Below are 60,948 nucleotides of genomic sequence, written 5' to 3' on the forward strand. Positions count from 1 at the left end.
ACATTCTTTGCAAAATGACTTTCGTGCTTTGTTGCAAACAAAATGCATGTTGTAGAATATATTTTTTTCTGTACAGGCTTTTTTCTTTTCCCGCGGTCAATTATGTTAGTATTGTGGAGTAACTACAATGTTGTTGATCCATCCGCAGTTCTCTTATCACAGCCATTAAACTCTGTAACGGTTTTAAAGTTACTATTGCCCTCATGGTAAAATCCCTGAGCGGTTTCCTTCCTTTCCGGCAACTGAGTTAGGAAGGACACCTGTATATTTGTCGTGACTGGGTGTATTGATACGCCGCTAGGGATATTCAATGTGTACTTTTTTTTTTTTTTACAAAGGGGTTGAATACGTATTGACTTAAGACATTTAAACTTTTCCTTTTGAATTCATTTGTAAACATTTTGAAAAACATATTTCCACTTCGACATTGTAGGGTATTGTGTGTAGGCCAGTGAAAAAAAAATCTAAAAGTAATTCATTTTAAATTCAGGCAGGCTGTAACAACAAAATGTAGAAAAAGTCAAGGGGAGTGAATATTTTCTGACGGCAATGTATCTGTTTTACCATTTAGAAATGAAAGCACTATGTGTCTAGTCCCCCCATTTGAATACGTAATATTTTTCTTTTTACATAAGTATTTTGACATTTACTTAGTGTATTAAAGTAGTCAAAGGTTTCTCCGTGGTTGGTCAGTACCTTTCTCGGTCTGTGATGTCATGTCAAAATCATTGTGAGTGGAATGGATCGGGCCTCAAGGTTCTGTTTCTCCACTGGAATAAAGTCTGCAATTGGACATGGAATAAGCCTACTGGAGTTATTCTAGAACTCTCTCTTTTTTGTGGAGTTTGTTTACTCTCTACTCCCTATTTCACCATACACTCCTCACAACCTCCACTCTACCCACCCACTACTGCTTACTTCCTTGTCCTCTTCCTTACAGCCTGTTTCAAGTTGATCATGTTTTTTTCCACCTCACTTCGGAACCTCAACCTTTTTCTAATTGGCCATGTCTTGTGTCTATCATGATTTAGCCAATCATCCCAGTCCTTTTAATAGGGAACACTATTTCCTTGGAGAAGGAATCCCCATACTCCCTCCCAATCAAAATAGTTTCACTGTGCTTATTATTTCTTAGTGTTATCATGAAGAGAACATGGTCTGTATGTTGTTTAAGTAACAATGTTATTTTATAACATCTTGATAATATTAGCTTGCCTTGACTAGTTTGTCATTTATCTCATTGTATGAATTTACCAAAAGTCTTTATTTATAACGATGGATATGAATTCATCTGCTGTATTATTTGTATTATATGTAAAACTTTTTTTCCCCTCTCTTTTTGTCCACGTTGATCTTTTTGTCCAGTGTCTGTGGAAGAGCAGAGCAGTGGCACAGACTGACTGTGAGAGATCGGGAGGGACAGTCCACCCCCATGTATCCAGCATATGACAACTGTGCTACTTCGTTAATGTTATTTTAACATAATAAAACACACTTCTCCTGCGTTGTTACTTCATTTCATTATTACACTGACATTATTATTTTTTATGGGCTTTGTATGTTCTATGCACAGATGTTTTTTGAAGTTACAGTGCATTTGAAAACTTTCAAACAAGTTGACTTTTTCCACATTTTATGTTACAGCCTTATTCTAAAATGGATTAAATAGATTTTTCTAATTAATATACACACAATACCCCATAATGACAAAGCAAAAACGTTTATTTTTTTGCAAATGTATAAAAAAAATAAACTGATCACATTTACAGAAGTATTCAGACCCTTTACTCAGTACTTTGTTGAAGCACCTTTGGCAGTGGTTACAGCCTTGAGTCTTCTTGTGTATGATGCTACAAGCTTGGCACACCTGTAATTGGGGAGTTTCTCCCATTTTTCTCTGCAGATCCTCTCAAGGTCTGTCAGTTTGGATGGGGAGCATCGCTGCACAGCTATTTTCAGGTCTCTCCAGAGATGTTCAATCGGGTTCAAGTCCGGGCTCTGGCTGAACCACTCAAGGGCATTCAGAGACTTGTTCAGAAGCCACTCTTGCGTTGTCTTGGCTGTGTGCTTAGGGTCATTGTCCCGTTGGAAGGTGAACCTTCTCCCCAGTCTGAGGTCCTGAGCGCTCTGGAGCAGGTTTTCATCAAGGATCTCTCTGTACATTGCTCCGTTCATCTTTCCCTCGATCCTGACTAGTCTCCCAGTCCCTGTCACTGAAAAACATCCCCACAGCATGATGCTGCCACCACCATGCTTCATCGTAGGGATGATGGTGCCAGGTTTACTCCAGACGTGAAGCTTGGCATTCAGGCCAAAGAGTTCAATCTTGGTTTCATCAGACCAGAGAATCTTGTTTCTCATGGTCTGAGTCCTTTAGGTGCCTTTTGGCAAATTCCAAGCGGGTTGTCATGTGCCTTTTACTGAGGAGTGGCTTCCATCTGGCACTCTACCATAAAGGCCTGATTGGTGGAGTGCTGCAGAAATGGTTGTCCTTCTGGAAGGTTCTCTCATCTCCACAGAGGAACTCTGGAGCTCTGTCAGAGTGACCATGGCTCAGTTTAGCTGGGCGCCCAGCTCTAAGAAGAGTCTTGGTGGTTCCAAACTTCTTCCATTTAAGGATGGAGGCCACTGTGTTCTTGGGACCTTCAATGCTGCAGAATGTTTTTTGATACCCTTTCCCAGATCTGTGCCTTGACACAATCCTGTCTCGGGGCTCTATAGACAATTCCTTTTACCTAATGACTTAGTTTTTGCTCTGAAATGCACTGTCAACTGTGGGACCTTATATTGACAGGCGTGTGTGCATTTCAAAATCATGTCCAATCAATTGATTTAACCACATCTCAAGGATGATGAGTGGAAACAGGACGCACCTGGGCGCCAACCTAATTGATTGGATTGAATGTCAAATCTCATAGCAAAGGGTCTGAATACTTACGTAAATAAGGTATTTGTTTTAATTTTTTATAAATTTGCAAAAATGTCAAACCTGTTTTCGCTTTGTCATCATGGGTTATTGTGTGCAGATTGAGGATGTTTTATTTGATCAATTTTAGAATAAAGCTGTCACGTAAAAAAATGTGGAAAAAGTCAAGGGGTCTGAATACTTTCCGAATGCACTGTATATGCACATGGAAACATACCAATATGCAAAATGTATTTTTTTTATTGAAATTACATCAAAATATAAATTTGACAAAACATGTCAACAATAATCAGTAATAATCTACAGTATATTCCAAGAATTATGTTCAACTCGACCTTCAATTGCACTCTTGCAGCCGGGAATCTATGAAACACCCATGTGAGGATAATGCATTTGAATATGATGCGGTTATGATGAAACTGCGTATGTCCTTTCAGTAAGACAATTGGGGGTAATGGAGTTAAATAATGTATGGGAAAGCAAACACTACACTGTTTTTTTGACACTTCATTGCAGTTATTCTACCACATCATTAAATATGACATCTTTGGCTGGAATTTCACACCTTAGTGTAAACTAATACACAAATGTATCACCTTATAAAAACAAACCAATCACAAAAAATGTGCATTGGTCCATTCAAGCCTAAAGGCAAATAAAATCAAGCAGCATCAGTGGCCTCTAGTTGTTTTCCATGGTTAACAACCAATATTTGTACTTCCTTGGACACATAACAGGCTTTCTTGGCTCTCGGATACAAAATACTACTTTACTATATACTACTAAATACTCCAAAAGACTGAGACATGTTATCACATTTTTTTTTTTAGAGAGCCAAGCTATGCTCATTGATGATTCCTTGCACTTTTTTTGCTCAAGGTAGAATTAACATACAAAGACCAAACTTTGAAATTAGAACTAGTTCAGCTGTAGATGTAACAAAATCATAATTTCACCAATATAAGGCACTGGTACTTTTGGACATTAGGCAGAATGCAGGTTGGTCTTCCAAAGATAGCCTTACGGTAAAGCTTTTATTAAAGCTTCATTTGAATACAGTAATAGTTTATGGCTGATGTTTGTGAGCTTGGTTTAGGTCGGCCAGCCTGGTTAGGACACCAGCCGTTTCTTAGCCATGTAGGTATTGGACACCTGGCTCATGATGACCAGGGTGCTGAGGGCAGGGCACAGTGCTACCAGGTACCAGGTGTATCCTCCCACAGCGCCTGTAAACCACACTGAGCATATGCCCAGGAGCAGACTGACACTTCCCAGCAGGTATGTGACTAGGCCAGACGCTGCGTGGTAGCGCTTTAGCTTAGCCAGGGACCACCCCTTAGCCAGGGAGTGGTAGAGGAGGGGCAGAGCGGCCAGAGACTGCACCCCAACAACACACAATGTCCCCAGGCCCACCAGGCCGTGCCACGAGGCGAAGTGGGGCTTGCCATTCAGGTGCTTGTTGTAGAAGATGGATGCCAGGCCCAGGGTGGCACAGCTGGCACAGAGGCACTGCAGGATCCAGTGGACACGCCCCTTGGTCTTGTGGGAAAGCTTCCGAATGGGAGAGCAATGTGGAGAGAAGAGGAGCACAGCCTCTGTCATGAAGAGGGAGAACTAAGAGGGAAGAGGGGGATCAAGAGGAGATGGGGAGAGAACGGGCAAGAAAAGAAGGTGAGAGTGGTGGAGGAAAGATGGAATGACCGTGAACTGTTGTAACACTTCTGAGACAATTGAATGAGATGAATTCACAGAATACATTATGCACACACAGATGTGTCACCTTACCGCCAGTGTCATCAGGAAAGGGTGCCAAGAGAACAAACCTGAAAAACAGATCAACCCAAAAAATATTGTCTCGTTTCATCAACTCAATATAAAGTATTCCATGTGTTATATGCAGATATGGAACAGCATTGATGGGTGCTCTGTTGCTGGCGCCAAGGCTGGGTTACTCACTTGTTCCAGGCTTGGCCAATACCGTGATAAGCACAGTGAAGACAACACAAAGCACGTGAGTCAGTATCCCACATGCGACTTTCCCAAAACTGTAAATTCGGGGTTCTGATCCGGGGAGTTCCGCCATCGTTTCCGGCCTTTCCCTCGTACAAGAGACGGACAGGTAGAACTGTGCGTATCCAACGTCAGGGCAACCACAGCTACCTTTTACCCCACAAGGGGGAGTTGATACCTTTTCCTGAAAACAGAAAAGCTGAATTTTTTTGTAGATTCCTCGAAACCCATAGAGAAAGTTAATACCAAAGCATAACACCATTGAGTTCCTCACTAAATTGATTCAGTAAAGTAAAATATGCTTAACGAGAAAGCTATTGCAAACCGTTATTGACAAGTGAGAGTGGGATAAGCACGTCAAAGAGTAGCCTACCACAATAACCACACATTTTGCTAAATAAGACTAATACCTACCGGAATGTCAATATTTAAATTGCATAGAGATTATGAAAATTGTCCTTAATTGCGCGCAATGTTCTATTCTCAATCAGCATGACTGTTCGGCGTTCGCTTGACGTTGAAATTCGGGCTGCGGTGTGACGTGGAAAATAATCACTATCCACTTCCTACTTTCTCAGGTGCGTTTTGGGAATTGTAGTTCAGTAAAGCAGTTGCGTTCCAGTATTTCAACGCTTTTGGAATGCACTGAGCACATTCTTCCTTATCATGACCAGACTACATAAAGAGAGGGGTTAATTATTGAATTTCCATTGTGGAACAGGCTGGATTCCATCTGTTGCACCAACACTGTGTTATATTCGCTCTGGATAAGAGCGTCTGCTAAATGACTTAAATGTAAATGTAAATGAATGCTAAAAAATAAATGAATGATCATAGAGCACAAACCAACAGCTGGCCAACATTGTCTTTTCTTCGCTGCACCAATTAACCTTTCCTAATCATTATTTTTTGGGAAAGTCGAATTTTGCCAGTAGAGCAAGCATCGAGCAGTAGGCCTAAGGAATGAACAAGGAATTAAGAATACAACAGAATGTCCAGAAGTAATTTGCTAAATCTTGAATAATGCAGTCTGTAAACTCATCAATTGTAGCATTGTGATGTGTGCTGCTCACTGCTGTTAAATGGGCACCTGGAATAGGCTACCGCCCATTTCAAACTGCACCACTCAATGGACACAGTGCTCCTCCATTCACTACTCATTGTGCTCCAATTCCTCCCAAACAAGACTGGGACTTGTGCAACACAGCTAGACACTAGAATGACACATTCTCACTAGGGCATAAAGGCCCTCGTCCACTCAGATTCACTGCAACCAACTAGTCCTGTGGATAGCTGAAATAATTGTTCCATTTTATGATACAAGTATCAAACTTGGAACACTAATACTAGATAACTTAAGGAACATTTTAAAGATTGGAGGCAGTCTGGGAAGCCTGTCAGTCAACCAGGGAGGCCACTTTCATAAAACAGCTGCCATCCGAATTTCCTGTTAGAAGAAAATAGGGTAAAATCATTCTAAACACTATAAAAATGACTTTCATGTTATCTACCCACGAAATAAACTCCACAGATAATATAGACAATCATTCTGATCATAAAGTACTCTTAAGACCTTAATAGTGGTCATATTGAGGTCCTTTTGACTATAGTCCAGCAGTTACATTACTTTTTTGGAGACTTTGTGATAGAGCCACCAAATTTCACACACTAGGGCATGTCTAAAGTATTTTTGGAAAACAATGTTGTGGCCCTTTTTAACCACTTTTCTACAAAATATTTAAAAGATTTTTAAATTTTATTGTGTTTTCCAGACCCCCTCAAACATTTTAATTATTTATGGAGATATGGCCATGTGAATCCTGTCCAATATGGCCCTATGGAGCTGGTTGGCGGTCATTTTGGAAAACAATGTATAATCATGGGTATAATGCTGCCGGAGCACACCAGAACGATGAAGCAATGTCTCGCAAGGACACTTAGTAAATGATTCATTATGATTATGTATAACAGCCTGAGCATAATAGCATACTATAACATTACTGTAAGACCAAAACCACCACGTAAATTTCTTATGACATGTATGCATGATAGTACTGAATGGTTGCGTTTTCTTTTATCATGATGCCACCATAGAATAAATGTCCACAGATGGAAACAATATGGGTAGGCTATATGTAGCTTGTTAATATCGTATGCTCTGAAATCCACTAAAATAGTATTTACTTACATCATTTACATTTACATTTAAGTCATTTAGCAGACGCTCTTATCCAGAGCGACTTACAAATTGGTGCGTTCACCTTAAGACATCCAGTGGAACAGCCACTTTACAATAGTGCATCTAAATCTTTTAAGGGGGAGGGGTGAGAAGGATTACTTTATCCTATCCTAGGTATTCCTGAAAGAGGTGGGGTTTCAGGTGTCTCCGGAAGGTGGTGATTGACTCCGCTGTCCTGGCGTCGTGAGGGAGTTTGTTCCACCATTGGGGGGCCAGAGCAGCGAACAGTTTTGACTGGGCTGCGCGGGAACTGTACTTCCTCAGTGGTAGGGAGGCGAGCAGGCCAGAGGTGGATGAACGCAGTGCCCTTGTTTGGGTGTAGGGCCTGATCAGAGCCTGGAGGTACTGGGGTGCCGTTCCCCTCACAGCTCCGTAGGCAAGCACCATGGTCTTGTAGCGGATGCGAGCTTCAACTGGAAGCCAGTGGAGAGAGCGGAGGAGCGGGGTGACGTGAGAGAACTTGGGAAGGTTGAACACCAGACGGGCTGCAGCGTTCTGGATGAGTTGTAGGGGTTTAATGGCACAGGCAGGGAGCCCAGCCAACAGCGAGTTGCAGTAATCCAGACGGGAGATGACAAGTGCCTGGATTAGGACCTGCGCCGCTTCCTGTGTGAGGCAGGGTCGTACTCTGCGGATGTTGTAGAGCATGAACCTACAAGAACGGGCCACCGCCTTGATGTTAGTTGAGAACGACAGGGTGTTGTCCAGGATCACGCCAAGGTTCTTAGCGCTCTGGGAGGAGGACACAATGGAGTTGTCAACCGTGATGGCGAGATCATGGAACAGGCAGTCCTTCCCGGGAGGAAGAGCAGCTCCGTCTTGCCGAGGTTCAGCTTGAGGTGATGATCCGTCATCCACACTGATATGTCTGCCAGACATGCAGAGATGCGATTCGCCACCTGGTCATCAGAAGGGGAAAGGAGAAGATTAATTGTGTGTCGTCTGCATAGCAATGATAGGAGAGACCATGTGAGGTTATGACAGAGCCAAGTGACTTGGTGTATAGCGAGAATAGGAGAGGGCCTAGAACAGAGCCCTGGGGACGCCAGTGGTGAGAGCGCGTGGTGAGGAGACAGATTCTCGCCACGCCACCTGGTAGGAGCGACCTGTCAGGTAGGACGCAATCCAAGCGTGGGCCGCGCCGGAGATGCCCAACTCGGAGAGGGTGGAGAGGAGGATCTGATGGTTCACAGTATCGAAGGCAGCCGATAGGTCTAGAAGGATGAGAGCAGAGGAGAGAGAGTTAGCTTTAGCAGTGCGGAGGGCCTCCGTGATACAGAGAAGAGCAGTCTCAGTTGAATGACTAGTCTTGAAACCTGACTGATTTGGATCAAGAAGGTCATTCTGAGAGAGATAGCGGGAGAGCTGGCCAAGGACGGCACGTTCAAGAGTTTTGGAGAGAAAAGAAAGAAGGGATACTGGTCTGTAGTTGTTGACATCGGAGGGATCGAGTGTAGGATTTTTTCAGAAGGGGTGCAACTCTCGCTCTCTTGAAGACAGAAGGGACGTAGCCAGCGGTCAGGGATGAGTTGATGAGGTAAGGGAGAAGGTCTCCGGAAATGGTCTGGAGAAGAGAGGAGGGGATAGGGTCAAGCGGGCAGGTTGTTGGGCGGCCGGCCGTCACAAGACGCGAGATTTCATCATCATCAGGCTTCTTGACTTCTTGACATCACTCAAGAGGGTTTAAATGCATATGCTCATGAAACTGAGTGAGTATCACATTATATATCATTGCAGTCAGTAGACTACAGGGAACACCCATATACCTTTTTAGAGTGTTTACATGTAAACTATTGGAACTAACAATAACAACATTTACAAAACGAAACACTGTAATTTGGCATGCGTTTGCACCACTTGTCTACTAAAAGTTTAAAGGATTCGTGTTTTTTTTTTGTCCATTTCATTGTGTTTTTTAGACCCCCTCAAACATTTTAAGCCATCATTGGGCTGTATGTGCCTATGATTTATGGATATATAGCCAAGTAAATCAAGTCCAATATGTAACCCACCACCTCAATTCGGTCTTATGTAGCAACAATCTAAATTGTGTTTTTTTTAAAGTTCAGACTCAGAGCTACAAAACGGCATATCATACAATGTAGTTGAGGTACAATGGGAAAGTAATTCTGTTTTGAAAGTTAATTAACTTGTAACCCCACTTTTGAGAAAATGTACCTTGAAGGTTTTGGTACACCTACTGGAGAGCTCTTCTTTGTCAACACCCATTCAAGGTGATTTGTCAAATGCACAGGATACAGAAGGTGTAAACAGTACAGTGAAATGGTTACTTGCATATTTGCATAGTAGCCATATCAAAAATAGAAAGTATCTAGATAAAAATATTGTATAAATAAAAAATAAATATTAGATGATGCTTACCCAGACACACCTGGCTAACTTGATGGGTCATGTAATCATCTGGCGAAGTAAAGTCTTTTGTTTAGACATGTAGCTAGATAGCTAGCTAAAAAATTAACCATAATCCCAACCCATACAGTACAAACATATTGTCATAGTTAGCCACCATGCATGAAATGCTGTATTATGAGTCTGCCGGTTAATAAAGTTAACCAACTACATTTAATGTTAGCTAGCTAGCAAACATTAGGCTATAACTAGCAATGCACATGGGTTTCTGAGATACAAATAGTATTACTACATATATCAAACACGTAACGCTAGCTAGAGAGCCAGGAAGCTAATGTTTGCTAGCTAGCTAACAATATGCTTTAACTTGTAATGAAAACGAGTTCCTGACAAAATTAGAAACGTAAAGTATAATATCTGAAAATGTAGCTAGACCAAATCAAATCAAATCAAGTTTTATTGGTCACATACAAATGTTTAGCAGATGTTATTGCAGGTGTAGCGAAATGCTTGTGTTTCTAGCTCCAACAATGCAGTAATATCTAACAATTTCACAACAATACACACGAATATAAAGTAAAGGGATGGAATTAAGAATATATAAATATTTGGACGAGCAATGTCCGTGCGGCATACACTAAAATACAGTATAATATAATAGAATACAGTATATACATATGAGATGAGTAGTGCAAAATATGTAAACATTATTAAAGTGACTAGTGTTCCATTATGCCATATCTATTCCCTCTCCCCCACTCTGGCGCTCACTGTTGCCAGTTTACTTATTATTACACACACCTACCACCATCGTTACACGCACTTGCGCCTCCTGAGACTCCCTGGACTCCATCACTTCTATGATTATCTCCCCTATATCTGTCACTCCCTTTGGTTCTTTCCGCAGGCAGTATTAGTTATGTCCAGACGCTACTCTTGTTTTGTATTGTTCCATGTTTTTTTGTATTATTAAATTCACCCCTTGTACTTGCTTCCTGACTCCCAGCGTCTGCATTACACATTATTAAAGTGGCCAGTGATTTCAAGTCTATGTATATAGAGCAGCAGTCTCTATTAGGTGCTTGTGATGGCTAGTTAACAGTCTGATGGCCTTGAGACAGAAGCTGTTTTTCAGTCTCTCGGTCCCAGCTTTGTTTGATGCACCTGTACTGACCTCGCCTTCTGGATGATAGCGGGGTGAACAGACAGTGGCTTGGGTGGTTGTTGTCCTTGATGATCTTTTTAGCCTTCCTATGATATCGGGTGCTGTAGGTGTCCTGGAGGGCAGGTAGTTTGCCCCCAGTGATGCATTGGGCAGACCGCACCACCCTCTGGAAAGCCCTGCGGTTGTTGGCGGTGGAATTGCCTTACCAGGAGGTGATAGCCCGACAGGATGCTTTAAATTGTGCATCTGTAAAAGTTTGTGGGGGTTTTAGGTGCCAATCCAAATTTCTTCAGCCTCCTGAGATTGAAGAGGCGCTGTTGCGCCTTCTTCACCACACTGTCTGTGTGGGTGGACAATTTCAATTTGTCAGTGATGTGTACGCCAAGGAACTTGAAGCTTTCCACCTTCTCCACTGCAGACTCTTACCCGTATGCATGGATGAACGCTTGTTTGGCCCATTGTGTCAAGTCACTCTGGTTCATACTGACAGTGTGCAGAAAGTATTCTATCACAACTTTTTCCTACAGATCTTTGTCAATATAGTGCCTGCTAAATTCAGGGCAGCAATGTTGTTGAGCGCAGCAGCAACACTTTTGCAGTTCTCCATGGCTAACGTTATATCTTTCAAAAAAGCCGCGATAGCAAGGATCATCTACACATACTGAGAAACTCATATTATAGACAGAAGCATGATACATGGCAGACCAATCCGAACGCATCTCTCGTTATGTTCACCCCATCCATTATCTCAGTCTGGAAAGTTCCAGACTTTTTCAGTTGTTAAACCAACTAGGCTCATAATTAAAACATTTTATTTGTATTTACAGATGGCATACAAGTTTGTTATTAAGGCACATGAAAGTTCATATGTTCCAGAAGACATTTCTGTCAAAAAACGCATTTTGATTGAAAAATATATTGTTTTACGTTCAAATGCCTCTCCTGTGAAGTTGTAACACGTGACATATACATAGCTTGAGTAAAGGTAAATATACCTTAATAGAAAATGACTCAAGAAAAAGTGAAACCCACCCAGTAAAATATGACTTGAGTAAGAGTCTAAAGGTATTTGGTTTAAAATATACTTGAGTATCAAAAGTAAATGTAATTGCTAAAATATACTTATGTATAAAAAAGTAAAAGTACAAATAATTTCAAATTCCTTAGATTAGGCAAACCAGACAGCACAATTTTCTTGTTTTTAAAAATGACATATAGCCAGGGGCACACTGCAACACTCAGACATCATTTACAAATGAAGCATTTGTGTTACGTGAGTGCGCCAGATCAGAGGCAGTAGGGATGACCAGGGATGTTCTCTTGATAAATGCGTGAATTTGATAATTTTCCTGTCCTGCTAAGCATTCAACATGTAATAAGTACTTTTGGGTGTCACGGAAAATGTATGGAGTAAAAAGTACATTATCTTCTTTAGGAATGTAGTGGAGTAAAAATACAAGTTGTTAAAAATATGAATAGTAAAGTACAGATGCCCAAAACTTTTAACTTGAAGGTATTTTTACTTAAGTACATTACACCACTGGGTCTTAAGACTAATTTATGATCAGAATGAAATGATTGTCTATATTATCTGTGGGGTTTATTTAGTGGGTAGATAACATCAAAAGTAATTGATGATTTTACCCTATTTTATTCTAACAGAAAATCCGAATTGCAGCCATTATATAAAATGGTTTGATACTTGTATCATAAAATGGAACAATTTCGGGTATATTTGGTTCTTATCTGCTGGACTAAATTGTCTCTTCACTCACACGTGGTCATAGTATGTTCTCCATCTCTCTCTCTCTCTCTTGCTCTCTCTCTCTCTGTTTAATTATACAGTACTTGTCTCTTGGTTTCTATTTCAACTGTGTACAAATGGGCAGGAAGGATACAAAATGTTTGACATCATGATAAAGGTGTATTTTACTTCCTCTTGCCTTCTATTTTCCCTCCCAAGAATGAGACAAAAGTATGTTTATACAATACAACCCATCAAATGTAGGAATAAACTATTTTATAATTTATGAAATGGTTTCGGTTCAGGACTTCCAACTGGGCCAGTGTTAATAATGCAACATATTTCTTGTCAAATTAGTTTTGCATTCAGTTCACTAATGTTGGATTACTGGTCAGAAAAGAGCCTGCTCAGAGTGATGCTTTGAAATGAGTGGATTAATTTCGGACTCCAGCAGGCAGCAACCATAGCAAATCAGCCATTCAAAACCAATTAACATATTTTTCCAATGGGAAAGAAGGAGAGGATTCCTTCCATTCTTGTAACCAATGGCCCAGTGCCAGACTCTCTCTCTCTCACTCTCTCTGCCCAGTGTTTGTTATCTACTGTGGGCCTCTCAGAGATCCTCCCTTCCTTCCCCTTGATGAAGACAGGGTTTCCTCTCTGAGCAAGGAAGAAGATAAAGGACAACATCAACTCACACTGGGTTCATCATAAAAAGGAGGGAGCATGATAGTTATAGGCCTACCGTGCAGAGCAGTTATCCTATTCACCTGCTGTTCATTACTCCATTCATTAATCTTGTTCAATATTGTCTGCAAATGCTATACTAAAAACACATTACACTTTAATATTCATACAATGTAGACTAAGATCGCTGCTTTCATCTTCACTGTGTGGTTTTGGAGAACAGAGCTCCATATTTCTAACCCGAGGCTTCTCTTCGGGTGATTTCCAAAACATTGAATATTTAATCCGTAAAACAGCCAATTTGACTAGGGCCAGGCTACATTTCGGGGGTTAGGGTGACAAAATGTCTTGGAATATCAGATCTTTTAAATATTGTAGAATGCAAAATTACATAGGAGGCCTAGTTAATATCACATCTTATAAAGTGGACTGTTAGATCTCACATTCTCCCACACCTTGCGGATCGATTTCAGCAACTTCAGCAATGGACAGCTCCCCACTGGCATGCATTTACAATTTGTTTCATGTGAGCACTAACATAATTTCTAGGAATTTAGTTTATATAAATACTACATATAGAAACATTTTGCTTTGTTTGATGGAGAACAGCCTATCCGGGTAAATCTCATGGCATGAAGATTGAGGAGCGACATGAAACACGACAGTTAAATACCGGATTAGGCAGCAGTAATCTGACCGCTACAGAGTGCATGCGCAAACATCGAAGAGAGTGTCAGGCAGTTTCTCTTGTGGGGAGAAAAAAAAACGAATTGATGGACCTCAACCTTGGACCCCAGTCAAAATGTAGGCTACCCACGATTAATGCCTAACCAACAATGAGGAGGTGGACACGAAGAGAGGTGAGTTAGTTGGGTAGAAAATACATTTTTACAAATGTGCTGTTTGTGGTGCATCATGTTGGGTCGCGCGCGGTGTCAGTAAACCTGTGTCAGTAAACCCGGTCCCTCGGAGAGCTCAGCCGTCGGATTGAAACTGGTAGTTAACTGGTCGTTATTAACATGGTCATCGATAAAAGTGCTGTTCTGGGATGCATAGGATAGTTGTAATTAAATTAAGTTCATAGAAACTGTAGGCCACCTAATAATCTTCGATGTGATGACCTCAATAACAACTCCGATGGTAAATTACAATTTAACATCAATACACAGAGGCTATATTTTAGTCTAGTCATTATTATAAAAGCTGCAAACATGGTCGAGTCTGTGTAACTAATTTGTAACCAATGTGGATAGTTGGTGCGCTGCGCTGCACGTAGTGGTGACCCAGTTGGCCAGGTGTAAATCCGTGCAGCTCTTGTTCTCATTTGTGTCACTGAATTAGTCTATAAGAGACACAAAAGGGGTGCATTGAAGGGGGAACGAAAAGTTTCAACAACAACTTGGGTTGGGAGAAAACATATTGAAATGAACTGCATTCCTAAAATAAAAAATAAAAAGATAGGTATGTTTGCCCTGGTCACAGCTAGGGTACCAGTGGATTTAGAGTATCCTCTGTCAGGGCTCCTCTTTTATCTGAGATATATCTATTTCAATTTAGAGGGAAGAAATCCCTTTATTCTATATCCAGAACCCATAGCCTAAATCAGTGTTTTCCAACTCAATTTCCCTCTGCACCGGAGTACCCCTACCTGAAGTACCCCCTCATGTGCATTTTACCAGTAGGGCTGTGGTTCCATGGGTGTCCGCAGGTATCCCATAGGGATAGGCCAAGTACACCCAGGGGTCCTAGTACCCCTTGTTGGGAACCGCTGGCCTAAATGAGCACGCCGCACATGCTTGGGATAGCAATGGATTGTAATTCACCCTCTCAATTGTATGCATTCCCTAGTAGAATAGTGGCTTTTTTGTCTGCAGTCTATAGTCAAGTATTGTTTTTCCCTCGTGTCAATCCCTGCTGAGTGCATCTTTCCCAACAGTCACAGGAACGCAGGTGGCCTGTAATGTTGTCATATTTCTGTCATGTCAAAGGCTATGCTCTCCGCTGCGCTCTCATGCAGGATTAAACTAGTCATCTTGTCCCACATTTGACATAATCTTATTAATTCTAGCTTTGGCCAAGAAATATTAATCTCCTGTTTTTTTCAGCCAGCTATATTCTACCAACAACTTTTGTTGCCTATTGAACTGTTAAACAAAATTGAAATGTTTCTCTAGTTTAGGTGGATACAAATGAGGCCTGTGATGGCATGGTGAAGGGAATGACTGTAACAGCTGGTATAGACTGCAGTCAGAATAATGCTGAGATGTGATGAAGTCTAAGTGGTTATTATAGAACTCCTGTATGATTCCTTTTTTTTGAATTCCCTCTGATTTAGATAACCGGCTTGGTCTATGACAGAGCCTGAAGAGGACTCCATGGACAGCTGTTCTGGCACATTACACATCACACCGGAGATGGACTAAACCCAGATAGCCTCAGTCAACACTTTCTCTGCACTATAGACATCACCTCATCTGACATGATCCAAGCTCTAAATAAGGATGCTGCGACAGCCAGTGGATGGATTAATGCCAGCGAGACTGAGTGGGGTGTAGTCCATGCTAACCATGGGAAGTGAGCCGCCACAAGCCGTCGCCAGGCTGTTTGCCTGGGTAAATGGCATGTCCAAGTGTGAGCTGATTGAGCTGAAAGACCTCAGCCTGAATGATCGCATAGAGCTGGCACCAGACCCACCAGCCTCTCTGCCCCCAGCAGCGCCCCTGACCCCCAGGCAGATGAGAGCTCCGGAGAGGCCCAGCCACGTGGTCCGGCTGGTGGGGGACAGTGTGAGTGTTGAGGGGCCCTCGTGGTTCACAGGTCAGGTTGGAAAGGGACATGACTTCCAGCCCTGCAGTTATACCCAGATCAGCTGGTGCGATTTGTGTGGTGAATTCATCTGGGGCCTTTACAAACAGAGCCTGAGCTGTGCTAGTGAGTACCAACCCTGTGTGTGTGTGTGTGTGTGTGTGTGTGTGTGTGTGTGTGTGTGTGTGTGTGTGTGTGTGTGTGTGTGTGTGTGTGTGTGTGTGTGTGTGTGTGTGTGTGTGTGTGTGTGTGTGTGTGTGTGTGTGTGTGTGTGTGTGTGTGTATTTGTATGTGCGCGCGTGTATGATCACTGTCTGTGTTTTGAAGGTTTGGGAGTAACTGATTACTATAGACATCACCTCATCTGACATGATCAAAGCTCTAAATACAGATGCTGCGACGGCCAGTGGATGGATTAATGCCAGCGAGACTGAGTGGGGTGTAGTCCATGCTAACCATGGGAAGTGAGCCGCCACAAGCCGTTGCCCGGCTGTTTGCCTGGGTAAATGGCATGTAATCAGTTACATGTAATCTGATTACCAGCAAAAAATATTGTAATAAGATTACAGATTTTTTGGAAAAACTAGATGATGACTCCTTAGATGACTTTTAAATACACAAAGGATGTTTGTGAAAGAATATGTCATGACACCTGTTTTCTCAATGACATTCAATCAGCATTTAAAAAAGTTGCGAGTTTAAACTTGTTCCACCACAAGTCAGATACTTTTTGTCTTCTTCCAATGCCTCTTAAGGGGAAAGTAATCCAAAAAAGTACCAGAAAGTAATCAGATTACGTTTTGGTAATCCAAAAGTTACTTTAATTATGTGTTTTTTTGTGGGGGGCTGGTGTTTCTTTTTTTTGCGTTAGGGACCACGTGAGCATGGGAAAAAAGTTTATTCTCAAAGAGTCGTTGGACTGCATGCATTTCTGAATCTACAGCAGCATTCAAATGTATATGTGATACATATGTGTAGGTACTATGGGGCTGAATACAGTAAACTGTATAGTCAAAGCCGCTCATTCATTAGTCTTGCTTCTAATGGGCTTCGGGCTGAAGTTTCCCTTCGTAGAGATCTAGAATCATCTTTCGGTCCCCGAATTCAAAATTGACCCCAGATCAGTGTCTACAGGTAACTTCACCCTACAAAGTGTTGGGTAGCTACTCTGAAAAATAGTTTTTATTTTATTTAACCTTTTTAAAACTAGTTAAGACATTTAAGAACAAATTCTTATTTACAAAGATGGCCTACCGCTAACCCGGGACGACGCTGGGCCATGGGATTACCAATCACGGCTGGTTGTGATACAACCTGGAATTGAACCCGGGTCTGTAGTGATGCCTCTAGCACTGAGATGCAGTGCCTTAGACTGCTGCGCCACTCAGAAGCCCCCTACAAAGGAGAGTTTTACAAGCTACCAATTACTTCACAATGGAAGAAGTTAAGATACACTAAATCTACCCTTTAGAGAAATAGAGTTTACTTAACTAAAGTTACTTTGAAAAAGTAGCTTACCACATCCAAACTACTTCATGAAAAATTATCACATGTAAATCTGAAATTTCATAGACTACAAAACACTTCACTTTGGGGTCATATGTTAACAGAATGTGTCATTTACCCTGTTAAACACAACAGTTATGTTTCAAGTGAGAATCAGGCACGTCTAATGCCAAAAAAAGAAAGGAAATTATTGCCTACTTCAACAATATTTTATTTTAGTTTAAAAAAAAGTTGTTTGTAGATCCAGTAAGTAGCTACACCGCTACATGGCAAATAAGTAGTTAACTACTGAAAACACTACCTAGATTTCATTTTAGTTCAACTACTACCAAACGACTGCAAAATGTAGTTAAATTACTAGTTGAACTTCATGTAGTTTACTACCCTTGAACACTGACCCTAGAATATCGATACATGCTGAAGAGACTCCTCATTCACGGTTGATGTGGTGGACAGAATCAACAGCAGGGGGCAGTGACGACCTACATTTACTGTGCTGCTACTGACCCCAATGCCACACGATCATGAGAAGGCTGGGAGGGTGAATTCAGTTAACTTAACACCTTAGTTTCCATCCACAAGATGAATGACGATTGGCAGAATAAACCGATTTGAGGCAAAATGGTTGATCCGAAATGTGTGAATGATAATGGTTGAAGCAATCAACCGTCCTCTAGTCCTCACATGTCAGCCATCTCTCTCTCTCTCTTTCTCTCTCCCTCGCTCTGTCTTCTCTGTCCCCAAAGACTGCAGTTACACCTGTCACTTCCAGTGTCGACCGTTTATCCAGTTGGATTGCAGCACCGATAGTAGACTCCTCACTACCGACCAAACAGATGTTTCTGAAGACACCGTAGAGACAGACACTAACGTGGATGTGGTGAGTGAGAGATACAAGGTGTTGCAGGGTGTCTCTATTGTTTGTCAGTTGCCTTTCCATTGTCAATGTTATTTCAACAAAGGAGAGGGAATTCATGCAGAACATAATATATAGTGTGTGGTTAGTAGAAGGGGTTAAAGAGAGTACAATATGTAGTGTTTGTGTGCTGTAGAGATAAACCAAGGTCCAATGTCTGTACTAATCCAACAGAACACGTTCCTGTGATTTGTGTGTGTGTGTGTGTGTGTGTGTGTGGGAGGGAGGGGGGGGGGGGGTTTGTCTAGGCCTACTGCTTTTTAGTGCCATGTGCTCACGGAGAAAGAGATTTTATTGCCTACCTCCTGGGACCGCCTGCCAGGACAGCCAGAGACTCATCAAGCAATTTAGGAGAGGGGTGGAGAGGAGGATGTTGCTTAGCAACATCACAATAAAACAGCTGTTCAGCTTTTGAACCACAGAAAAAAACTATCCTGACATGCATAGAGCATCAAATAATAAAGTCAACACATTTTAATATATTATTCAACATGTCTGTTCTGCTACATATTTTTCTAGGCTGATGTATAGGCTAGTCTCTTCTTGACAGCACAGGAGCCAGAACAGTCCAATGTGTTTCTTGTAGTTTGACTATTGTTGTTTTTGTGGTGTGGTCTGGACAATGGCCATATGACCAATTGCTGTCACAGCACACTTTCCACTTTCTAAATTTTTCACGGGAAACAAGGAGGGGCTTGCGCGTATGGTGGCAATAGGGGGAGGGTCCAGACGCTTATTCAGTTTGTTAATTTCACAGGAGCATTGGGTGGGACTCAAGAACCACATAGTACTTACTCCCCATCAATTTGAAATCACGTGAAGGACTGACATAACGGAACAAATAGAGTAATAGTGGGAATGGTAGAATATTATAACCTGTAGTGATGAGCGTTTGGTTCAATTTTCCAGTTCAAAGTTTTTCTCGGGTGGATATGATTAATTCATTAATTAGCTAGGCTATGATTGTGAGCACTGATGACAATTGGCGAGGGATCCACAAATATGTTAATATTGTAATATAGCGATATGGCGTTAAAAGAGGCAATGGGAAAGACCCTATCATTTGAGATGACTTGGGGCAGCACGACCAGCAGCGGATACTGTAGCCAGGATGACTCGGACTCGGAGCTGGAGCAGTTTTTCACAGCGCGCACATCCTTCTTTATCAAAGTCAAACGGAAAAAAGTGAGGCGTCCGCGGCAATTAAAAAAACCTCAGAGAAGTCTGGTCTATCAAGTTGATAACGTACTATCCCCAAAAACAGATGTGCCTTTATTTTCTAATGACTATGTAACCTAAACGTTTGTGCAATGTCGTTGTTGATAGTCTTCATAGTCTGTTGTCAAAGTAATGTCGTTTCTTTAGTTCTGAGTGTAGCTGGCCTAATAGGATTTTCGACATGTACATTGCTAGACTCATTTGTGTAATACAGTGACTTTAACATACGTTAATGAATCATAGGGAGATGGGAGATGAGGCTTTTGTCCCATAGGTTTTGTCCTCTTCAAATATTTGAATAATGCATGAGTTTATCAAATCAAATTGTATTTATCACATGCGCCGAATACAACAGGTGTAGACTATACCGTTAAATGCTTACTTATGAGCCATTTCCCCAAAATTATGTTAAAAAGTTAATAATAATAAGAAGAAGAAGAAGAAAAAAGGAAATAGTAATAAAATAAAATAACAATAAAGAGGCTATATACAAGGACTACCGGTACTAAGTCGTGCAGAGGTATGAGGTAGTTGAGGTAATATGTACATGTAACATATTCATATTCATTCCGCGCTGAGTAATAGGCTACCACTGAAATAAATTACCTACAATAGTTTCAAACGGTACAGTTTTCAGCTCATTTGCATAATGTCATGGCCACTAGCCTACAACAGTCTCAAATTTACCCTATGGCTATCTACTAGGCTATTACATATGTTGTCAAACTATTGTCATTTGATACAAGAAAGTAACACATACACAGAAACTATGTTACTCTGCAGAGTTTTGTCAGGTAATATGCATGTATGTGCAAATGGGGTGCTTACAAAGCTTCACACTGTCCCATTTGTAAATGGCTGTTTTTCCAGATGGGAATTATTTAGTTTTTGCATGACACACTGGAAAATTGGTACAAAGAGATATTGTGCTACTCTGTGGAAATTCTTAATATGGTGGTTGGAACTGGCAGATGTATACCACCAAAGCCTATATTTAACCTTTGTGTGTGTGTGTGTGTGTCTGTGTCCTCACTGACTTCCTCTCCTCTGTTCTTGTGGAAGGCGGAGTTTCCTGATGTTCTTGCTAGTTGTGCTTGGTAGGGAGGGGGGGGGGGGGGGTTGAGAGAGCAAGTCTGGACACAGCTTCCTGCTTGATGTACCTGGCTTTAAACCCAAGGGAGTGAACTTTGCTGATTACTGTACAGAAAGAGAGGTTGTGTTACGTGAAAACGTTATGCCAGAGGACAAAGGCTACTGTACTATTGTAATACAGTACCACGCACTAGCTACTGTACACAGAAGGCACATAGTCCACGTTGACTCACCACATGGCTAAACCAATAACTTGTTTCATTAAAAACTATTTGGGAGATGATGAAGCAGGTTTGTGACACAGGGTCGAAAAACAAGTAGTTACTCTGCTGACACCTTGTGGTTGGATAGTCAGTGAGTTTAGGATTTTGATTCTAGACTATAGGTCATGGGAGATTGGTTTTGATACTCATCTTCCTCCTCTATTTAAGATTGAACCTATTGACTGGGGGAAACAAGTGCTGTCTGTCGGTGACATCCAGCAGAAGGTGAAGGAATATAATGCGCAGATCAACAGCAATCTCTACATGGTGCTGGTAAGGGATTGTAATTGCATGCACACACACACCTGTGTCGAAGCCCCAGTTAACCTCATTCTGTAGATGAGTTGCTGTAAATAATGTCCTGTTTCCTGTGTACGTATGTGGTAATCTGTAAGTTAATATTTCAGTTCCTGAGGCACGTTATGTTCACATTGTATTGACATGTCCATTGACAATCCGTCTAAGGACACTATGTTCCTGTATCCCTCTTTCAGAACCGAGACGGATCCTACACTGGCTTCATCAGGGTCCTTTTTAAGCTGACTCGGCCCGTGTCACTCCCACCCCCTCGGAAGGCGTCTTCACCACAGGAAGAGGGACAACAGGAGGGGGGGCTTAAGCACCGGACATCTTTCTACCTCCCCAAAGACACGGCCAAACACCTGCACATAAGCTCCCAGACGCGGGCACGTGAGGTCATAGAGGCCCTGCTCAACAAGTTCACCGTGGTGGACAACCCTGCCAAGTTTGCTCTGTTTGAGCGCAGCGAACGTGAAAACCAGAGTGAGTGTCCACAAGCAATGTAACCTAAATGCACTGTCATGAACATGCTCAAATCATTCCACAATATGATACCAAACACAATGTAATAAAGTGTCAGTGTCACTCTCTCCCTTGCCATCTCTCTCTCTCCCCTCCTATCTCTCTCTCCCCTCCCATCTCTCTCTCTCTCCCCTCCCATCTCTCTCTCCCCTCCCATCTCTCTCTCCCCTCCCCTCCCATCCCTATCTCTCCCCTCCTATCACTCTCTCCCCTCCCTCTGTCTCCCCTCCCATCACTCTCTCTCCCCTCCCATATCTCTCTCCCCTCCCCTCCCATCTCTCTCCCCTCCCATCCCTATCTCTCTCTCCCCTCCCATCTTTCTCTCTCTCCTCCCATCTCTCTCTCTCTCTCTCTCCTTTGTCTCTTTCTTTCTTTTACTTTTCTAGTATACCTTCGTAAGCTGTCTGATGACGAGAGGCCGCTCCACCTGCGTCTGTGTGCCGGACCCAATGAGAAAGTCCTCAGTCTGGTGTTGAAAGAGAATGAGACGGGGGAGGTCAATGTGAGTACACACCTCTAAAACACATGCACACATGCACGTGCACACACACAGACACATACACACATTAAGGCTCTTGTATGCTCAATACTGAAATGATGTGCATTGAAAAGTGTTGACAGTGATTATGTAACTTTACTATTTGAGTTGCTCTCGCTCTCTCCCACAGTGGGATGCATTCAGCTTTCCTGAGCTGCGTAATTTCCTGCGGATCCTTCAGCGTGAGGAAGAGGAGCACGTCCGGCAGATAGTCAAGCGCTACGCTCTGGCCAGGGATAGGATGAAGGAGGCCATGGCCAGCATCACCACCCCCGGCTGATGTGATGGCATGATGGGTGACATCATGGTAGAGAGGCATTCACACTGTTGACCAGCGGCCACCAGGAGCATGGCACACAATGCCACTCTTGAGTTCAAAGTTCAAATGTCTTTAGGGCTGACCCTGCTGTAGCAGATAGAGCACAGCAACCCCTGCAGCTGTGAAGGGCAACTAGGGCCAATAGGGGGTTAGGTAGGGGGCGACACCGGAAGTCAGAGATCAATCATGAACACGTCTTTGAGACAGACAAGGTAATAGCAGTGCAAGTTAGGAGAGAGAGTAGAGGTATTTAGTGCAAACCAGTAGGCTACTGCTACATGTTGTGTGGCCTGGATTGGGCATTACTGTGAAGGACAGGAGGAAGTTATCTGAGGAATGAGGACAGACGATACTGTCATTGACTGGACACCTAGGAGATATCCTGGTCTGGACACTGCTTAACTGGAGAACTGGAGTTTTTCACTGGGAACATTGTATGTTGCTGCTCAGTTGTTGTGGGAAGGATTGGGTAAATAAAGATGTAACTGTATTGAGCTGTTGTTACTCTCTCTGTTACTCATATTTCCCCTTTGTCGTTAATAACGGGATCCTTGAATGTGTCTGACATGTCAATCTGTTGCAGACCAGGGTTGTGTTCAATAGGGCATATTGCAGCAAAATGTTTTGCAATTGAAAACAAAATTCTGTGTTCTTATTGGGACAGTTTAGGTCTCTCCCCGTTTCAAAAATGTTTTCTTCCTACTGAACATGGCCCAGCTTTCTGGGAAGCCATCTGCCCTAATTACTCAGAGAAATCATGTGAACTTGTAATTAGCCTGTAATGCATGTTTTACTATGGGAATGAAATATCCAGGGAACAGAATCTGTTGTAATGTGTTCATACTTCCACTTCTAATAAAAATATAACACATGAACTACATGTCATTGAATCTTTATTTTGTTATCAGTGTTGTCATGTCTTACATCGCCCACTTTAGAGTAGGCTATTATTTTTCTTATCTGCTCACTCTTTCCTCATCATAAAGAACCTTCTCTAACCTTCCATTCTGTATTTTATTTTTTTTGTTAATAGACTGGAAGTGACGTAAGTACATGCCCTCCATATGATGGAAGTGGGTGAGAGGCTAAAAACGGTGACTAGCAGTTTCAGAGCGCTAACGTTAGCTACCTGTGCTTCGAAGACATTCGTCGTCTAAGGAAGTTATAAAATACGACTAATTGACATCAAGCTGAAATTACTCGGTATGTCGACAGTGAATGTGCTTGCAAGCATGCAACCTAAATCAAAGGGAGACGTTTAACGTTAGCTAGCTGGTTAATGTTACCTTGACAGCACGTATGGCGTTTTGTAGCTAGCTAACGTTAGCCATCTGATATTCTAAAAGGCCCTCAGCTACCATATCACAGACCCGATGGTATGTTCTGCCAACCAACTAAAGACTTCAACCTGTCTCAGATATGAAACGCTACTGCTGTAAACAGGTCGCTAACCGATAACGTTAACTAGCATTGCTAGCTAGCTAATTGGTTTTGAAAGCTAATGTCAGCTTCAAGTCCTAGCTAGCTATGCTTTTGTACAGAGAACTAACGTATGCATGTAGTTAGCAGGTGACGTCAACATAAGATTCCATGTAATCTGGCTAATATGATTTTTAGTTCAAACAGCAGCTGCCAGAGAAACATGTCACCATTCATCAACGGCTGCTAACTCACTTTCTCTGTAATTCCTTTAAATTGTAGCTACCTACTGTCTTCTACTTTATAAATAACATCCCTGTCTCAAGACCTGTCAACACCTACATCGAGCATCAACTCGCTACATCTCTCCTGGGTGCAGTCCGGCCAAGAAAATAATGTCCTACAGTTGAAGATGGGCGGGAGTGGCTCCAAAACCAAAGGTTATTGGCCTTTTGCAGGTTCAGGCAGTGGTGATGGTGATCCAACCAAAGAGGGAGTCGACGAACAGTCGCTGGCAAGACTCCGAAGTTTCCGAAATGGGACGCCCTTCGTGTTTACCAGATGGAGGTAAATATAGCATCACAAGTAGCTATGTCATCATAACATACAGCACATGCTACAAGTCAGAACACCAGCCACATCTCAGGATTGAGCAAAATGTGGATGTCCTAATTCAACTTTAAACTGAAGCCAATATTGTTCACTTACAAAATAGTGTACCCTTTCTATAGTGTATCTTTCTAGAAACTTCCCCTCACAATGTCAGTAGCTCTAGGTCTGTGTCTCAGGGCGTACGTAGATCAACACATCAAGTTTTATTTGTCACATACACATGGTTAGCAGATGTTAATGCGGGGGATCCAATCTTGCAACCTTACAGTTAACTAGTCCAACGCAATGACCTGCCTCTTGTTGCACTCCACAAGGGGACTGCCTGTTACGCGAATGCAGTAAGCCAAGGTAAGTTGCTAGCTAGCATTAAACGTATCTTATAAACAATCAATCAATCATAATCACTAGTTAACTACACATGGTTGATGATATTACTATCTGGCGTGTCATGCCAGATAGATACTTGTATGCTCAGTCAGATTATATATCTTACTATCTAAGTATCTGACTGAGCGGTGGTAGGCAGAAGCAGGCGCGTAGACAGACATTCATTCAAACAGCACTTTTGTGCGTTTTGCCAGCAGCTCGTGCGTCAAGCATTGCGCTGTTTATGATTTCAAGCATATCAACTCCCGAGATGAGGCTGGTGTAACCGAAGTGAAATGGCTGGCTAGTTATCGCGCGCCAATAGCATTTCAAACGTCACTCGCTCGCTCTGAGCCTTGGAGTGGTTGTTTCCCTTGCTCTGCATGGGTAACGCTGCTTCGAGGGTGGCTGATAGTTCTATAATTCCTATAATAACTACAACCTAAAACTTCTTACCTGGGAATATTGAAGATATTGAAGGGAATATTGAAGAAAAGGAACCACCAGCTTTCATATGTTCTGAGCAAGGAACTTAAACGTTAGCTTTCTTACATGGCAAATAATGCACTTTTACTTTCTTCTCCAACACTTTGTTTTTGCATTATTTAAACCAAATTAAATGTGTTTCATTATTTATTTGAGGCTATATTGATTTTATTGATGTATTATATTAAGGTAAAATAAGTGTTCATTCAGTATTGTTGTAATTGTCATTATTACAAATAAAATAAAAAAAATTGTCAGTTTAATCGGTATCTGCTTTTTGGGTCCTCCAATAATCGGTATCGGCGTTGAAAAATCATAATCGGTCAACCTCTACTAGTGATATATGTATTACATAAAGATGCAGTAGATATAGAGTACAGTATATACATATACATATGAGATGAGTAATGTAGGGTATGTAAACATTATATTAAGTGGCATTGTTTAAAGTGGCTAGTGATACATTTTTACATCAATTTCCATTATTAAAGTGGCACATGTTTGACATCCCTTTCTATCTCAGTGTGGCAGTGAGCGAGGGGAGGGGTTTAACCATGCAACATCTGTACTGGGTAGACATTCGTCATGCTCTTATTTCTCTGGACCCCACCCAGCAGTAACCTTTATCTGCCTTCAGCTCCCTGTACTTTGACGAGGATGGAGACCTGGCCCACGAGTTCTACGAGGAGACAGTTGTGATGAAGAACGGCCGTAAGAGGGCCAAACTGAAGAAGATCCAGAAAAACCTCATACCTCAGGTAACAGGCCCTTCTCTCAAACTGTCAGAATATGAAATTCAGGGGTATATTCACTAGAAAACAAACAGGATGAAATGGGGGGGGGGGGTCCTACCTGAATTTGTCCAATAGAAACTGCTTGCTATGGTTTGCACTCATGAACCCCCCCCGGTATTAGATTTTTAAAATTGTAGTTAACCCCTTAGAGTGGATGTCCGTGTCCCTACGGAAATGTAATTAGCATTTATTTTAATTTTATTCCCCATATGTCAGTCTTAAGCTATGGATATTTGATTTGTTGCATTGGATGAGCCTCAATCTGCAGATGTCACACTTCCGCATCAGCCGTGAGAGGTGACAACGCTAGAGCAGTGTTTGTCAGACCATGAGACATGAAAATCAGTTTTCTCAGTTTTCTCACAATCATCTGTAGCGTCCAAACGGTTTGGCCTGCACACTAATATGATCTCTGTGGAAAGGTGAGACTCTAGGATGCCCAAAGGCTTGTCTGAAGGTCCCCCAGTACCAGTTTAAAAATTAAATGAATGGAAATGTATATGGAGACTGTTCCAAAAACAAGGGGTAACATACATGTACTTAAAAAAAAAAAAAAAAGAAGAACTTGCTTAGATATTTGTTCCATCTAGTGAATGTTATTCAATGTGTTTGTGCTAATAGCAGGTAAGGCAAAAAAACATTTTGGTTTCGATTATAATCACAGCCGTATATATCCCCCCCCAAGCAGACACATCGATGGCTCTGAACGAACTTTATTTAACTCTTTGCAAACTGGAAACCATTTATCCGGAGGTTGCATTCATTGTAGCTGGGGATTTTAACAAAGCTAATCTGAAAACAAGACTCCCTAAATTTTATCAGCATATCGATTGCGCAACCAGGGGTGGTAAAACCTTGGATCATTGTTACTCTAACTTCCGCGACGCATATAAGGCCCTGCCCCGCCCCCCTTACGGAAAAGCTGACCACGACTCCATTTTGCTGATCCCTGCCTACAGGCAGAAACTAAAACAAGAGGCTCCCACGCTGAGGTCTGTCCAACGCTGGTCAGACCAAGCTGACTCCACACTCCAAGACTGCTTCCATTACGTGGACTGGGACATGTTTCGTATTGCGTCAGATGGAAATATTGACGAATACGCTGATTTGGTGTGCGAGTTCATTAGAACGTGCGTCGAAGATGTCGTTCCCATAGCAACGATAAAAACATTCCCAAACCAGAAACCGTGGATTGATGGCAGCATTCGCGTGAAACTGAAAGCGCGAACCACTGCTTTTAATCAGGGCAAGGTGTCTGGTAACATGTCCGAATATAAACAATGCAGCTATTCCCTCCGCAAGGCTATTAAACAAGCTAAGCGTCAGTACAGAGACAAAGTGGAATCTCAATTCAATGGCTCAGACACAAGAGGCATGTGGCAGGGTCTACAGTCAATCACGGACTACAAGAAGAAACTCAGCCCAGTCACGGACCAGGATGTCTTGCTCCCAGGCAGACTAAATAACTTTTTTGCCCGCTTTGAGGACAATACAGTGCCACTGACACGGCCTGCAACGAAAACATGCGGTCTCTCCTTCACTGCAGCCGAGGTGAGTAAGACATTTAAACGTGTTAACCCTTGCAAGGCTGCAGGCCCAGACGGCATCCCCAACCGCGCCCTCAGAGCATGCGCAGACCAGCTGGCCGGTGTGTTTACGGACATATTCAATCAATCCCTATACCAGTCTGCTGTTCCCACATGCTTCAAGAGGGCCACCATTGTTCCTGTTCCCAAGAAAGCTAAGGTAACTGAGCTAAACGACTACCGCCCCGTAGCACTCACTTCCGTCATCATGAAGTGCTTTGAGAGACTAGTCAAGGACCATATCACCTCCACCCTACCTGACACCCTAGACCCACTCGAATTTGCTTACCGCCCAAATAGGTCCACAGACGATGCAATCTCAACCACACTGCACACTGCCCTAACCCACCTGGACAAGAGGAATACCTATGTGAGAATGCTGTTCATCGACTACAGCTCGGCATTCAACACCATAGTACCCTCCAAGCTCGTCATCAAGCTCGAGACCCTGGGTCTCGACCCCGCCCTGTGCAACTGGGTACTGGACTTCCTGACGGGCCGCCCCCAGGTGGTGAGGGTAGGCAACAACATCTCCTCCCCGCTGATCCTCAACACGGGGGCCCCACAAGGGTGCGTTCTGAGCCCTCTCCTGTACTCCCTGTTCACCCACGACTGCGTGGCCACGCACGCCTCCAACTCAATCATCAAGTTTGCGTACGACACAACAGTGGTAGGCTTGATTACCAACAACGACGAGACGGCCTACAGGGAGGAGGTGAGGGCCCTCGGAGTGTGGTGTCAGGAAAATAACCTCATACTCAACGTCAACAAAACTAAGGAGATGATTGTGGACTTCAGGAAACAGCAGAGGGAACACCCCCCTATCCACATCGATGGATCAGTAGTGGAGAGGGTAGCAAGTTTTAAGTTCCTCGGCATACACATCACAGACAAACTGAATTGGTCCACTCACACTGACAGCGTCGTGAAGAAGGCGCAGCAGCGCCTCTTCAACCTCAGGAGGCTGAAGAAATTCGGCTTGTCACCAAAAGCACTCACAAACTTCTACAGATGCACAATCGAGAGCATCCTGGCGGGCTGTATCACCGCCTGGTACGACAACTGCTCCGCCCTCAACCGTAAGGCTCTCCAGAGGGTAGTGAGGTCTGCACAACGCATCACCGGGGGCAAACTACCTGCCCTCCAGGACACCTACACCACCCGATGTTACAGGAAGGCCATAAAGATCATCAAGGACATCAACCACCCGAACCACTGCCTGTTCACCCCGCTATCATCCAGAAGGCGAGGTCAGTACAGGTGCATCAAAGCTGGGACCGAGAGACTGAAAAACAGCTTCTATCTCAAGGCCATCAGACAGTTAAACAGCCACCACTAACATTGAGTGGCTGCTGCCAACACACTGTCATTGACACTGACCCAACTCCAGCCACTTTAATAATGGGAATTGATGGGAAATGATGTAAATATATCACTAGACACTTTAAACAATGCTACCTTATATAATGTTACTTACCCTACATTATTCATCTCATATGCATACGTATATACTGTACTCTAGATCATCGACTGCATCCTTATGTCACTAGCCACTTTAACTATGCCACTTTGTTTACTTTGTCTACATACTCATCTCATATGTATATACTGTACTCGATACCATCTACTGTATGCTGCTCTGTACCATCACTCATTCATATATCCTTATGTACATATTCCTTATCCCCTTACACTGTGTATAAGACAGTAGTTTTGGAATTGTTAGTTAGATTACTTGTTGGTTATCACTGCATTGTCGGAACTAGAAGCACAAGCATTTCGCTACATTCGCATTAACATCTGCTAACCATGTGTATGTGACAAATACAATTTGATTTGATTTATATATTTTTGATACTTCAAGGGGTCTTAAAATTCCAAATCAAATAGCTAAGTGATCCTTGGTATGACCTTCTTTAAACCAGTGTATTCAATATGGCAATATCCTGATCACATCTCTGAATGTTACGGGCTAGGTATATAATGAATGATCATGTGCTTAGTTTTGTGTTTTCCGTCTCCTTTCCCTTCTAGGGAACCGTAAAGCTGGATCACCCCTGCATCCATGTGGATTTCCCGGTCGTTCTCTGTGAGGTTTGAGGAAGCCTGGTTCCATGTTCTGAGACCAGACTCAGACTAGCCACTGTCAACTCGGTCCCTTTGTTTCTCCCTCCACCTATACTTTACCCTGAAGCCCTCCACCTACCCTCCTCTAATTCGCCATGGTCTCCCCGTGATGATGTTTTGCCGGGGTGCCCTGACCTGTGAGGACAGATGTGCTGTGGCTCAACGCGTGTTGAGACTGCATGACATGCGGCTCTGTAAGGTGTGGCCCGTGTGCAGTCGCGCTACACACAGTAGTGAGTGGTCACTCACGGAGTCCCATCAGTGATGTCAGAGAAGATGTATGATGATGAAGACATCATTCTGCTCGCGTTACCCTCATCCTATTCAATATATACAATGCAGGTCCTGTGTGTGTGTGTGTGTGTATTAGTGGATATGAAATGTGACAATGTGTCTCCTTGTCTGCCTGTCTCGCATTAGTGTGCTCTGGTAGGATGATCCACTGTACTTTGTAAGGAGAATGTAAGAGGCCAATTGACCCATGGGCTGTTAAGTAGAGTAGTGTCTTTCAGAATAGGCCGAGGTCCGATGTCTTTAAACCCCTGGCCTAGAGGGAATTTGCCATCTGTACGGAGGGGAACGAGGGGAACAGGTATTAAGGGGTGAGATTTTCCTTTTACCTGTTCAGTCTTCAGAGCATCCAAAGTAGAGTTGCAAAATTCCAGCATTACATTTCCTGGTTTTCCAGAAATCCCTGTTGGAAGATTCCCAGAATCCATAATCCCCCCCAACCAGGACTTCTCGAAAACCAGGGAATTTATTGAAAGTTCCTGGAATTTTTTAACTACTTTGGATGGGGTAATGTCAGGCTTAACCCATTAGGGCAAAATCATGAGGTCCGGTATAGGAACATTTTAATGGACATTTTACGTCTAGTCCTCGGGGGAGCAAGTGGGGTGTCGCATTTTTTCCCCCATCGTTAGCAAACACTGCTGATTTAAACATTCTAAACTGAAGATCATAATTAGTTGATTATTGGAGTCTGGTGTGTTAGCTGGGAATAAGGTGTGACATGATCGGAGCTGATTTTAATGTGATGTTTAATTGACTGGCTGTGGAGGTCAAATCTTTTTTTTTTTTTTTTTTTTTTTTCAATTTTCGTGGTATCCAATTATTGTAGTAGCTACTATCTTGTCTCATCGCTACAACTCCCGTACGGGCTCGGGAGAGACCAAGGTTGAATGTCATGCGTCCTCCGATACACAACCCAACCAGCCGTACTGCTTCTTAACACAGCGCGCATCCAACCCGGAAGCCAGCCGCACCAATGTGTCGGAGGCTACACCGTGCACCCGGCAACCTTGGTTAGCGCGCACTGCGCCCGGCCCGCTACAGGAGTCGCTGGTGCGCGATGAGACAAGGACATCCCTACCGACCAAGCCCTCCCTAACCCGGACGACGCTAGGCCAATTGTGCGTCGCCCCACGGACCTCCCGGTCGCGGCCAGTTACAACAGAGCCTGGGCACGAACCCAGGGACTCTGATGGCACAGCTGGCGCTGCAGTACAGCGCCCTTAACCACTGCGCCACCCGGGAGGCCTGTGGAGGTCAATCCTAATCATGAATCGTCTGAGTCGGTGCTGATCTAGGATCAGTGTTAACCCTTTGAGATTATAGTCAAGCCTACGCCGAGCCGCTTTTTAAATATGGGTCCAAGCATTGACTTGAGACTCTGGGAAAGTCTTCGCTGCTTTGGGCGATACATTTAATTGTTAATTTATTATCTGTTATAAAATGGCTTTGTTTTAAAAAAATCACAACTCAAAATGTCTGTCCCTTTTTATTTATTCCATGCACCATTACACAAAGACTGCGTTTACACAGGCAGCCCAATTCTGATCTTTTTTTATTTGATTTTTTTACCATTCAGATCAGCTATTTTGCCAATAATTGGGCAAAAGATTAGAATTGGGCTGCCAGTGTAAACACAGCCAAACCCATGTTTCCCTAATTTCAACTATGGAACTTCTGTGTCCTCTGCCCCTGACTTGTATAAAAGCCAATTTATGGTCATTCTGGAGTCTGTTTACTGCGATGCGGGCCTCTGCAGAAGTCAGGGCGTTCATGCTTCACACAGCTGTCAAGGAAGTGAGTTTGTGTTTATACAGGACATACTGTCCCTACCTACAGTCAACCAATCATGCCAATGTGGAGTGAAACGCAGCCCTCCGCATTTTTACATTTGTGAGGCTCAGGACGATGCGGTGCGAACCTAGATTTGACCTTCGGAAGCTCCACAGTTGCTTTACACCCTCCATACGGAGCATCCAGACGCAGTTTTGGAGTCCCTGGATACAGCCCTTAGTCGTGGTATATTTGCCATATACCACAAATCCCAGAGGTGCCTTATTGCTATTATTAACCGGTTACCAACATAATTGGAACAGTCAATAAGTCATTTTGCATCATACCTTTCAGCCAATCAGCATCCAGGACCCAAGCTACCCAGTTTATAAGTAATTTGATTCTGCAGAAACTTTGATATTTGCCCTTTAACCTCCAGTAGTAGTGATTGGCTCAAGCATTTCCCCTAGTGACCCCAAAAGGAGACCCCCCCCCCCCCCCCCCCTTATCTCTGCCAGCCTGATCCTATAGACTAGACGTAACATTGTAAATTTAAATCCAGGATATGTTACATTTGGTATGGTTACATAAGACAGATGGTTACTTAAGGCAAAAATGAAAGTAGGGGTAGATGGGTGGGCGTCTAGGGCAAACGACTAGCAACCCAATGGTTGCGAGTTCAAATCTCATGGACAACTTTAGAATTTTAGCTAATTAGCAACTTTTCAACTACTTACTACTTTGCATCTTCTTAGCATGTTAGCTAACCCTTCCCTAAATGTAACCCTTAATCCTTTAACCTAACTCCTAGCCTAGCTAATGTTTGCCACCTAGCTAGAATTCATAACATAGAAGTTTGGATTTACGTACAGAATAATGTGAAATGCTATGAGACCAGGTAAACTCATGTCCAACAACACCATTGTTCTGGCCAACCAATGAGAGCATTGCTCTAAGGGACCTTTCCAGATGTTAGACAGATGATTGTATTATGAGCCATTATCTGCCAGTTGTATTGAAGTGTAGGAAGCTCGCCTTATCTAACGGGTATACACTTCCAGACCTTTCCCTGAAAGATCAACATTGGGCCAGAGTATGTTCATGTTCACCAAGGCACATTCTATTGAATTACCATGTCCACAGACACACACCTCTCTAGCCTACCTCACAGGGGGACGTTAATTGGATTTCACAGCCCCCATTGGCCACTCTCCCACACACTGGTCCCCTGCAGTCTCATTTCCTTGAGTTAATCCCTGTTCTGAAGACAGGCGCTGAGCTCCCCGGAGACAGCAAGATGGGTTTTAATTGGGTAAGGGGTGGGAGTTTCAAATCTAATAATTTATGCCATATGGGCCCATGTATGCCTGTTTTATACGCTTTTGTCTGATAAATTGCTACTTGTATCCTCAGTTAACTCAGCTCAATGGAAGAGGTATTGATAGTGGTCAAATCTAGCTGAACATCAGCAGAGCCTTCTAATACTGTATGTCTCTATGTAAACAGAAGGCTCTGGACATGACTGCTTGGGTTCTGGGCACAGATGACTCCTGCAGTGTCAAGCCATAATATGAAATGCGCTGTTATGGAAGTGATTGGACTTGTTTGACATTGCAGCTGACATGGTGCATTTTCAATAAATGATGACTGACTGACGGATCTACAAATAATATTGAATAGGATGCAAGGTGATTTGCAGATCAGTCAGTCGGTGGTCGCCTGCAATGTTTACCAAGTCCTTTAACTTTAGTTTGACAACCAGGGTGGTACAGTGGTAGGGTGCATGGGAGGGGAGGTTGGAGTTCATCAATCAATGTGAGGGTGTGTTTTTACACATTCTACATACCTTCTCAAGTGGTCCTTCCACGATGTCAGTGTGTTTGATATTCCAGGTAAGGGGGTCTACCTGTGTGTGTATGTGCTGCATATAGCATGTCATTCTCTGTTGTAAATGGTGTCTGATTGCTAGCAGATGACACCACAGTAATTACACGGACTTCATTCAATTCCAGAGCAGTAGCTAGATGCCACAGAGGCTGCTGCTGCAGTTTCTCTCCCACTGATCGGAGCATGTGCAGTCTGGAATGCACAACTTGAAAAGTTGTCACTGTCATTCACTATATTGTGTCTAGGTTGCATAGATAGAATCCGTTTCACTAAGATCACTAATGGCTCTGACCTGAACCCTTATTTTACTCCAGAGGTAAGCATTAGATCTGTCCGACAGGCTTCAGAGACATTGTTTGCATTTCACATTATGGAACTATTGAAGGCTTTGAATCGCTAACGTGTTTACACAAGATGGTTTCGTCTGAGTGTTCTCTTGACCCTGGCACAGTTGGCAGCTGAAGATTGTGCCCAGGCAGTACCAGTACTGTATGTTCAGCAGCAGTGTGTGGCATCATGTCCTTGGCCCTGGTGCCACACCAATGGGTACTGTGCGGTTGTCGGTGTCACGCTGTCACAGCAGCCACAACCCACTAATGTTCCTGTTGTTTTGGGAGGCCTCATCCTGTCCTGTGACGATGTGCTGAAAGGGGTAAATGCAACCTGGGGAGGATGTCACTGACGTCCAAATGGTGGAATAAGTGACCCCAACTACTGCACAGGAAACAGCGAAAGGCAACTCTCACCGGGTGTGTGGTGTGAATGTTTGTATTTGGGGGGCTACCTTTCACTCACACACCTTTCACCTATTTATTTGTGATGAAAATTGTATGTTTGTGCTTTTCTAATAACAAATGTCTGTGTTCATGCAAGTGACTGATTAAATGTGCCTGGGAGGAATCCTCACTATCAGTATCTGCAATTTGGCAGTATGCCCAGAACCTTGTTTTGAGAACGAAAGGGATATCTCAGTTTCAAGGTCTCAGCTTGGAGAGAAGAATCCTCGTGAGGTATTGGTCGGTCACATGCATGAACCAAATGTTAATGATGAATTAAATATGAATAATGAATAAGCAGTATATAGGAGAACTAACGGGACTGCCCCGGTGGAGCTTACTTCAGACCGGTACTATATGCATCGAAGTTTGACTGTGACCTCTCCAGCTTGCTGTCAATAAATAATGATTAATTTAAGATTGATTTTGAGTGTTCCATGTGTAGAACTTACACAACATATTATTCCGTAGAAAGGTGTTAAAATAAGCCTGTGTCTTTTTCAAAACTATGCTTTGTCTTATTTGACCATCTGAATGTGTATTGTGTGTGTGTGTGTGTGTAAGGGTCAGCAGAATGGTCATGCCCACTTCATGCCATGGGAAATGTTCTTCATGGAAAGCTGTCTGAGTTATTGTTCTGCTTAAAGGATAAAAGAATGCTGGGTCAGGATCCACTCCACTTTATTGCTTTTATACACGTTTTAATTTTCTTTCTTTACCGACTACAAAAAAACTCTGAGAAGAGTCACTGTGTATAGTACCGTCACGGGAGGGAGATGAAACAGCGTTGAAGCGTTTTTTTGATGTCTCTGCACTTTTCCACAAGGCTAGAACAATATTCCAGAGGTTGGGTGAAGGGTTATGCAAGGGTGAAATGGAAAGTTTTGTTTTTTGGTAAGGTTGTGTTCTGAAATTCTGAATCTTTCTGTGGGGGACTTTCGAGAAGCCCTAAATTCTTTGGGATGAAAGTGAACATGAGTGACCTATTTGTTCATGTTGGCTTTTATACAACCATATAGCGTTTTCCCCACACATAATATACACCAAGTGTACAAAACATTAGAAACCCGGTGTGATCATCCGCTGCAATAGTCCATCCGTAACAAGGATCGACGAGTTGTGCGTTCCAAGATGCTGTTCTGCATCATTATTTGTCTATTTGTGGCCCATCTGGTAGCTTGCACGATTCTTGCCATTCTTCTTTGACCTCTCTCATCAACGAGCTGTTTTCGCCACCACAGAACTGCTGCTGACTGGATGTATCACCATTCTCGTTAAACCCTAGACACTGTCGTGTGTGTGACATACTGGATCCAGAGTGCCTGGCACTGACTATCATACCACGCTCGAAGTTGCTTAGTTCACTAGTTTTGCACATTCCAACATTCAATCGAACAGTAACTGAATGCCTCGATGCCTGTCTGCCTGCATGATATAGCAAGCCACGGCCAAGTAACTCACTGTCTGTAGGAGCGATCCATTTTCGTGAACAAGGTGGTGAATCTAATAAACTGGCCAGTGAGTGTGTGTATGTATATATATATGAGTATACAAAACATGACATACTGACCAGGTAAATCCAGGTGAACGCTATGATCCCTTATTTATGTCACTTGTGTTAAATCCACTCCAATCAGTGTAGAGGAAGGGTGCTGATACAGGTTAAAGAATGTTTTTATGCCTTGAGACAATTGAGACGTGAATTGTGTATTTGTGTCATTCACGGGGTGAATAGGCAAGACAAAATATTTAAGTGTCTTTGAACTGGGTAGCATAGTAGGTGCCATGTGAACAGGTTTGAGCGTGTCATGAACTGCAACGCTGCTGGGTTTTTCACACAACAGTTTCCCGTGTTTATCAAGATTGGTCTAACACCCAAAGGACATCCAACCAACTTCAAATCAAAATCAAGCTTTATTTATATAGTCAATTCAGACATGAATGCAACACAATGCGCTTCACAGGAAAAAAACATAAATATACTATGAAAATAAAAACAGAAGTATTTACTACATAACAAACACAAGAGGATAAAACAAAAAGAATAACGATAAAAACTGAGACTAAAAAAGTACCCTAAGGACAAGCAAAGCCAATCGTGGATTGATTTAAAAACAAATAATCTTAAAATGAATTCGAAAACTCACAGACCGTCAGTGCAGAGACTTTAAACCCAGTGTAAAGTGTGCTCTCCGTCTGGTCTTGGTCAATACCCGTGCTGCAGCATTCTGTATGTTTTTCAGTTGACCAATGGCTTTCTTGGGTAGGCCAGACAGGAGATCATTACAGTAGTCAAGCCTGCTTATAATTTAAAGCATGGATGAGTTTCACTGTATCAGCCTGAGATAGAAACAGCCACACCGTGTCACATTCCTAGCGTGTGATTTGAAATTGAGTTCAGTATCTAAAATGACAACTAGGTTTATTTCCTGGTGTTTTATATTTATTACTTGTGAATTCAGATGTGTGGCCAGATTCTCCCTCTGTGCTTTGGCTCCAATAATAAGTACCACTGTCTTGTCTTGATTTAGCTTGAGGAAGTTGTGAGCCATCACAAGTATTAAAGTATTTAAATCACTAATACAGTCTAATCATTTATCTGCGGAGCTAAAATCCTCTGGTGACACAGAAATGTAAAGTTGTGTATCGTCTGCGCAGCAGTGAAAATCAATGCCGTACTTTCTGATAATGCTGCCAAGGGGTAACATATGTCAACTGAACAGTACTAAAAAAAACGATCAACCGTTTAAATAGGTCCTAAACCCATTTAGAACTGGACCAGAGAGGCCAACCCACCTCTACAGTCTTTCCAGAAGGACATCATTGGTCACCAGTGTGAGTTAAATTCAACAGTAGAAGGACAGAGAGCGGTTTGACATGTTTGTTGGCTCTAATATAATTTACCACTTTAACTAAGGCTATCTGTGCTGAGGTGGGCACCGAAAACCAGATTGGAATAAAAAAAGATATACATTTGCTGTTTTTTGGGGGTTGATTTCCCGAAAGAGAGCTGAGCTAAATAATCTAGATTTAATTTCTTCAGAAGGGGTTTCACCATAGCAGTTTTTAGTGCAGTGGGGAAAGGGCCTGTGAACAGAGAGTGAATAAGAATGGCTTTGCACTTCTTTAATTATGCAATTAAAAACTGTTTTGAAGAAGGTGGTGGGGATATGATCAAAAAGGCAGGTAGAAGGTTTAAGTTGTGATATCACTTTCCTGAGCATGTCTGTGTCAACCAGGGAAAATAACTCATGTCAATTTCCCCTAGAGGACATTTTTCTTTCAGTTCAGGGAAAGAAGAAGTACTTCTAGAATCACACTTCTGAGAAGGGAATCATATTTTCTTTCTTTCTGGCTGTCAGATAGCGAGACACTCCGTTCAGAAAGTTTTGTAGTTGTCATTCCACTGAATTTTATGTCATGTTGCATTTAGTGAATTACCATGACACATTTTGTGGGTGGGACTGGAGCCAACCGAACTGTAAACGAATGTAAACACATCAGGAAATGCAAGGATATTAAAGCAAACGAAAGCCAAAGAAAGACAAGGAGCCATTTGAAAAGACAAGGATTCAAGGAGCCATTTTCCTCTACCTCAATCTATTATGTCCTCACAGGGCTGTGGTGTTATGGGGATATAGAGCCAATTGGTCAAAGGTCAAATTCCCCGCGCAGGACAGATGGACAGGAGTCTTTGAACTGGCCCCATCTCGTCTCAGTTTACTTCTTCAGGGGTGGAATTCAAAACTATTACATTTTGCCAAAGTGGAATGCAAACTATGTTGATTGGAGACATCCAGAGGCTCTTCCCAGTTCTATCCTATGGTTCTGTAATGCTAAATATGGTGACGGCAGAGAAAGGGATAATTACTAGCATCACCAGCAGTGAACGTCTGTCTGTAACAAGGCAGTCTTGACTCCAGTCGTTCTAAATGTATCCATAGAAACTAACTAGAATATGGTGTGATGTCTAGTAGTGCAAGACTAGTACAAAGCTACTGCTAAAACCCACATAAAGTTCAGACTGAACAACCTGTTGAAAATCTGAACTTGATGATAATAATTAACATAGTTAATACCTTGAGTAGTACCCTATTTTTACCATAACCCATCTCACCCTCACTAACTGGCACTAATGATTATTCGCAAGCTGGCTTTGACCTATGGCCTAGGAACTGTTGCTTATGCCCAGCGTATAAAAGCAGCTTTTGTTTCTGCCTACAGTATATAGGGACACACCGAGGACAGGGTCTATCACTCAATGAGAAAGTGACTATTATATAGGGCTCAACACATTGCAGCACAAAGTGGCAATGTTCCTACCATAGAGGCCTTATGTGTCAATAGTCACCCAAAATACCCAACGCAAAGAACAGAATGCACATACATGATCATTTGAATGTACTTTCCACAAAATGTCTACTGCTGATAAAATTGAAAACAATTTTCTGCTGCCGAATACCCTTCATGCTAGCCCAAAATGTTATTTTTGTGTGTGTGTGTGTGGACCTCAGACGTACCCTTCCCCCGACGGGTCAGACTGAACTCTATACCCAGATCTAGACAATAGCTGGACAATGGGAGATGCTTGGGGTCGTCCTGCAGTCAGCTGATCAGTGACAAAAACAAAGAAAACCCCTGGCTTCAAAGCCATGTACCTTAATGCACAAACACACACAAACAGGATTTTTGTAGGGTTTGTGCCTTTGAGGATTGTCTTGTAATGATTTGTCTTGTAAAATAAGTAGCTCTATGCTTCATAGAATGTATACCTAGTCCAATACCTAGTCCAACAACCTGTCAGTCTACTCCTAAAGGAAAGGAAAAATCTGAATTTACTTGTGAGCGTGAGAGGAGTGCCTCTTGGTTTGTTTGAGCCCCTGGTGAGAGTGGTATATTTTATTGAATTCATGAGCCTGGGGTCAGGTTGTCAGGGTTATGGGGGAGGGACAGAGGTGGGGTCTGCCAAAGGTTGAAATAAGATGTAAGGCTGTTTTTTCTAACAGAGAGAGAGAGAGAGAGAGAGGCATTGTACCTCTGCCTGACCTACTGGCCCATTCAAAGGACTTTCAACGCAGGGGGACCCAAGACACTTAAACCAATGTTATAAGGAGGAGAGCAACTGGTCTATACTCCACATCCAGACCTCTTCGGTAGATTTCAGAGGAAAAGGACTGTAGCCTCTGTTGGGTAAGTGGGAGACAGATTCATTCAACAACTGATTACAGGGTCACATATTTGTAGCACATATTTGTCTGCATTCTTATTTTTTTAACTCTATTTCTTTCTCTGAATGTATTACTTATCAAATTATTATAAAAAATAATGTACTCTACTGCTTGAATCAGTTACCCCAGCATGGTTAACAGCTGTATTTCAGACACAGTGAGTGTTATCTGCTATGACAGGAGGCACATCACGTTAATACCTTTTTAACAATACCACACACAGGCCTCAATGTGTAAAGTAATTTTAATTAGATAATATGACAATTTCCTCTAACAAGTGTTTTCAGCTTTTTCATATATGTTTAATGTGTGTGTGTGTGTGTTGTGTCAGAGTTAGTGAGTGTCCGTTAGTGAGTGTCCATTCTCCCCAATTAAGGTGTCACCAACCTCCTGTGGCACACATCTGTGTCAATAGCTGTCTAGCTGTGGGTGGCATACTATAGCACTGATTGCATTTTGCTAAATGAAAGCAGCAATAACGTAGTCCCTCTCTACTGTAGTGACTTTACTACTACTGTAGGTTAACTCCAGGTGTGTTAGTAGCAACTCCAAACTTTCGCCCCAATTACTGCTCACTCCACAGGGCTTAGAGAGGAGCAAAGAGCAAGGCTTTCAACCATGGACGGTCAGTGCAGACAGATACACATGGCACTGATGTAAAGCAAGCCCTGTTTAAGATACCTTTAGGTAACACAGATCACTTAAAATGGTCTGGTCTTCTGCGTTCCCTATAAATCAAATCAAATCAAATCCTGAAATGACATCTGTGAAGAAGCAAACAGAGAGTGAGAAAGAGAGACAGAATTTCCTGCTTTAGGTTTTGATATGCTTGGTCAGCACCCATGGGAGAAATTTCCCAATCTACGTTGTTTTTAATCCGCCAGGTGAGTCAGCACAGAGTCAGTGGTTCCAACTCTTTCAGGAACAGCAGCTATGTCCACAGCAAACTCAAAGGCAGCTGACATCCTACTTTCTTCTAGGGGTTGAACCGTGGATGAAAGGATGTCGTTACACAGCTGTACGCTTTATTGCTGCAAGCTTTATTGCAGTTAGTTTCCTGACAAGTTGGAACGGGTAGCTATGATCACATAGCTTTTCAGTTCCCTCCCAGAAAATTATCAGTAAGGCCTACAATATTGTGATTGAATTATAACACACACACAGACTAACAAGCCATCTACCGCCAATAATGTTTATATGCTCGTTTAGAGTGGACATCCACACTACTGTAATGTGATGCTGGTATTATTAGGCCAGCTAGTAGTCGTTGTACAGTAGTTCAACTCAAGCAGTGCCAGTAATATCCCTTCCTCAGCGAAATTGGAAGACTAAACCACTATTGAAATGTAAGGGGTGTAATCGGAAGCAAATATCAAACCAAAAACGCCACAGAAAGACATTAGTATTGCTTTAACATACACATTTCACCCCCCATTCATTAGACCACTGACATAGATGTTTTATTGATCAGTAAGACAAAGTAGCCTAAACATTGACGTCAATTTCGAAACGTATCGCCCATTTCCCGTAGAATAGAACGAGCAGTGCTGAACTCGTAGCACCTCGGAATACTTTATCTACTTGGAAGTTGGAACTGGGCTCATAGCCGAACATTTAGTGACGTAGGCCACATAGGATTTTGCACGAAATATAATATGTTGTCAGCAAGAAAACTGCTGGAACATTTCCATCAGAATGATATGTTTACCAGGAACTCGGCAGAGTCGTCTATCTCGTTTTTTGTTTGAAACCACACGAGTGGAATAAACCGGTGTCCTGGGACCTGAGAGAGTCGAGTGCTACAGGTCAGAATCACTTGGTCAACTAAGTATGGCTACATTTCGAGCGAGTAGTGTGATATTATTGCCCAGTTCGTAAACTGTATCATACACTGTAACGTTATATTGTGTTTGGCTACAATGTAGTAATACGTAAACGCAGGACTGTGAAACTAGCTCTTGCTAACTTTTGTCGGCGTTTACCGCTACAACGTGTGCTCGAATGCGTTTGTGGTAAATGTCGTATTCATATAACGTTAACGTTAATTACTTCACAAGCGTATTCGTTTAATGATAATTATTCAGACAAATCACATTGTGGTTAACTGGCGAGCTGGTTTGGTTTTACATTTGAGTGTATTGTTCTATTCGGATCGTGTCAAAGGCAGCAGACATTGACACCAAAAACTTGAATTGCATTCAGTTCTACGTCCGGCAGAAATGAGCGTTTGGATCATAAAAGTTTCCTCTCGCGACCTCTAGGCCTACAAGACAGTGTTGAATACAATTATATTTTTTGACTTTACCGGTTTTCCATGTGGCTGGGTTTTCAGGTAGGAATGTGAGACAATATAGCCATATGAAAGTATAATTACCAACTTTTCAAAGCGTTTGTAGTGCATCCAGAGTTCGATCACCGGAATCATGCTCACAAGACAACAAAAAAAAGCATGCATACATGCCAATAAAATGGTTATGTGCATGCTTCATGTGTTAGAACTCTGAGCACACTAAAGGCACTTAAACGTTTATTTAATTATACTTTCCTGTGTGTATATATTGTCTTACATTCCTACCTGCAAAAGGGACAACCGCACTGGACAACCGGTATGGTAAGTTAAAATATCATTTTATCATCCATTTTGGCTTGTAGGAGGCAATTTTCCAAACAAATGTACGGAATTAATCTGACTGTGAACCAAAGGTATCAGTCTGATTGCCAGGCAAGGTCAAATGCAGTCATCAGTATTTGTCTACATGGACAGAAATAAGATATATAATATCCCCATGCATTGTCAGTCAGTTTTGTGTCTGTCTCTTTGCCTATGTGTTTATTTGAGTCATTTTACTGTAGACCTACTAGGGCCCCCCCCCCCCCCCCCCAAAAAAAATATATTGTTGGACTGAAAGTCGTCTATAATAAATATTTTTAACGTGTATTTTTCCATATAGACAGAACCTATGTGTTTCAATAAAATAAATGAAATGCATTGAGCTTGTCTGATGCTTTAAGATGACCATTTGATGAATAAGACCAATTCCTTAAGAGGGTGCCAGAGATCCAGATAACCTAAATAAAAAACTTAACCTGACCCAACTTCCTCCTGGCTTTTGCAGACTGCCATTACTCTCCTGAAGTTGCTGATGATAGGCTACATGAGGCGGCAACCTTTTCGTGAAACAGTTTAATTTAATTACATCTCCATATCTCAAAATCATTGTAATGTGGTTCATCAAAATTCTATCTAAATGAAAATGATACTAACCTAAAAAGTTACTTCCATTGCCAACTATGTAAAAATAGCCTAAATAAAGCCAACAAATAAAAACATTGCAGCCTTCAGGTAGAAAATATATATATATCCTAATAATAAATATCCTATACATCACATTGGCTACACATGGCCTGTCTGCAGCATACCTGAAACATTGTATTAACTTGGGTCAGGCACGAAACTTGTGCTAGCAAACTTGAAACATTGTATAAAATATTCTGGGCCCTCCGTTTCCAGCGGCAGTGAGCTCGTGACAGACAAAGCTGTAGGCTATTTTCACAAGGGATAAGAATCAGTGCTTGACTTGGGCAGGAGCTAACCGGAGCTGAGTACCGGCACTGCAAATTTTCTCCTGCTTGAGTTCCTGTTCCTCTTATTAGCTCAAAAGTATTGTAGAGCTCATACAATCTAAGTATAAACAGTACCAGTACCCCAAATGACAACTGGAACCTATTTCAGTCCAAGTCCAGCACTGATGAGAAGTAATCAGGTAGACTTATTTTATGATGTTTCCATTGGATCAGAGCATTACATTTATCCCTTTCACGGTTAGAACCAAAAATCTCAAATTTGGACTCATCAGATTAAAGGACAGATTTCCATCGGTCTAATGTCCATTGCTCGTGTCTCTTGACCCAAGCAAGTCTCTTCTTCTAATTGGTGTCCTTTAGTAGTGGTTTCTATGCAGCAATTTGACCATGAAGGCCTGATTCATGTAGTCTCCTCTGAACAGTTAATGTGGAGATGTCTGAACTCTGAAGCATCTATTTAGGCTGCAATTTCTGAGGCTGGTAACTAATGAACTTGTCCTCTGCAGCAGAGGTAACTCTGGGTCTTCTTTTCCTGTGGCGGTCCTCATGAGAGCCAGTTTCATCATAGTGCTTGGTGGTTTTTGCGACTGCACTTGAAGAAATGTTCAAAGTTCTTGAAATGTTCAGGATTGACTGACCTTCATGTCTTAAAGTAATGATGGACTGTTGTTTCTCTTTGCTTATTTGAGCTGTTCTTGCCATAATATGGACTTGGATATTTTACCAAATAGGGCTACCTACTGTATACCCCCCTACCCTGTCATAACACAACTGATTGGCTCAAACGCATTAAGGAAAAAATTCCACAAATTAACAAGTCACACCTGTTAATTGAAATGCATTCCAGGTGACTACCTCATGAAGCTGGTTGAGAGAAAGCCAAGTGCGCAAAACTGTCAAAGGCAAAGGGTTGCTACTTTGAAGAAGGCTTTATACCCTGTCGAAACTCTTTGTTTTGGTTACTACATGTTTCCATATGTGTTATTTCATAGTTTTGATGTCTTCACTATTATTCTACAATGTAGAAAGTAGTAAAACTAAAGAAAAACACTTGAATGAGTAGGTGTGTCCAGACCTTTGACTGGTACTGTGTGTATATATATTTGTTACACCTCGACTAAAACAATCTTGGTCGACCAACAGCCTAACGACTAATTGGGGTCAGCCCTAAGGCTTACATTACCTTTAATCAATCAATGTTAGTAGAGTACCAAAATGTAATTTTAAATGTCCCTCTATCTTACATGTTATTATACCCTGTCATGTTGGATGGTAATTTCCAGTATATGTGTGCCAATCAGTGTGTGAAAGATTTGCTGTCGATAACACACCCACTCTTGCTCAATGGTAATTATTACACAACACGGTGAGAAATTGTTTTTGTGAGGGCACCTAAGAGACAGTATACAGTAACTAAACATACCCTTTCATTCAGCAATAGCTTACTTTGGATCAAGGCCAAATTTATATAGTCTATTCAGAGAAACTAACTGGAGAGACTGACTCCGTTGGCTGTGTTTTTAAAGATCTGCATTGTCATTGTGTCTCTCTTCCAGGGCAGAGAAGGTGGTCATGGGGTTAGCGCTTCACACTCTCCTGGCCCTGACTGGCCAGCTTCCCTGGCTGCTGCTCCTGGCTCTGCTCGTTCCCAGGAATGTCCTCCGAGCTGAAGAGCTGAAGCCCACTAGATGGCCTCTGTTCTCCCAGAAGCCTTTGCTCCTCGCCTGGAATGCCCCAACGGAGGACTGTGGCCCCCGGCACGGTGTGCATTTCCCGCTGGAGCAGTTCCAGATCGTAGCTTCGCCCAACGAAGGCTTCGTCAGACAGAACCTCACCATCTTCTATAAGGACCGGTTAGGGCTGTACCCGTATTATGAGCGTGACGGCACCGCAGTGAACGGTGGAATCCCTCAGGCCGCCAGTCTCACGCAGCACCAGGAGAAGATGCCCGAAGGTGTGCACAAATACATACGCGAACCAAACGCCAAAGGCCTCGCCGTAATTGATTGGGAGGAGTGGCGTCCGCTGTGGATCCGCAACTGGGACGTCAAGAACGTGTACCGGGACCAATCCCGGAAACTAGTGGCCAAGAAAAACCCGGATTGGCCCCCGGAGCGAGTGGGGAAAGTGGCTCAACAGGAGTTTGAGCTGTCGGCCCGAAAGTTCATGCTGGAGACCCTCAGGCTGGCCAAGAGCCTGCGGCCTAACCAACTGTGGGGGTTCTACCTGTTCCCAGACTGCTACAACCACGACTACCGGAGCGGCCTGAAGAACTACACAGGCCGCTGCCCTGATGTGGATGTGACCCGTAATGACCAGCTCACCTGGCTGTGGACTGAGAGCACGGCTCTGTTCCCTTCCGTCTACATGGGCACGGTGCTGCGCTCCACCACGTTCGGGCGTCAGTTTGTCCGGAACCGGGTGAAGGAGGGGATGCGGCTGGCTTCGGCGGGCGACGGGGTTGCACGGCCCGTTTTCGTCTACACCCGGCCTACGTATGCCAATGAGCTGACTCCGCTGACTGAGGTGAGGGCCGACGTCGTCTAATTCTTTACCTATAGATATTAGGCTACTCACCACAACAGTAGCTTGTGCTGTGCAGAAACCTGATATCACTGTTATTGTTATTCCAGTAAGAAGTCAGCCAGGCGCACAGTAGCTTTTGACATTCTCAGCGGACTGTTACTATAGCTGCTTTTCTCAGTTTATTCTTCTGTGGGTTTTATGGCGGACTACAACCCAAAAAGGTATATTGCCGCAACCAACTGGACAGGTTGAAAACAAAAACGAGGTACAAAGAAAATCCATATGTGATAGTTTCCCTAACTTAATCCACCCCCCCAAAAATAGTAAATTGACATAAACAAAACTCCCACTTCTTCCTTCTTTAAAATGTCCATATCTTCCTTCTCGGGTTCTAGGGCCTGAGAGGGTGGTACGGCTTGTGCCAAAATTCCATGGAACTCCACCGCATCCACAATATCTATCTTCCTGGACCTTCTCTCCACCTTGGCAGTGCCATTAATACCATAGCGATAAAGGCCATAAAATCCACCTTCTTAACCTTTAAAATATCTGGGTCCTGTTGGTGAAAGGCAACCCCTGCAGCCTGCATTGAAGGCCTATCCACCACCATGAACTCTTCAGGAGCACCATTCAAACCCTCAACCATTAACAGCTGCTGCATATGACATGCTCTGGACAGCCCTGCATTTGGACACCTCATTCTCTTTTACCCTTGTCAGGCAATCGAAATATGTAGCTTCATGGTTCCCACCACAATTGCAACATGTCACATTTCCTCACTTTTAAAAAGCACAATATGATCTTTTCCACAACTTGGACATTCCGGGCTTCTCCCTTCTGCAAAAACTTGAAACATGTCCAAAAGCTTTACAATGAACACACTGCATTGGTCTTGGGATAAATGCTCTGACTGACTGTAGTTTGTATATCCCAACTGCAGGGAGAAACTCCATATAATGTAACTGCCATATAGACTAATTTTTTCACCATTCACCACACGATTCATCCGACGTGCATCAAGCACTCCAGGAATATAACCCCACGAGACGCCAGCTATAGCCCCCTTAAGGGGTGCCCTGTTCCGAAGGGACACTTCCAACTTATCAAATCGGGTGAGGTGCAACGAACGTTCCTTTCTGATCCGCAGAAGCACAAAAAATCTAAACAAGCCTGCCTCTCGTGAACCTCACAGCCTTCACTTTACCCATCACTCTCTCCACCAGTTTGGATAGCTCAAATGGTTTCTTCAAGATTGGTACTCTGCTCAACTGCTCCTCATTAACAAACCGTGCTCCTACAAGATACGAACGGACATTCTCATCACTGTACATTACTTTGCTCCGTTTTCCATTCTTTTGGACAATACTCCAATTCTCCTTGATTTTACCGCCGTTAGATTCAGAATCCACTTCATCGTCCGCTTCCGCCATCTTTTTCCAGCCTGTTCGAGTCCGCTTTCTTCGTCAATAAAAAGATGCACTTAAAAGCCATCTCTGGTCTTCTGCACCTCAATGCATTTTCTTAGTTTAGTGAGTGTGTGTGTGACTGCATGGCTGCGTTTACACAATTCTGATATTTTTTTCACTAATTGGTCTTGACCAATCAGATCAGCTCAGAAAAAGATTGGATGTGGAAAGATCAGATGTGATTGGTCAAAAGACCAATTAGTGAAAAAAATATCAGAAGTGTATAAACGCAGCCATGCAGTCTTTTCTCTGTATATATCAATGATGTTGCTCTTGCTGCGGGCGATTCCCTGATCCACCTCTACGCAGACGACACCATTCTGTATACTTCTCGCCCTTCCTTGGACACTGTGCTATCTAACCTCCAAACGAGCTTCAATGCCATACAACACTCCTTCCGTGGCCTCCAACTGCTCTTAAACGCTTAGTAAAACCAAATGCATGCTTTTCAACTGTTCGCAGACTCATATCAAACATCTCCAATCCAAAATCAAATCTAGAGTCGGCTTTCTATTTCGCAACAAAGCCTCCTTCACTCACGCCGCAAAACATACCCTAGTAAAACTGACTATCCTACCGATCCTCGACTTCAGCGATGTCATCTACAAAATGGCTTCCAATACTCTACTCAGCAAACTGGATGCAGTTTATCATAGTGCCATCCGTTTTGTTACTAAAGCACCTTATACCACCCACCACTGCGACCTGTATGCTCTAGTCGGCTGGCCCTCGCTACATGTTCGTCGCCAGACCCACTGGCTCCAGGTCATCTACAAGTCTATGCTAGGTAAAGCTCTGCCTTATCTCAGTTCACTGGTCACGATGGCATCACCCACCCGTAGCACACGCTCCAGCAGGTGTATCTCACTGATCATCCCTAAAGCCAAAACCTAATTTGGCCGCCTTTCATTCCAGTTCTCTGCTGCCTGCGACTGGAACAAATTGCAAAAATCTCTGAAGTTGGAGACTTTTATCTCCCTCACCAACTTTAAACATCTGCTATCTGAGCAGCTAACCGATCGCTGCAGCTGTACATAGTCCATCTGTATAAAACCCACCCAATTTACCTACCTCATCCCCATACTGTTTTTATTTTATTTACTTTTCTGCTCTTTTGCACACCAGTATCTCTACCTGCACATGTTCATCTGATCATTTATCACTCCAGTGTTAATCTGCTAAATTGTAATTATTCACTCCCATGGCCTATTTATTGCCTACCTCCTCATGCCTTTTGCACACAATGTATATAGATTATTTTTTTTCTACTATGTTATTGACTTGTTTATTATTTATTCCATGTGTAACTCTGTGTTGTTGTCTGTTCACACTGCTATGCTTTATCTTGGCCAGGTCGCAGTTTCAAATGAGAACTTGTTCTCAACTAGCCTACCTGGTTAAATAAAGGTGAAATAAAAAATAAAATAAGAAGTGTGGGGGGGGGGGGGGGGGGAGAGAGATCAGAATACGGCTGCCTGTGTAGATGCAGCCAATCACGTTTCCACAAGAGCATCAGTGTGCGGTCTTTCTGAGCGATGTGGATAATCACAGACCGGTTCCTTCTGGTCTTGCAAAGCACTGTGTTACTCTTGACAGGGCCTAAAAATCTAACGATCCATCATCAAAATGCTCTCCGGTTTTTAAACAGGGTTGATGAGAGGAGCCTCCCTGTGAGATGTCAAGACATTTACATTTAAGACCACATACAGTGTTAAAGGCTTTATACCCCGTCGAAACGTTGGTTATAAATGACTGCAGCTGCGCTCCTAGAATGTGCCGCTCTCCTTTTTTTTCTCTTTTTTTTAAAGCCCATGGCTTACATAATATGTCAGGTGCTAAATATAGAACTCACACACTCGTGTCCAGCAACAGAGTCGCCTGTGTTTCCCCAGAAACCTACATATGTCTGTCTGTCTGCGGTTTCTACTCCAAATATCATTACCCATCGCCAACTTTCCAATAACACACACGTGCAGATAGCGGGTGTGCATGCACATAGCGGCGCACAAAATACTGTCTCAAGCAACTGATTCTTACCCAAACTAGAGTCACAAATGAATTGATAGGCTTCTAGACATTTATAGTTGTTAGCTGTTATACTGTACATGTAAACAGAACTGAAAATGACTGGTAGCAGGTTTATACACTGAAAACGTTAAAAACACTTTCCTAATATTGAGTTGCATCGTCTTTTGCCCTCAACAGCCTCAATTCGTCAGGCATGGACTCTACAAGGTGTCAAGCGCTCCACAGGGATGCTGGCCCATGTTGACTCCAACGCTTCCCACAGTTGTGTCAAGTTGGCTGGATGTCCTTTGAGTAGTGGACCATTCTTGATACACACAGGAAACTGTTGAGCGTGAAAAACCCAGCAGCGTTGCAGTTCATGCCACACTCAAACCGTTGCGCCATGCACCTACTACAATACCCCGTTCAAAGGCCGTTCCATTTTTTTTTTTTTGCCCATTCACCCTCTGAATGGCACACATACACAGTCCATGTCTCAATTGCCTCAAGGCTTAAAAATCCTTCTTCAACTACACTGATTTGAAGTGGATTTAACAAGTGACATAAGGGATCATAGCTTTCACCTGGTCAGTCTGTCATGCTCCTAATGTTTTGTACACTGTGTATATATTGTATATACATGTAAACAGGAGTAATAGTGACCAGTAGCAGGATACATAGATACTAATGGCAATTGATGAACAACAGCGTAGTGGTAGTAATAAATCAAATCAATAATAATTTTAGCAGCAGCAGCGTAGGTATGAGGGGGAGCAGTAGTTGTTAGCCATTCAACAGTGTTATGGCCAGGAGATGGAAGCTGTTTAGGAGTCTGTTGGTTTGACCCTTGATGCACCGGCACCGCCTGCCGGGCTAAGGAGAACAGTCCATGTCTCAGGTGGCTGGAGTCTTTTGGCAATTTTTGTGTCTGGTGGTGATGTTGGAGAGGTTGGTACTAGTGTGTCTATCTGACTGGATGAATGGGGTGCTGTCAGGCAGCCGGGGCGTCAGTGTTTACTTTCCCACTGGACCACTCTTCACACAGACACACTGGATGGGAGACTGACCGAGACGTTTTTTTTGCGTGTCGGGAATATTCTCAATGAATGAGGCGTCATGGTTAGCCTACAGGCCTATCGACTCCATGCTTAATTTCTTCGTTAGAGTGTGTCTGAACTGACGACTCCATGATATAATTGCCCTAGATCTCTCCATGTTGAACGAGTGTGTCGGCGCGAAAGAATGTGTGTGGGAGAGTGACGCATCTGGTGTCTGTTTTAAATCAGGGTTTCTTGAGAATAGATTGGATGATTCAGAATGTTGAGTATAATGGGAATGCGTCTCATATGGCACCCTATTCCTTAGATAGTGCACTACTATTGACCAGAGCTCTTTTTTATTTAACTAGGCAAGTCCGTTAAGAACAAATACTTATTTACAATGACTGCCTTGTTCCGGGGCAGAACGACAGATATTTACCTTGTCAGCTCGGGGATTCGCTCCAGCAACCTTTCGGTTACTGGCCCAACTCTCTAACCACTAGGCTACCTGCCGACCTGCTCTATGGGTCAAAAGTAGTGCACTTTGAAGGGAATGGGAGTGCCATTTGGGACGCAGATGTGAACTGTAAAGGGCGTGGGTGAGCTCAGCTGGTCAGTGTTAACTAAATGATGACATGTTCCTGTTCATAGAGGGCAGGGTGTGTGTTTCAGATTGATTTACGTTCAACGTCATAGTGGTCAGCCACTGACTGAACTACAAATCACCTTACGTTATGAATGACCACTCATTTATGATTTGTAGATCTGTCAGTCTGTGGTCGCTGGCTGCAATGTAGTCGATCTCAAACGTGGCCAGTGTGTTCATAATGTGCTGCCGGACTGAGTGTGTGTGTGTGTTTCTGCAGACAGACCTGGTGTCCACCATTGGGGAGAGTGTAGCCCTGGGAGCAGCTGGGGTCATCGTCTGGGGAGATCATACCTACGCCAGCAGCAAAGTGAGTGTTCTCCTTCGAGCTATTTTGATCACGAATAGATTATCCATAGTCTAGTTTGTCATCAATCTGGTGTTCGCCTCTGTAACGTACCTACAGCAGCAGCAATGTGAGTGTTCTCCCTGAAAATGTCCTATTCCTTATAAAGTGACTCAAACTATTCATTATCTATGAATGATACCATTTGGTGTGCTTCCCAAATGACACCCTATTTCCTACATAGTGCACTACTTTTTGACCAACGCCCTGTAGGGAAATAGGGTTCCATTTGGGACACACCCCTATTTGACAATTCATAGATGATTTTGAGTCATCAGTCTGGGGTGTATTCATTAGTCGCAGGAACCAAACTGAAGCCAACAGCGAAAACAGAACGAAACTGGGAGGGACCTACATGTATTTTTTTCAATAGAATCAGGTTTTTGTTGCAAAACGTTTTCTGTTCGGAGTCAACGATTTCCATTGTAAAACGTTTTGCAACAGACAACGGAATCTGACTAATGAATACACCCCTGGTGTTCCCCTCTGGAACAACTATATCCTGTCCGTCTATCCACAATTTAAATGTTAACATGTGTTTGTCCATTCTGAGTCTGCACCCGTGTTTCACTCTCTCGCTCTCCTCCCTCAGGCCAGCTGCTCCAGTCTGAATGACTACCTACGCGGTCCGCTTGGACGGTACCTGCTTAACGTCTCTACGGCAGCAGAATTGTGCAGCCAGCAGCTGTGCACCTCCCATGGCCGCTGCCTCCGCACACTCTCAGACACTGACGCCTACCTGCACCTCAACCCCGTCACCCACAGCATCAGCGTCCAGGGGGGCAGGCTGAAGGTGACCGGTCAGCTAGATCAGGGGGAGCTGGCTAGGTACAGGCAACACTTCCAGTGCCAGTGTTACAGCGGGTACAAGGGCGAGGGCTGTGCCCAGAGAGAGCTGGGGAAGAGTGCTGCCGCCCCTGTCTGGGGAGTCTGGTCTGTGCTGACCCTGTTGCTCCCTCTGGGGCTTCTCACTCTGCTCCACTGAGGGAGGCGAGCAGGAGCTGACTACGTGCAATATGGGGGGAAACAACCACGCCTTGGTCCTGGCCTCTGTTGGGCCTCGGGGATTCCTGGTAGGGGATGGGCTCTAGCTGCTCTGTGGGACTGATCCATATGGAGAAGAGGACATGAGTGTCATCTGTCAACAGGGTGAAGGAGGGGACTGAAGATGCTCCTCAGTATCCTTCAGTTACCCACGCAAGCTAAAGGGACAGCATGTGAAGTGGGAAAACAATAGGCCTTCCATTTTTGACTTGATGTTTTTATTGAGTGCTGTGAGGTAGAAAGGAAGGTATATGCTGGACTGGTCTATCCTTCCCTTCACCAGAGCTGGAAGACATCTAGAGCTAGCAGCCAGAACTAGAACTAAGATGTCTGTAATGTGTATGAATGGTGACCTCAGCTGTATATTGAGTGTGTCTGTGTGAAGTGTTTCATTTAGATGTTGTAAGGTTACTACGGGCGGCAGGTATCCTAAAGGTTTCTAGATCGACTCCCCGAACTAGGTAAAGGTAAAAGGTTCAAAGCCGTCGTTCTGCCCCTGAACAAGGCAGTTAACCTACTGTTCCTAGGCCGTCATTGAAAATAAGAATTTGTTCTTAACTGACTTGCCTAGTTAAATAAAAAAATTATAAAAACTAGTAAGGTTACGACTAGTGAGACTAGTTTGTTAGAATGTTCCTCTCTCTCTCGCCTTATGTGGAACTGAGGGAATTGAGAAACCTCAACAGAACCTAACGCACCATACAACAAGAATGCTACTTTTCGACGGAGACTGTTCCACTGTGAAGCTTTTGTCCAAAGAGACCGGCGCTGTGCTTGGATAGTCCTACCTCTCGGCTAGACGGCTATACCTTCACCCAGCTCTGATCTAGCAGAACTGCAGATAGGACAAGGAAAAACGCAATCTTTAAAAAAAAGTAGATCTTTTTGTAACACTCTTTTTCTACAGCCTTATTTTTTTTTAAAGTCTAATGTTGTGGGGGAAAATAACTGGAATATTTGGAACTGACTCTCGAATATTCATGAGCTTCAGTGAGGCTTAGCATTGTGGCAAATAATTCCTTTAATCTATATAGCTTGTCTTTCTGTGTCACACGCACTGCTTTTGCAACATTTTAATCACATTAGCAAGAAAGACTCATCTAATCATTTTCAATTCATATTTTTAGCCAACCTGTTCTTTGACATTTGTGAACAGACATCGGCACAGATGACACGGTATGCCAGTGTGAAGTGCCTTTTCGAAAAGTGTGTTTGGCCTAACATGTCTGTCATCCTTATTCTGGTGCCTCTACCATCTATCTTTTGTAGATGTTATTTGAGGGTCTGTGAGGGTTGCAAACCAAAACTGAAAGCACTGTTTTGCTCATTTTGCCATTTGTTTCTACTCTATTCTTCCTTCTGTTGCCTGAAACCAAAATTCCTTTGAAAATGGCTCTGGCCTCTCGTGCGTGGTTTTTATCTAGAAGGAATACAGCTTTTGTCAATTTACTTTTTGTAACAGGTTTAGGATAACTTACATAGCAGGTTAGGAGAAATAGGTGGGTTTGCTGAAATGCACAAAAAATCTACTTTGACATCAATTTCACAAGCTGTATCCCATCTAGACATGACCCCCGGGGTGCTTTTTCAGGGGACCACAGTCAGACCTCCAGGGGGCTCTGTGTTGGTCATCTTCACTGCTCTTATTTATGTCCCAAACATGCTTCTCATTTACTGTCACATGTGGATTGGATGTAATTAGTAGTTATTTACATTAAACTTGAAATATAAAAAGGTTCTCAATGAATTTGAAATGATGCTGTTCTGTCATTATTTACATCATGGTGAGTCAGTTTAATCACTTGCCACGTGTTGCAGGGTGAGCTGTTTCAAATGTTTGTGACCCATGAATGATCAGTATAGAGAACTAAATTGAGTTTTTGTAGGATTTTACCATATCATAAAAACAACTATAACATTGTGATGTTATCATGCGAGGGCCTTTGCCACTTGGTAGCTGATCCTTGAGCTCCTCCCCTCTGTGCCTTTTTACCTTCCTTTTTTTCCTCTCGATTTTTTTTCTTTCTTCCAAAAAGCAATATTGGGCTGAGAGGACAGAGTGAGCCTTGTTTTATAACTAAAACCAGACTGAGCCTCTGCTTCTTTAGGGACCCCCCCCCCCCGTAAAAGTTGATCCAATGTTTTGGCACATGTAATACCATTGATGTGTGTACAATTGGAATATTGAAGGGAATGTGTGGACAAGATGTGAATTCCATGAATCAATAGATTATACTCTGAACAAAACTATAAATGTAACTTGTTGGTCCCATGTTTCATGAGCTGAAAGAAAAAATCCCAGAAATGTTCCATATGCACAAATTGGTTTACATCCTTGTTAGTGAACATTTCTCCTTTACCAAGATTATCCATCCACCTGACAGGTGTGGCATATCAAGAAGCTGATTAGACAGCATGATCATTACACAGGTGCACCTTGTGCTGGGGACAAAAGGCCACTTTAAAATATGCAGTTGTCACACAACACAATGCCACAGATGTCTCAAGTTGAGGGAGCGTGCAGTTGGCATGCTGACTGCAGGAATGTCCACAAGCTGTTGCCAGAGAATTGTATGGTCATGTCTCTACCATAAGCTACCTCCAACATTTTATTGAATTTGGCAGTAAGTCAAATTCGCCAGCCCAGGACCTCCACATCCAACTTCTTCACCTGCGGGATCGTCTGAGGGGTGCTGAGGAGTATTTGTCTGTAATAAAGCCCTTTTGTGTGGAAAAGCTGATTCTGATTGGCTGGGTCTGGCTGCGCCCCTGCCCAGTCATGTGAAATCCATAGATTAGGGCCTAATGAATTTATTTCAATTGACCGATTTCCTCAAATTAACTGTAACTCAGTAAAATCTTTTTAATATTTGCATTTATATTTTTCTTCAGTATATGAATGCTTGCAAGACTGCTATTATTATTATTTATTTTTTTATCAAACATTAAATAAAAACATGTCATAGTGGCAACATATTGTAATTAAAGCCATTTAAATCTTAGGCTTTTCACAGGATCTTTATTCCCGGAATATACAATGTGTACATTCACAGGAAAATATGTATCCTTACTTTTTGGGGACATTTTCTGTGCCCTTGTACCAGTTGTTTTAAGAGGGGAAAAACAAAGACTGTGACATGCCAGATCTGTGGATGGTAAGGGTTGAACACAAAACCATCCTAGTCTAATCTTTCCTTAATATAGAAGCCTGGGCCACAAAAATGTTCTGTGATCTCCACCATGTGGACACTTTGGAACAGAAAGGAAAGTGATTCCTCTTTATTACACCATCTTTGTTTGCATGTAATTGACATGTGATTCATTGTTCACTTTCAAAGTAATACAAAAGAGTAAAGAGTAAGAACTATACTACAAAGTATGCATGCAAGCTTCCTAACTGCTACTATAACAATACCAGTATGTTGAAGGATATTTGGAGATATGAATGGGGGGTGTATATGATACAGGAAACAAGACAAAATAAATCATTTTGATGTTATAATTTTCATTGTGAAAATGCATGACAATACAAGATACAGCAAGCCATAGCTCACTAGAGCTGGACGATAATGGACCAAAAAAAATCCATATCATGATTAATTGCCTGAATTGATGCAATAACGATAAAAAAATTGCACGACAAGTTTCTGTGCACCACCGTTAAAAAAAAAAAGATTGTTTAGTACTACTTCTCCTAGTTTGATGGTTGTAACCATCAATTGTCCCCTTAATAATCACCCATATTAGCAAACGTATTTCATTTCAAACGTCACATTTCTCTAGTATAGGATACTTATCTTAATGAACGATATCAGCTCAATCCCTGCGATAAGCGATCGGTGTCGATCATTTTCAGTTTATCGTCCCAGCTCTACAGCTCACTGTATACAAAAACACACCAACGAGTTCTACAAAATAAAATGGAAGTTTCACTTCTAAAATCAGTCAGATTATCAACCCCAAAGTAGGTTATTTAACAGTCCCATACCGGAATGAATCCATTTTATTTCTTTGTACACAGCAGTTTAGTAGACGGTGCCTCTTTAGATAGTAAATTCCCCTGAAAGTCTTTTTACAAACGTAGCAGATATGTTGCTGCTGCTTGGAGTGACTCTGGATAAGCTTTAGTAGGGCCGATGCTTCAGATCGACGCAGTTTCCACTTGGAGCTCTCAGAAAATCTGCTCTCCTGCTTGGGCATTTTGTGGCGGTGAGTGTTCAGGTATTCCAACCACTTGTTCCTGTGATTTCTTTCATGCTTCTTGAGGTTGTCTGCCCGGTGGAATACTTTGTAACACATTGAGCATGAGAAGGGTCGTTCAGTGGAATGTGTGTGCTTGTGGCGCTTCAGATGATCCGCCCGACCGAAGCTTAGGCCACACGCCTCACATTGGAACACCTTGCCAGCCTTAGTGTGAGCGTGATACCTATGTCTCCTGAGAGCGTTACGGTCCTTGAAACTTGTACCACAAGCTTTACAAAGAAAATGTCTTGATATGATGTGCATTTTACCGAGGTGGGTGTTAAGGTCCTCCTTCCGCCCGAATGTATCACCACAACAATGACAAAGATGAGGTTTCTCGTTGGTGTGCAGGCTCTCATGCCGCCTCAGGTGCTCGCGCCTCTTGAACTTCGTACCGCAATTTGAACAGACATGGGGAGTTTTATTCGAATGGATCATTCTGTGTTTTCCCAGATTTTTCACTGTACTAAATGTCTTGCCGCACCGGTGGCATGTATAACCGCCTGGTTCTGGGTGAGCAACTTCACGATGCAACATCAGTTCCTCTTCCTGTTCAAACCGCTTCCCACACTGCTGGCAGGCATGGTTTCTCACCTGATGAGTCTTTTCATGTGTACGCAACTCTCCCGGATCCCTGAATTTAACACCACAATCAGAACAGACAAAGGAACTGCCAGAATGAGAATAGCTGTGGCGCTTCAGGTGATCCTTTCGGCCAAAGTGTTGGCCACATTCCTCGCAGTGGTACACCTTGTATGCTTTCCTGCGGTCTTTGCGATCCTTTAAACACTTCCCGCAAAATGTAAACGAAACACGATATAGGAAATATTCCCCACAATTCTTGCAAATGAATTGTCTCGATCCATCCTCCTCCGTCTCTCCTACACTGTTTATGTTTATTTCAGGTTCCTCCTGACTTGTTGACTGATTGTCAACCCTTCGTGTCTGCAAGCCTTTCAAGGTGTCTTTAATGATATTGCCAACCGCTTTAAGGATTTTGCGGTACTGGTCTGGGTGTATGTCCCTGGCATGATTCTCAAACTCCAGTCCACTGGTGAGCTGTAGGACACAGAGTTGACAATAGAAAACATCCCCATCTTGGCTCACCCTACCTGCCTCTATGAAAGCCTTTACATGCTTACGCAGGTGGAAGCACTTGTGCTTTTGGAAAAGATCTGCCTTTTCAAAATGGCGGTCACATTCACAGCACGTTAATGCATTTGTGTTTTTGTGCAAGTTATTTTTCAGATGATAAATGTTCTGGTGCTTGTTGCGAGTTGTTTGCTTGTTGAATGCTCTACCACAAACCGGACATCTAATATTTTCTTTCGCTTCTGGTCCGTGCTTCTGTTTAGGAGGCACTCCTTCACTTTTGCCCTGTGCCCAAGCATGTCTTTTCTGGTGTTTTTGGTAAGATTTGAAAAACTTAAAAATCTTCCCACAGTCCAGACAAGGAAATGGAGGAGAACGTTTCGTGTCAGGCGTTTGCTGCTCAGCAGAAGATATTAAAATACATGCATCCTGATCATTAGTATCTTCACTGTTCTTCCTGTTTTTCTTGTTGGCCCTTACATGAGTTTCTGTGGCATCTTTCCTATTGCCTTGAAGACGCATAATAATCTTGGAAGTTGAAAGTTTCCTCTGTTTTTTGTGGCTTCTTTTGGTTCTCGTGATCCTGTGAGTCTTCTCGTGCTTTATGAAAGAAGTTACGTATTTGAACTCCTTACCACAGTGCTTGCAGGTGTGAAAGCCTTTCATTTTCTTATTGACACTTAGGCCAACTGCTTTGATCGACTTACCCTTTCTTCTTCCTCTCGTTCTTGGTACAACGTGAGTGTCCTGGTGCTTTGTAAACGAAGTTGGGTATTTAAACTCCTTCCCACAAGTCTTGCAGGTGTACAGGGCTTTGATATGAGTTTCCTCATGTTTTCGGAATGAAGTTAGATATTTGAACACCTTCCCACAAGTCATGCAGGTGTGCAGGGGTGAGACACCTTCTGTTTCCATTGACTTGGCCTTCTGTCTTCCTCTCTCACTTGCTACATCACATATTGAGTGAGAGCTTATCAAGTGCTGCTCCAGCTCCGGTTCGCTAGTGAAGGAGGCTTCGCAAGCATCACAGGGAAAGAACTGGAGTTCCACATTTGCAAAACCTTAACAAAAGACAGAAGCAACAAGGACAACGTTTAAATGCTTTTGACCTTGTATGTATTTCTAGAACAGTTAATAACCCAGTTATATCGCAACCCACAACCCAATAGCCTTGCTGTCTTCTCTTACCATGCCCATCATCATCATCCTCATGAAAGTCAGCATTCATCTCCATGTCCAGGCTGCCATGGATATTTTCAGGTAGATTGCTGTCCTTTACCTCGAGAACAAGCAAGTCTGGAGAGACGTCTGAGATCTCCAAGGTCATGATTTCGCCATTGGCATATCCAGATAGTGAGCTAGGAGGGTCCTCCCTCTCCAAATCAATGGACTCCATGTTATCGTCTTATCCTGAGCGCACATACACACACAAGATAATTCTACAAACAACTATCTCTTTAAAGATGTTAGATAAAGCTGAATGCAAGTGTTCGGGGACCTCAAATTGCCTGGCTACTCGGACTCCTTGCTCCAGCCAAACGCTACGCCTCGAGAACACCTAGAGCGTCCACATGCAAAATGATACACCACCTCATCTGGATATGTGTGCAACAAAAGTTCAACATTCACCTTCTACTACCGTTTCTGTAAAGCAGTCTACGCATACTTTTGATAAATCCAACTTGTATGCACCACACAGAACAAACTGCAACTGCCTCTGCAACGCAGCATTCCATTGGAAATGAATGTTGAACAACACGATCACACCAACAGCAATTTTCGTTTTGGTACCTGGTACAAATGTTGGATTTATCGAACGTATACATCAAATTGTATGCATAGACGGCTTGACAGAAATGGTAGCAGTGGAGTGTTGAACTTTTGTTGCGCACACATATCCATATCCATACCATTTAGCGCAATGACAGCGTGTCGCCTCGATCATACCGACAGTGTTATTGTGCAAAATTGTACACAGCATCATCTGGATATGTGTTCAGCAAAAGTTTAACATTCACCTTCTACTACTACCATGTCTGTCAAGCCGTCAACGCATACAATTTGATGTATACGTTCGCAAGGCAATCGCAGCGTTCCATTGGAAATGAATGTACTTGTCGTAGCTAGTTAACGAACGACAGAGCAGCGGGAAATATTGTAGTGTGTGTCGTCCGGCTAGATCTCAAATGTTATCATGGCCAAATTAACTACATTATTTGGTTTGACTTAACTTACATGTTATTTGGATTGTTATCTAGGTTAACTAGCTGTGGCTAAACTTCGCGGATGTTGGCTTTAAAAAAACGAACCATTGTTTCAGTTTTCAATCCAACTAGACTACTTTCAAGGTAAGTGACTATCTATTAAAATACCAAACTTCCGCAGAGAGCCTGAGCGCACGATAGCTAATAATTTCACTAATTTACCAGATACAAACCTAAAACAACATCGAATCACTCCGTTTGCTATCTGCAGTAGCTACCCCGCCATGTTGTCGTGCAGCCCACAAATGTGTTCGATTAGAAACAACAGTGTAATTGCTGGACTTGATCGATATAAAATAACGTTCTCGTCACTAGATTTCGTAGATGTCATTGTTAATAATTAACTAATTATTTGATAACAGTTACTCACCTATATTAATTTGATATCTTTTTTAAATGTACCTTGAATTAATTTGGAACGAAAAAAACGCAGAATAATAATTCCTTTTCGGAATTATTTATTCGAAACACACTTTATGTATCTGCTTCTGCAAACAGCAGGATCAGTGCTGTTCAAAATCTTTGGGACACGTTTGTCTACACTGTGCGTTTTTGATATTGTACTATATTTAGTTTACTTTAGACGCATGGGATTACTGTTTCATTATTATTTTATTACACATTTCTTGAATCAAGTCATGTGAATACATTTTCAAATGATCAGAACGTAATCATATTTTGGTATACACGACCGGGAAAAAGTCTTAGAACACCTATTCATTCAA

General features: G+C 42.7%; 6 protein-coding genes across 11 annotated transcripts in view; 4 read left to right on the forward strand and 2 right to left on the reverse strand.

Annotated features, from left to right (window-relative positions):
- Window positions 1-1,503, forward strand: part of rad54l2 (RAD54 like 2) — a 35,832-nt gene extending 34,329 nt beyond the window's left edge. For both annotated transcript variants that reach the window (XM_029682397.2, XM_029682396.2), the window contains one exon: window positions 1-1,503. This exon is cut by the window's left edge and continues 2,285 nt beyond it. The gene's annotated coding sequence lies outside the window, so the exon portion shown is untranslated.
- Window positions 1,504-3,774: 2,271 nt separating this feature from the next.
- On the reverse strand, window positions 3,775-5,493 carry LOC115143595 (transmembrane reductase CYB561D2). 2 transcript variants are annotated; one of them, XM_029684095.2, is made up of 4 exons: window positions 5,351-5,493; window positions 4,883-5,120; window positions 4,712-4,749; window positions 3,775-4,540 (listed from the first exon to the last, which is right to left on the reverse strand). In XM_029684095.2, exons 2-4 carry the CDS (start codon window positions 5,007-5,009, stop codon window positions 4,037-4,039), a joined length of 669 nt encoding a protein of 222 aa, XP_029539955.1. In that variant the 5' UTR covers window positions 5,010-5,120; window positions 5,351-5,493; the 3' UTR covers window positions 3,775-4,036. The 2 variants fall into 2 exon arrangements, with proteins under 2 accessions (XP_029539955.1, XP_029539956.1); XM_029684096.2 differs by having other exon boundaries at window positions 4,883-5,135.
- An 8,353-nt stretch (window positions 5,494-13,846) lies between these two features.
- On the forward strand, window positions 13,847-23,500 carry rassf1 (Ras association domain family member 1). 3 transcript variants are annotated; one of them, XM_029682398.2, is made up of 7 exons: window positions 13,847-14,001; window positions 15,477-16,072; window positions 18,199-18,332; window positions 21,110-21,214; window positions 21,436-21,724; window positions 22,150-22,265; window positions 22,432-23,500. In XM_029682398.2, the coding sequence occupies exons 2-7, from the start codon at window positions 15,700-15,702 to the stop codon at window positions 22,579-22,581; spliced, it is 1,167 nt and encodes a 388-aa protein (XP_029538258.1). In that variant the 5' UTR covers window positions 13,847-14,001; window positions 15,477-15,699; the 3' UTR covers window positions 22,582-23,500. The 3 variants fall into 3 exon arrangements, with proteins under 3 accessions (XP_029538258.1, XP_029538259.1, XP_029538261.1); XM_029682399.2 differs by lacking the exon at window positions 13,847-14,001 and adding an exon at window positions 14,047-14,281; XM_029682401.2 differs by lacking the exons at window positions 13,847-14,001; window positions 15,477-16,072; window positions 18,199-18,332 and adding an exon at window positions 19,111-19,553.
- A 179-nt stretch (window positions 23,501-23,679) lies between these two features.
- Window positions 23,680-35,155, forward strand: tusc2b (tumor suppressor 2, mitochondrial calcium regulator b). 2 transcript variants are annotated; one of them, XM_029682402.2, is made up of 4 exons: window positions 23,680-23,996; window positions 24,322-24,606; window positions 26,141-26,261; window positions 29,918-35,155. In XM_029682402.2, exons 2-4 carry the CDS (start codon window positions 24,452-24,454, stop codon window positions 29,981-29,983), a joined length of 342 nt encoding a protein of 113 aa, XP_029538262.1. In that variant the 5' UTR covers window positions 23,680-23,996; window positions 24,322-24,451; the 3' UTR covers window positions 29,984-35,155. The 2 variants fall into 2 exon arrangements, with proteins under 2 accessions (XP_029538262.1, XP_029538263.1); XM_029682403.2 differs by having other exon boundaries at window positions 23,680-23,823.
- Window positions 35,156-41,491: 6,336 nt separating this feature from the next.
- Window positions 41,492-54,379, forward strand: LOC115142732 (hyaluronidase-2-like). The gene is made up of 4 exons (XM_029682404.2): window positions 41,492-41,770; window positions 45,107-46,076; window positions 51,456-51,545; window positions 52,174-54,379. The coding sequence occupies exons 2-4, from the start codon at window positions 45,123-45,125 to the stop codon at window positions 52,564-52,566; spliced, it is 1,437 nt and encodes a 478-aa protein (XP_029538264.1). The 5' UTR covers window positions 41,492-41,770; window positions 45,107-45,122; the 3' UTR covers window positions 52,567-54,379.
- Window positions 54,380-56,110: 1,731 nt separating this feature from the next.
- Window positions 56,111-60,460, reverse strand: LOC115142733 (zinc finger protein 493-like). The gene is given in 3 exon segments (XM_065001625.1): window positions 56,111-56,628; window positions 56,631-59,020; window positions 59,148-60,460. Coding segments are annotated over 3 exon segments (2,628 nt in total). The 5' UTR covers window positions 59,356-60,460; the 3' UTR covers window positions 56,111-56,598.
- Window positions 60,461-60,948: the final 488 nt, after the last annotated feature.

Source organism: Oncorhynchus nerka, linkage group LG15 (genome assembly GCF_034236695.1).
Source record: "Oncorhynchus nerka isolate Pitt River linkage group LG15, Oner_Uvic_2.0, whole genome shotgun sequence".
Classification (NCBI taxonomy): domain Eukaryota; kingdom Metazoa; phylum Chordata; class Actinopteri; order Salmoniformes; family Salmonidae; genus Oncorhynchus; species Oncorhynchus nerka.

Coding starts and splice junctions, on each gene's coding strand:
- LOC115142732 (XM_029682404.2), top strand. CDS start 45,123: ATGGGGTTAGCGCTTCACACTCTCCTGGCCCTGACTGGCCAGCTTCCC. Junction 46,077..51,455: donor AGCTGACTCCGCTGACTGAG/GTGAGGGCCGAC, acceptor GTGTTTCTGCAG/ACAGACCTGGTGTCCACCAT. Junction 51,546..52,173: donor ATACCTACGCCAGCAGCAAA/GTGAGTGTTCTC, acceptor CTCCTCCCTCAG/GCCAGCTGCTCCAGTCTGAA.
- rassf1 (XM_029682398.2), top strand. CDS start 15,700: ATGCTAACCATGGGAAGTGAGCCGCCACAAGCCGTCGCCAGGCTGTTT. Junction 18,333..21,109: donor CAGACACTAACGTGGATGTG/GTGAGTGAGAGA, acceptor CCTCTATTTAAG/ATTGAACCTATTGACTGGGG. Junction 21,725..22,149: donor CAGCGAACGTGAAAACCAGA/GTGAGTGTCCAC, acceptor TTACTTTTCTAG/TATACCTTCGTAAGCTGTCT.
- tusc2b (XM_029682402.2), top strand. CDS start 24,452: ATGGGCGGGAGTGGCTCCAAAACCAAAGGTTATTGGCCTTTTGCAGGT. Junction 24,607..26,140: donor TTCGTGTTTACCAGATGGAG/GTAAATATAGCA, acceptor ATCTGCCTTCAG/CTCCCTGTACTTTGACGAGG. Junction 26,262..29,917: donor AGAAAAACCTCATACCTCAG/GTAACAGGCCCT, acceptor TTTCCCTTCTAG/GGAACCGTAAAGCTGGATCA.
- LOC115143595 (XM_029684095.2), bottom strand. CDS start 5,009: ATGGCGGAACTCCCCGGATCAGAACCCCGAATTTACAGTTTTGGGAAA. Junction 4,750..4,882: donor ATTGGCCAAGCCTGGAACAA/GTGAGTAACCCA, acceptor TCTGTTTTTCAG/GTTTGTTCTCTTGGCACCCT. Junction 4,541..4,711: donor CTTTCCTGATGACACTGGCG/GTAAGGTGACAC, acceptor CTTCCCTCTTAG/TTCTCCCTCTTCATGACAGA.